Consider the following 72,089-nt stretch of genomic DNA (forward strand, 5'->3'; position numbering starts at 1 on the left):
AAGGTGGGTATTCAAATTTTAAGAATTCAGGTTTTTTGTCTCTGTCTGTGGGACTGGAGGATATCCGGTTGTATCTTAGGGCCTAGCTGTAAGCAATTGAGCACCCCCTTTGTCAGCGTCCTGTTCATAATCTGTTCTGTTCATGATGACTATAGCACCCCCTTTGTCAGACAGATAGATATTAATGAGGGACCAGGGAGTTAACAAAGCAAAACAGCATCAGTAGGGGTGTCACTGATTCAGTGTCTGTGATGCACTGAGAGACTCTTGGATGAAGATTCCATAGAGAATGAGTTGTAGTAATATTTTGTACATAATTTTCATTGATCCCAAGATAGTTACTGGCTTCTGAATTTGAAGCATTCTCGCTATAGAAGAAGTGACAGTGAACAATATTTGTTCAGTATTTTATTTATAATTGTTGGGGGAGGGGTAGGTATGGGCAGATTGCAGTTTGGGGGTCAAAGATTTATGAGCTATGCATCTGGGCAGAATTTGATCCATAGTTTTTGTGGAAAAGGCCAAATGGCAGCTAGGACTAGACCATTGACTAAAAGCTTAATGATTTATTCACATAAGTGTAACAAGAGAAGCAAGTACCAAAGGGTATGACTACAGTACATTCCTCTGTCGAGAGAGGAATGCAAATGCAGTTGAGCGAAACTGCAAATGAAGCGCGGATTTGAGTTTCCCACACTTCATTTGCATAATCACATCCGGGCGCTATTTCAAAACACCCTATTTCAAAACAAGAAACGCTGTCTAGACGTGGTTATTTTGAAAGAAAACCCTTCTTTCAAAATTACCCTTACTCCTTATAAAATGAGGTTTAAGGGTAATTTCGAACTAAGGGTTTTCTTTCAAAATAACCGCGTCTAGACAGTTTGATTTGAGCTAACCACGCTGTGCTTTCCTTATCATCCTGGTGTCTCTGGCTAAACACTCTGTCTCAGCTCCCCACCCTGCCAGATAATAATTGTGAGAGCAAGGGGAAAAGTTAAGGAACACACAACAGGTTGATACCAAAAAAGGGAATGTTGCATTTGCTGAGGTCCAACCTAGTCAGAAGACTCCTAAACCTATCCTTTAAATGCCCAAACTCACATTCAACCACTATTCAGCACTTGAACCGCTTCTTACTAGGTCCAGGCTGCCCATGTACAGCTTCATGAGCCATGGGAGCAAGGGGTAGTCTGGGTCACCGAGGATCACTATTGGAATTTCCACCTCTCTGATTCTTATTTTCCAGTTTGGGGGAAAAAGTTCTGGCTTGCCTTTTTCTGAAGAGTCAGGAGTTGCTAAAGATGCATGTGTCATGCACCTTTCCTGCCCAATCCCACATTGATGTTGGTGAAACAGCCCTTGTAATCCACCAGTGCCTGCAGCACCTTGAAGAAGTATCATAGAATCATAGAATAATAGGACTGGAAGGGACCTCAAGAGGTCATCGAGTCCAGCCCCCCGCCCTCAAGGCAGGACCAAGCTCCACCTACACCATCCCTGACAGATGTCTATCTAACCTGTTCTTAAATATCTCCAGAGAGGGAGATTCCACCACCTCCCTTGGCAATTTATTCCAATATTTGACCACCCTGACAGTTAGGAATTTTTTCCTAATGTCCAATCTAAACCTCCCCTGCTGCACTTTAAGCCCATTACTCCTTGTCCTGTCCTCAGAAACCAAGAGGAACAAATTTTCTCCTTCCTCCTTGTGACACCCTTTTAGATATTTGAAAACCGCTATCATGTCCCCCCTTAATCTTCTTTTTTCCAAACTAAACAAGCCCAGTTCATGAAGCCTGGCTTCACAGGTCATGTTCTCTAAACCTTTAATCATTCTTGTTGCTCTTCTCTGTACCCTTTCGAATTTCTCCACATCTTTCTTGAAATGTGGCGCCCAGAACTGGACACAGTACTCCAGCTGAGGCCTAACTAGTGCAGAGTAGAGTGGCAGAATGACTTCACGAGTTTTGCTTACAACACACCTGTTGATACAACCTAGAATCATATTTGCTTTTTTTGCAACAGCATCACACTGTTGACTCATATTCAACTTGTGGTCCACTATGAGCCCTAGATCCCTTTCCGCCATGTTCCTTCCTAGACAGTCGCTTCCCATCTTGTATGTATGGAACTGATTGTTCCTTCCTAAGTGGAGCACTTTGCATTTCTCTTTATTAAACTCCTTGTGGTTTACGTACTCCTTGGGCATGATGGTTGGGAGCCAAGATGGAGATGTGTGTTCCATCTATCTCCCCACCAAAGTTAGAGAAGCCAATCGCGTCAAAGCCATCTACTATGGTATCCACGTTTCCCAGAGTCACTACCCTCCGTAGCTGAATGGTATTGATGGTGTTGGCTACTTGTATGACAGCAGCCCCCACTGTAGATTTCCCCATTCCAAACTGATTCCCAATCACTTTCTGGCATTGCAAGCTTCCATAGGGCAATTGCCACAACTTCTCCATGGTCAGAGCAGGTCTCATTTTGGTATTCTTGCATTCCAAGGCAGGGGAAAGCCATCACAAAGTTCCAAAAAAAGTGGCCTTGTGCATTTGGAAGTTTTGTAGCCACTGCTGATCGTCCCATCCCTGCATTACAATGCAGTCCCACCAGTCTGTGATTGTCTCACAGCACCAGAACTGGCATTTCACTGTGACAATAGGACCAAATGCCAGCTGTGGTTCCATTTTATTCAATGCAAGAGCTTGCCTGTACATCATGCCCCTTGGACCTCAAGGTGGAGGAGATTCCTCCTCCTCGTCATCTTCTTCCTGCAGTGCCATGCTAACACTCTTGAAATACTGCACCATTAGGTGCACCAAGGCAGATATCACCATTACAATGGTTTGATGTGAATTCACGCTTACGCTGCTGTGGCAGCTGCGTGGGCAGCCAGGGCCAAAATGGGTGCAAAAAGACTGTTTCTCACTCAAGGGTGAGGGAATAGATAAGCACGTTTTGGGACACTGACTATATGAACCCATAACCACCCACTGCACAGTTATGGTCCCAGCATGCACTGGGAACATAACCCAGAATACAAAGAAGCACAGGCACTGTGGGATAGCCACCCACTGTGCATTGCACTCAAAGTAGATGATAGTCTCCCTAGTAGGGAAGCACTACTTCAAACTACATTGAATTCTTCCCTGCAACAGGGACACTCAAAATTGGGTGACCAGAAATCAACCATAATAGACTCAACTTCATCTCATAGTGTAGATATGGCTTAAATAGAACTTCTCTAAGCCCCACAATTCACTGGCACTTCAGTAAGGGTGTATCTACACAGCACCCTAAACTCAAAATAAGATAAGCAATTACGCTACGCTTATTTTGAAATTTGGCGTATCCACACAATGCCAAATTTCAAAATAATGTGCTATTTCAAGCCATTCCTTAACCATCTTGCAACGAGGTTTACCAGGATGGTGAAATAGCGCACCCATTATTTCAAAAAATATTTTGAAATAACGGGCAACTTGTTTAGACTCGGTGTAGCTATTTTGGGATACCTTCAGTATCCCGAAATAGCTGTGCAGTGTAGACATATACTAAATGACTAACTTTAAGCCTAATTAATGCAGAAAATCTGGAATTTAGAACAAGAAGTTCACTGAAGAGAGGCATAGAGTTTCTGAAGAGGGTTTAATATAGCCAGGGGAAAAGCTCTGACTTAACAGTAGTCCAATCAGCAGAAGAAAAGCAAGGAAAAACTTCAAAATGAATCAATGTAGGCAAAAAACAGGCAGAGGAGGAATGTAAAATGGCAGCTGCAGAGAAAGGTGGTGGTGGGATAAATTACAAACTGCTATTATGATAAATTACAAACTGGTTATGATAAATTCTCCATACAGCTGTTGCATGTGGTCTATTTGCACCTTGCAGCTATATCAAGGATCGGAACATATTTACAAAATGATATACTTTATCTTCACAAATTAATGGCATTACCTTAAACAACCTCTGTAAATGCACCATTTGACAAAATTACACAACTTACATAGGAAACCAGGATTTGACATGTCAAGTGATATGTATATATATCTGATATAATTTCATTTTTTAAAGATGCATTTTTATCATAATTTCATTTTTTAAATATATGCATAAAAAAAAGCTCAGGAAACTGAAACAAAAAAAGTTAAGTAAAAAAAGTATATAAAATATAATGATCTGTGTGTGCTATTCTGAAATTGTTATATATACTTGGATCTAAGTTACTGATGCTTCAATCATTTCTGTATGGACCCAAAGGTCTGCTTTCATGAAGTGCCTTGCCAGCATAGAGACTAAATAAGTATGTTAATCCATGGGTAGATATTTGTACTATGTTCCTTTTAAACCATCCTGTGATTTGCATCCTTTCCTATTTATGATCTATTAAAAAACAGTAGATTAGTAAAAGTTTTGGCACTAGTCTCACAAACCCAAGCTAAAACACTTATGATAAAAAATAAGGGCCACATATGCCAAACAGCTCTCCAGGTAAAATTTTCAAAAGTGTTTAAGTGACTTAAGATTCTTTTTCTTCAAATGTGACATAGGCACTTAGGAGCCTGAGTCTTATTGAAGTGTCTGTCAGATTTGAAAGATGTGACTCAGGCTCCTAAATCACTTAGGCTCTTCTGATGCCACTCCCATGATTTGTACGCCTTCTTTTTATTTATAATGAGGCAGATAAATCTTGTGATCTGCAAAAAGCCAGGACCAGCCACGATACAGAAAGATTAGTCCGAGTCCATCTAGTCCAGTAGTCTGTTTCTAACGGTGGCCAGCACCAGACGTAAGAAACCCATAATTGCAGATGTGAGATAATTTGCATGCCACGTGGGCCTCATCTTGATGTCTAGACATCAATATGAGTTAGAGCTTGACTTAGACTCCGAGGCTACGTCTACACCGAAAGGTTTTTGGACAAAAATGGCCGGTTTTGCGCAAAAACCTGCGGAGCATCTACACCTCAAATGTGCTTTTGCGCAAGTAAATCATCAGTAAAAAGGCAGAATAGAGGGCATTTGCTGGGTGTAGTAAACCTCCTTCTATGAGGCATAACTCCCTTTTGCGCTAAAGCTATTGTGCAAAAAGGCAAGTGTGGATGCTCCAGAGGGGTTTCTTGTTAAAAAAGCACAGGTGCTCTGATGGCCATTCTGTGAAAGAGCTTTTGTGATGCTCTTTGAGGTGTGGACGTGCTCTTGTGCAAGAAGTTTTTGCACAAAAACTCTTATGCAAAAAGCCTGCAGTGTATACGTAGCCTGAGACAAAAAGTTTATTATAATTTCCACAACATTTTTGTTGTAAATTATGATAACTCAGGGTAGTCTTTGGTGCTCATATAAATGTTCAGTCTGTATTTGAAACTAGTCACATTCTTGGCCTCTACGGTCTCTAAATAATTCATTATTGTATATACTTTTATCATCACACCTTGTCATAGGATCATGGCTCCTGCCACTGTGCCCCCCCCCCTTTGGTTACAGCTGCCTATTCCCTGCCTCAGTTTCTTTTCCCAGCACTGGTTTTCTCAGCTCTTTACATATCCCAGTCTACACTGGAGCTGTGGATTAGGCCTTTGCCCAAATCACAACTTATATCACCTCTTCCGGGGTAGATCCATAGATTTCAAAGCCAGAAGAGACCATTGTTATCATCTTGATTGAACAAAATCAGTGGTGGAGCAGGGAATTGAACCTAGATGTCCCACTTTCTATGCCAGTAGCCTAACCAATGGATTATTCTTCCTTTCCCAAATTTTTCATTCTTTTCTTTAGATGAGTATTCCAAGCACCGGATCATTCTTGTCACTCTTCTCTGAAGCCCCTGTACTACTTCCATCTCTTTCTGGAGATGGGATGACCAGTATTGTACACAATATTCCACCTGGAGCTGCACCATTGGTTTTAGAAAGTCATCATCTTCTGTAATATTCACCATCCCATTCTTTATGCAGCCTCATGAATTGTTTGCTTTTCTGACTATAGGGACATATGAAGAAGAGACTGAGCTAACTACAATAATTCCCAGACCCCTTTCTTGGGTTGGTAATTTAGTACCCTGTAAAATGTATGGAGCTTCCCTCCAGCGTACACTATTTTGCATTTGTAATACAATATAATAATATTTATAATATAACCTCACTCTCACTTTCTCATTGTTCTATCAGGTAGAACTTTGGTTCAGTTGAAGCCAATTGCAAAACTTCCTTTTGACTTCAGTGAGGACAAGATTTCACCCTTGGCTGGTTGGTTGATTGTATAATCCCCTCCACACACACCCTTTCTTTAAGTAGCATAATGAATGTCAGAGAACTGGATTCTCTATTTCCTTACACAGATTTTAGGTTATTGCAGCTCCACTGATTTAAATGAATTTAAGTTGGTTTTATGCCACTGTAACAGAATCAAGAATCAGACCCAAAATGCATGGTGTTAAATATTTTATACCCAGCAATAGCTTCTGGGATATTAGAGCTTGAATATATTAAAGTATTCTGGAAATATTTTAATAGATTGTACCAGAAAATAACACAAAGGTTTTGTAAGTTTTTATAAATTTGCTTTGAGACAAATAACATAAAAAAACACCATCTCCCCCCTGTGAAATAAAGAGATACCAAAATCTTTTCTTCTGATGAAATCTAATGGAGAATAACATACTGATTCACAAATGACTTTGAGATCTTTTCATCCACTGAAATCTGACACACTTACATTTGAAATGTTGATTAATTTTCGCAGTGGCCAATCCAACAAGAGACCTTTGGCAGGTTTGAAATACTGCAGCAGCCTTTAATTTAGAGAAATTATTAGCAGGAGGGAAAGCAGTTTTGCATTATGCATAACTCAAACTTATGAAAAGAAACAAAGAAAATAAAAATCAAGATACTTACTACTGAGTGGGCTTACTCCTGAATTGATTTGCACCTCACAGCAGCTCTTCAAATAATTAATTGTCCTGAGGAAGTTTATATACAAATGTATCTGCCATTTTCTTTCTCCAAGCTTCTAACCTAAACACTAGCTAGAATATATGGAGATATATACCTATCTCATAGAACAGGAGGGACCTTGAGAGGTCATTGAGTCCAGTCCCCTGCCCTCACGGTAGGACCAAGTACCATCCCTGACATATTTACCCCATCTAGATCCCTAAATGGCCCCCTTAAGGATTGAATTCACATCCCTCAATTTAGCAGGCCAATGCTCAAACCACTGAGCTAGCCCTCCCCCCACAACTGCAGGTGCTTTAGGATGGATCATAATTATAATTATTGGAAAACAGTTATTCAAGTGTGAAGAGTGGCAAGTGAGAGCAATATTAGAAGTATTGACAAGTTGTTTGTGAGTTTGAAACATGAGTTTTCAGATCAGTGGCATCTTTGATGACTGCATATGTTACCCATTGTTTATATTAGTGCAGAAGCGAAAGAGAGTCTTTCTATTAAAGATCTTTAGATGCCACAGATGCAGCTTCTTATTTAGAACCATTTTTATGTTTACGTATGAGACATTTTCTGTATTTCAATTCCATCCATTATTTTTGAGATGTACATTTGCATGAAAATAGGAACTTAGTCCATCTTCTCTTACTTCTTAAAGTCATTAGTCCTCTCTGATTCCTAAATGGTTCTAGGAAAGTGGTTATGTCACAGTCTGATGAATAGGAAGGGCAAACTTCAATATCCATGCAACTTTATCAACTTCACTAGGGCAATTAACTTTAATGGAGTTGCTTGGCCATAGCTGAGGACTGGTTTTGTTAGTATTGCATATAGAGCAGACATGATGCATTCTTAAGAAACCAAGAATGAATATATTTGCATGTAAATTTTACTTGTAAGTACAAAATCAGGAAACACACATTGCCACTACATTCACACACATGCACCCCTAAAAATGTCAGAAGGGAAAAAATATTTGTGAATAGATTATTTTGGAAAAATTTCATGGGGGCCTCATGTTCCTTGGAATTCATTATAAATGCCCATATTCATTTCATATAAGAGTAATGAAGACCCTGGACACCAACTTCTCATCTAGCTGGAGGGTGCTCAACCCCCCCCCCCCCACACACTTCCATTCCAGGCCCTGCCCCCATTCCAGCCCTTCCCCACCTCTGCTCCATTCCTACCCTGCCTCTTACTCACCTCCTCCCCTAAGTGCACTCCATCCCTGCTCCTCCTCCTCCTTCCTGGAGCTTGAACACTGTGAATCAGCTGTTTGCGGTGCTCCAGAAGCTGTGGGAGGGAGGGGGAGAGTTGGTCAGTGGGGCCTCTGGTGTGTAAGAGGTGTGAGGGGAGGGTGGCAGGAGAGAGAGCTTGGCAGCAATGGGTGCTCCACACATACTAATTTTCCCCCATGAGTACTCCACAAACAGAAGCTGTGATTCTATTAAACCTGCTTGAATACAAAATAACTTGTTCTGTCTGTTCTTTTCATCTCACTACAACCAATTGCCACGTTAACTAGGAAGACTTGTCTTACCACAGCAGATAGTTCAGTTTATGATACATTTTTGCTTCAAATAGGCACATTATTATCATCTTTAATGCAGAGATGTAGTAACTTTACTGAAGTATTAGACATATGCAGTACCACAGGGCTGGATTCTTGTTTGGTTTCCAGGGAGAATACAAGAACATGCTCAGTGGTTCTTCTTGTATTCTATTTAAGCCAATACAGGGCTATTTTTGTTCTATTTGTGTACTGACTATAAGTGTGCTTTCTACAGGATCTCAAAGGACTGTATTTATTGGGACATATATACTCAGCTGATGTAAATCAGTGTAGCTCACTTCAGTTCAAGGGAGCTATGATGATTTACACTAGCTGAGATCTGAATAATTAACAGCATTTAAATACATTCCATAGCTCTTAGCGCCAAAACCAAGTAAATGGGCGGTGTGCTCTGCAGCTCCATGGGAAATAGGGGAAGGAATGGTGAGGAAAATAGCCCTTGTGACTCCTGCTGTCTCTACTCCCAGTGCAAGTGCATAGCAACAGATTCCTCTTCTCTGACCCATTCTAGTAAGGTGAGGTGACCTCCTTCTGAACTGGGCAGGATGGAACCTCTACATGCCCCCTGTGGGTGGAGAAAAAACAGCCTCGCTCCTGTGCTGGATGCACAAGGGTGGGACAGGATGTATAAAAAGTGGGACCTTTAACTCAGGGTATGTCTACACTACCACCCTAGTTCGAACTAGGGTGATTAATGTAGGCAACGAGGAGTAACGGTAGTTCAGAATAGGAAGCCTAATCCGAACTACCTAGTTCGTGCCGCGTGTAGCCGCGGGCACGGAGTCCGAACTAGCAGACATTTAAAAATGGCGGCGCCCGGCAATATGCAAATGAAGCCCGGGAAATTCAAATCCCGGGCTTCATTTGCAACTCCAGTTGCCTACATTATCACCCTAGTTCGAACTCGGGTGGTAGTGTAGACATACCCTCAGTTAGATGGGAGCTAGGGAAGGAGGTTGATGTCTCCAGTCTGCTGCAGAGCTCTGGAGCTGAAACTGCATGGTGTAGCACCCTGTCTCTAGAGGAGACAGACTGTCGAGAGGAGATGCCAGGACTGCCATCAGCAGTGTGCTCTGAGGAGACAGAGCACCGTTGGACTACTGAGACCTACACCTAAACTGTCGGAGGAAATAATTCAGGGAAACCAAATGTTAGTCTGGTTGTGTTGCTGGAGAGTAAGTCAGTGTGTTTTGATGGGATCCCCTCTAATCATCTGCCATTGTTACGACCCTTTTTTGGGACCCTGTGAAGCAGGGTGGCCTCAAGTCCACCTAGCTCATACTGTCCCCCCTCTTCACCTCTGAGATGGAAGCCTACTTCCCCTTGTCCAAAAGGCCTGTCACATGGTTTTGACTTGCCACAGATGGTATTTGCTGGCTGCATTATCCAGGAGGCCTAGGCTAATGCGGGGGAAGGGGGGAACCTCAGGCCCAGGAGCCGGATGTGGCCCTCAGCTTTCTGGGATGTGGCCTCTGAGGCTCATGTCCCCTCCCTCTCCCCCCAGCATTGGGGAGCCCACACTGGTGCTCCAGTCCCCTGCTACCTGATCACAGGGCTGGAGCACACAAAATCGACTAGGCTAGGCCCCCCAGGTTCTGGAGTGCAAGGGGAATGTGAGGAGTCTTTCTCCTTCTCAGTCAGGGGCCACCTCAGTGAGGGTTTTGTTTTATTTTATGCTTCTCACTTGTGTGTGGCCCCCGACTGATTTTTCTGTGTGTGAGCGGCCCCCCAACTCAAAACAGGTTCCCAACCCTGAGACTAATGGCTGCTCCTTACTCTGCCCCAGCCAGAAGGCTGTGGGCCCTGACTGTATTTGCTCTCTGCTTCAGCGTGAAGGCTGAAACTAGAGTCTGCTTGATACTCTGCCCTGCTCAGGCAGCCAGGACTTTAGACTGTAACTGCTATTTGCTCCAACATAGGCAGAAGCTAAAAACTGCTTATTGAGTGAGCTGCCCCACTCAGAGGACTGGCCATGGTAGATTGCTCACTGCCATCTGCCCAGCCAAGAGGCTGAGGCTATAAACCACGTCATACACTGCCCCCTGGCAAGCCAGCGTGACACACTGGTGCAGGAGCATACTAGCAATCAAAACAGGCCTGGGAAATGGGTTGATAATAGCCCTCCCCATGACGTCACCCCTGCGTGCACCTCAAGCCCTGCCCCGTGTCATGTCTGAAACGCAGCAGAGGTGGCGGGTTGGGCTCTGCGTGCCACATACAGCGCCGACGCGGAGCCGCTCGGAGTGAGGGGCAACGGCGTGCGGACACAACAGTCCACCGGGAAATTCCCGGTATCCTGTCGGGCCAGTCCACCCCTGCACTGGTGGCTAATTGCTGTGGTGGTATGCCACAGTGACTTGAAGTGGCCTCCCTCCAAACTGGATAGGAAGGAACGACTACACTCACCTTCTAAAATACCAGCCCTCCCACACCGAGAATAACTGTGCTTTTCAGCATGAAGGGACTATGGGCATTTGCATGGGTTTCACATCTCCTCTTCCAGGCATATCCAATCAGTAGAACTACAACTCAGTATGCATTCAGGACCTTCTGCATCCACAAATGTGGAACAGGACTTTTCCCTTGTTGCCTAAGTGATCATCCCACTTACCTTGAAGATGCCATCAGCTAGTTCATTTTTCATGTTTTTTTCCCCCTTGCTAGTAGTAAGTGCTGCCTGAGAAACGGGGAAACAATTTCCTCCAATATTTTTGTCAAAATTCAATCAGATGCTCCTTTTGCCCCTTCTGTTGTGTTTATTTCTTTTACCCATTTTATGCCCTGATGGAATTGAATCCCTAGGACAAAATTTTTAAACCTGTATCTCTAAACTTAGGCCCCTAAACCTGTGTTTAGGAACCTAAAGTACTGGCCTGATTTGCACTGACTTTAACACTAGCTGTGGTTGTTGCTCAGACCTTTTATTTAGAGACACTAACATTTGAGAAATTGAGGCTTAGTCCTTTATAAGATGGGATCTTTGACTGTAAACATTTTAGTGGAGAAAAGATATTTACCATCCCTGCCACTGCAAGGTGTCAAGCGCCTTCTGTAAAGTGCCAAGGGCCTTCAACTTAACATTCGAGGGCATTCAGTGCCTGAAAGGATGAGGGTCAATATTTTGAAAGGACTATATAAGTGATGTCCAACAAGAAGTTGATTCTGGTAAACCTGATGATTTCATGTAGAACAAATTGTCATCAAACTCTGCATGAGCAAATCATCATTCTCTCAACTGTAGTTTTCAGTGGAACCTGCAAATGGTACTGAAAGCTCTGCATTTTGTTTAATATGCACGGATAAAAGACTCAAACACTTTTTGAAAAAGTACAAGGTTTCCAAGACAATATAGAATACAGTGGATACAAGAATTTTAAAATTCAGAATAAAAATGCTTTTATTTATTAGACTCTATAAAAAGAGATTTATTATGTTATAGAATGAATATTATAAAGATGTCCAGAAAAAAAACTCTAATCATGCACTGGGAACAATGCAAATGCATCCTTGCAGAATTTTATTAACTCTAATCTGTGGGTTCTCAATACAGGATCAGAGCCAAGGATGGCAATCTGGCCTTGACTTGAGTAACTCTTAATTCACATAGATGTGAGAGATCAGTATCATGCACTTTCTGTATATTCACAGAGAAAAGCGCCAGAAGGATTTTATAACCTGGCATTTAATGAGGTACAAAGATAACAAAAACGATAGGAAAGTTCATTATTTTCAAACATAAAGATGACAGGAAAATGCATATACATGTACTGTACATATTATCCAGCACTTATTAGCACAATTCGTGGCATATGTAATATGTTTGAATAAGTAGATCTCCTCTGGAGTAAGGACACTAAGGTTCAGGTTTTCAGGAGCTCAGCACCCAGCAGCTTTCTTTGTTTTTAATGGAAGATGGTGGATGCTGAGCAGTTCTGATAATTATAATCTGGTCATCTCACTCAGATGCCCAAGTGGGTGCTAAGTATTTTTGAAAATATGGCCCAAAACATATTATTTTTCTACCCAGACAAGTATAACTTCAAAACAGTTATAGCCAATTGAATATTGGAAAAAATAATTTATGAATAAAATTATTCAACAATTGATGGAAATAATTCGTCCAATAATTTTTTGCAATGACAATACTCTGCTTCTTTCTTACACAAATGGGTCATATGTTTACTTAGCCCTGGTCAGCTGCAATTTTTCTAGATATAAAAATCCAACTAACCCTTAGCACCTGCTTACACCTCAAATGTTGCCTTTCTGTAGTAATTTATTAATATAATTGAGGTTGGCTAGATCATCAAGAACAATCTTTAAAATGATTACCGAACCCTTTTAGATAAATGACTTTGGCATTATTTTGCAACATTTTGCACTATTCCACCTACTTCATTTGATATTCTGGCCACTACTGCTTCTGCTTTGTTTCTCTGTTTGTGGTAATGCATATCTAGGCTTTGTGTAATCATGTGATGTGCTGGTGTCACAGTCACTGCTGAAAAATGCATTCTCTGTACCTAGGAAGAACCTGTATAAATATTCTCAATAAATAAATAACAGTTGTCATTTTCAAAATATGACAATCTCCAGTTGCCTGTGCTTAAATTGAACGGCATGTCATTTATCCTAATAGATGTGAATGCATGTATAGGACATATGAGTGAGTCACCTAATTCTTATTCACCTCAGCCTTGGTCTCAGTTGGGGGCAAGTGCCTCTAACAGGGTTTGGATGGATCAAATCACAAGCAGAAAAATCTTGGTCAATTATAGACGCATAAGGCTAAAAGGGAGGTGTCTTTTCTCTCTCTCTCATTTTTTTTTAACCTCACAAAACACAGAGTGACCCTCCTACTCCTAGGCTTACTGAAGAAGCAAGTCAATCTCCCATCTGTGGAATTTCTGGGAATATCTTTTCCCCCTGTAATTTAACATGACTCAATTCTCCATCCTGATAATACAAGTAGTGAGAAAGGCTCCTAATCCTTTTGGCATACCCTCTTGTCAGCACCTCTTTATTTCACTGTTTTACAGGCTCAACATGTTTTGATTTACAATAAGCACTAAGATAACTGCAGGTGCCCTCTCTAAAAGCAAGGTTAACTCACCTGAGATGAATTCTTTTATTGCAAACAAAAGCAGCACATGAGCAGGAAATACAATTATTACAGGTGCTTCCCTGAAACTTAGCAAATGCCTTGAAATGACATAAAGCCTCATTAAATAAACAGGCCCCAAGGGCCTGATTTGTATTATAGCTGTAGAGAAAGGATTTAAGTCAAAAATAAATTAGGAGGTGGGGGGGAAGGGAAACCTAATACTTGTAAGATAATTTGTAAGTGTTCAGAGCCCTTGCTATTTATAGAGCAGTAACATTACTACTGTGTGATCTTTTAATATATTTAATATACAAATGCATAAATAGAAGCTAATAATGCTCTAGACAGGATTTTTGAGCTAACTGATTTGTTGATAATATGCAAGACCCCATATATTATGTAATATACAATTCAAACCCTTTGTCTTAGCATTTAAAGCTTGTAATGGTCTGGTGCTTAAGCCCGCTTAAGGCCCTATCCTGCCAGGTACAGGGTACTATCTGGGAAAGGCTAAAAATGAAATTACAGCTCAGTTGCTACCTAAGCTCATTTGACATCCAAGTTATTTGCCCCTGGGCATATGCACTGCAGCCTTTCTAGGCACCCAAGTCTCTATCTCCTGCCTGAGCATGCACATTACTACCTCATGATAGACATCAAGAGGCCTCAGCTCCAGAGCAGTCCACAAACTGGGGAAGATAGGTGTTAGACTGCCCAAGTAGCAAGTGAAGGTCTCAGTCTGGTAGGCAACCTCCAAGACTCTATTGGATCAGGCCTCTCAGGCAAGTTCACACAAAACTGCTGGGGATGAGGGCCTTCCTGTCACAGGCTATATGCTTTATGGAACTTTGCCTATGAATATGCAGAACTGGAAAATACTTTATGCAAAATGCTTAAAGTAAGGTACTTTTGAAAAGTTGTAATCTACTGACTATGATTTTCCCATTTGTATGCATGTATCACTCCTGTATTTGAAGCTAGAAATATGAAGTATAAACCTGTTTTATTAATACAGTCATGCTAAGTGAGAATCGTTAAGGGTATTTCAGAAACTTGATGGCTCATTGATAAGGTCAATGATGTGTAAATGGGTTTGTTTTTTCCTATGGACCTGTACTTAGGAGAGGCTGTGAGTCCCCACAAGAACATGTGTTGAGGTCACAGGATATGGGGGTCCATCATCAATTTTGTATCTTTTCATTTGGAGGGAGGAACAAAGCTTGCCAGCAAACAAAGCCTTTCCACCTCTTGCACAACCTTTTTAAAAGAGGAGCCCCTAGAGGGGACGCTGCCAGTCCTGAGAACACCTCTGTTTACCAAGATGTCTGCTGGAAACAACTGAAACTGAACATTAAGAAGGATTTGGCCCAGACTGGATGCTTTCCAGTCTATGAAGACAACTAGAACTGCTGTTAGGGTAAGGTAATACTTGTAGCAAGTTTCTTAGTATATTAAGCTTCATTGGCATGTTTTATTTTGCTTAGCAATTTACTTTGTTCTGTGTGCTATTACTTATAACGGCTTAAATACTCCTTAATAAAATCACTTACACTGGGGTTATTAAGTATAAATAATTATTACCTGGGGAGGGACAACAGCTGTGCATATCTCTCTTTACATAAGAAAGGGGCAAACAACATTAGTTTACCCCATATAAAACTTTATACAAAGTAAGATGGAATAATCTGGGGTTCAGGTCCCACTGGGGCTGTGCACCTGGGTGCTGAGGCAAGACCCTTTTAACTGAGTCTTCTCAGAGCTGACGTGATAGCAGTGTAATACAGACACTGCTAAGGGCTGTGACCCCGTCTCTGTGTCAGTGAGGGAGGAGGCTGGAGGGCCTGGCTCAGGAAGAGAAAGTAAAGGGGGCATCCAGGAATGCAGGGAGATTGGCTCAGGGGTATTTCAGCATATCAAATGGCAATCCCAAGGAGGTCTCTCTGACTGAACTGTCACACTCCATCCACCTTTAGCTTAGTGATTAGGGTCTTCATTCAGAATGTGGGGATCTCCCACTTACTTTGCCACCTTGTAGATGAGCATCCCAGTCACTGGGCTATGGAAAAAGGTAGATCGAGTGTATAATCTAGTGCTACCTGATAGGTAGCAGATTCATGTTCCCACATCCTAGGTGAGTGCCCTGTCCACTAGGTTATAAAGGAGATTCTTTTAACCTTCCCCCTGCTTGTTTTGTTTTGAGTCCTGCATGCAACTGAGGCAGCAAATCGCCTTTCCCCCCTAGTTTGTGCAGAACTGGGCTCCCCTGTACAGCCCTAACCTAAGCCCACACCTCTTTTGGAAATATGTGCTTAGCACACACATCCCTGGTTGGCACCTCTCATTGGCTTGCTTCATCCATTCTCTGTCTAGTATACTGGCTTTGTGGATTGCAAACTAAGGAGCCTGTTTCCCCCATTGATTGTGTAAAAAGTATAGGTGCCTAACTCAGCTTGGTGGAGTGTTATTCCTGTGATTTTTTTTCTAGATGCCTAAAAGTTAGGCTCTGTGGAACTTAGCATCACCACAGCTAAGTTCCTTCATGGATCCAACCCTGAGTGCTCTTAGCTCCCATTGAGTCACTTGAAGGGTGCCCAGACTGCCTCACATAGGTCTCAGTGCCTCGCAGGACTCTGTTCTAGGAGCCTTATCCTGTGGCCCTTTGTCATGCCTGCAGTCCAGCTGAAGACGAAGAGAACGAGGAAGGGTTTCTCACATGAGGATGGGTTGTAGCAGGGGGTCTCAAACTTCATTGTACTGCGACTCTGTTCTAATAACAAAATTTACTACACAACCATAGAAGGAACAAGTGAAGCTTGAGCACCACTGCCCAAAGCCTGAGCCCTGCTACCTAGGAACAAAGCCAAAAGGCTTTAGCCCCTAGGAGAGGACATACAGCCTGAGCCCCACTAGTCAGGGCTGAAGCCATTGACTTCAGCCCTCCATGTTGCGGCTTGGGCTTATGCTTTGGCCCCGAGCAGTGAGGTTAGGACTTTGGCTTCAGCCCAGGGCCCAGGAAAGTCTAACAGCAGCTCTGGCAACCCCATTAAAATGGGGTTGTGACCCACTTTGGGGTCCCAACCCACAGTTTGAGATCTGCTGGGTTATGGGATCAGGTAGCCTAAGACGACTTCTCTGTCTGCAAGCCACCAAGACAGCTGCACTCAGAAGGGATACTGCAGGTGTCAGCCCTAGGGCAAAACTTCCTAACACCAAGAGCATTGGCAGTAGGTAGCCCTCAGAGGTGGCATTCATTACCTCCAGAGACCAAGCAAAACCTGAGCCTGACCATTGTTAGAGCATGGAATTAGACCTGTCAATTAGCTTAAACCTGCCTTCAATAGCAAGGGCTGGAAAGCCACTGACCTGCCCTGATTTCTCTCAAGTGTGAGGTTAAGTTTCTGTCACAAGTATTTTAAGCGAATGTCAGGGACAACTTAGGGCAAGAAACAAAAATTCACAAAAACCTGTCCCTGATTTTTACTACAGATACTTGGCTGGGGAATCAATAGAGCACTGCAGGAGCTTGCAGCTGCTTCTTCTGCAGAGCTGATTGTTGCTGCTGCTCCAGCCCTCCGGGGCTGACCCTACCCCAGCTGTTGCTCTGGCTGGCCTGTGGTCAGCTGTTCCAGCAGCCCCAGGGTTGACTGCAGCTGCTGTTTGGCAGCCTGGCAGTGGCCAGCATTGAGATGTTCCAGTGGCCACCGCTCCAGCAGCCCCAGGGCTGACAGCTACTCCAGCCCTGGTCAGAAGACCCAGAATCTGTGACCCCCATGACAGAATCATCCTTACTCATGAAAGAAGATAAAGTACTGAGAGAACTCAGTAAGCCAATGACTGAATCCATGAGTGGTGGAGAATAAGGTCCAGTGTGACCAGAAATGATTAGGGTGGGCAGGAATGGTGTCCCTAGGCTCTGTTTGCAGAAGCTGGGAATGGGCAACAGGAGTTGGTTCACTTGATGATAGTCTGTTCTGTTCATTCCCTTCACGGTACCTGGCATTGGCTACTGTTGGAAGACAGGATACTGGGACCTTTAGTCTGACTCAGTATGGCCGTTCTTATGATTCTTAAATTGTAATTGATCTCTAGCTAAAATGGTGATGGGTGCATTATAAATGCTTTAAAAAATTAAGTTAGAATGAGACTTTGCAAGGGGGGGCAGTGTGGTTCAGTGGATAGAGCACAGGATGGGGAATCCAGAAATTTTGGTTCTCTTTCCAGCTATGCCTTTCTTTTATCATGTGACTGTTTATTTGCAGGTCACTTTGCCTCTTTTTTTCTCACCCTTTATCTAGTTTGTGTATGTAAATTATATATTCTTCAGGGCAAGAACTGTCTCTCACATTTGACTGTACAGTTCTACTCACAAAGGAACCCTAATTTTGATGGTGTACTCCAATTGCTACTGCAATATAAATAATAATTTCCACCATACAAAATTTTCTTAGAAGCTGGCATAGTTTTATTTTGAAATTAATACTGCAGATGCTTAGCGTACAAAGAGAATTGAAAGTAAAGGTTCAGGTAACACCTGATGTATTTTGCTGTCTTTTGCTGACAATGTTAAGCACTGATTTGAAAAAGACAACACAATTATTATTATTACAAAGCTTGTTTCTTCCCTAAGTCACATGCAACTGGTTAAAAATATATATTCCCAAATTAATTTTAAAATATACTTAACATGGGGAAAAACAGAGGAATTGTAACACTTAATGGTATGATCAGGCAAATAACTACAATTATGTTGACAAGTGTATTGCACTAGTTTAGATACTCTGCCATGTGATCACTGAATTCTCCATTTCCTCCATTTTCAGCCCAAAAGGTATGTTTTTCTCATGATTACCACTCCAGGGCTTTTAATAACAAAGGCCCCACTCCTGTACCTAGTTGCATTTAGAAGGACTCTTCCAGTTACAAGAAGCTGATTGACTTCAGTTTGACTTGAATTAGACTCCACCCAGCTACAGGAATCTACCTGAAAAGAGACAGCTGCAGCTTCAGAGCCAAAATTATGGTACCAATTTGGGACATTTTTTCCTAGATACATTCTCCCCAACCCATGAGACTTAATGTTAATAGATAAGGGGTCAAAATTGTTGCCTGATCCTGTAGTCTTTGCAGACCCCAAGTTTTTACTATAGTTGGGGCAACTGATGAAGAGGGACATGGGATGGGGGGGGGGCATTGACACCATGTGACTCCTCCTTGTGCCACCCCTACCCCAGGGGAGGGCTGGGATATTTCCCACTCTGCCCCAGGAGAGCAGAGTGACCTAGGGCCATGTCACTCTGCTTTCCCGCACTGCTGCCAGTGAGTGTGTGGCTGGGAATAACCCCTGCTGCTGGCACTGGCTGCCTAGAGGCTCTGGCTCTGCTGGCTTCTGCCCCCCCCCCCATCTCTCCCGCCCACAGCATGGGGCACATGGCCCCTTGTGCCCCACTGCACATTACCCCTGACAGTAGTCAAAGAGTTTCTGCAATTCAAGAAATGCAGGAGCAGTCCTTTTGTCCCCAAAACAGGTTTACTCACACAGCTATAGGAACATCTCTCCACCCTAATCCACAAAGTACCTGCTTGAGGACTGATAAGCTGACAAGGCTGTATGCTCAATTAAATCTGCTCATCTCTTTTTAACAAGTGCTTTAAAATACTAAATTACGTGCTAGTTTCTTCATGCACTTTAACAATATTAGACTGAAGATGCCAAACTTTAGTAGCTCATCAGATTCTGAAGTCAAATACAAAGTTGCTTAATGATTCTGCAGTTCGACAGAAACTATAACTCTTAACTTGTTTTCTGGAGTAAAATATCTAATATGTAAAAGGCAGAGAATATTAAGGGTTTGTTCTTTGGAAGTATAAAAACACCCCAGTTCCAGTTGTAATCCTTAGGTTCTGGTCCTGTATCTCCCATGTTAGGTCCTCATGTTCCACAAATCCTGCACCAAAACCTTTTCCCAACTGTTCCAATTACACTCAGGTGGCAATTATTGTATTTACTATTGAGGGTGCCAGGTATGTAATTACCTCTAAGTAAGTGGGCTCATGCTCCCATATGGAGGCTGCTGACATCCAGGGCCTAAAAATGAAGATCAGCATCATCTTTAGCTATGATTACACATATAGCTGATTAAGTTGTTTTTGGATGAAAAATGAGAGACACCAACTCTGAAACTAAATTTTTTCAGTAGTGACAAACTGATAGCTCTTTTGGTTTTTGAAATCTGAACAAAAATGTATTTTTCATTTTTGATATTCCATGGGGGGGAAAAATGCAAAATTGTCTTCTTGCTAATTTTTTTTAAAACAAAATGAGAGATATGGGAAATTTAGTTTATTACACGTGAGGGGAAAACATTTTCAAAAGTACTTAAGTCCTATGGACTTGAAAGAGGGTTCTGGTGCCTAAGTCACTTAACATGGGAAATGTTATCCAGTGGGATTAAAGAGATGAAAACAATATGGCTGAATTCCTCATGCTTCTGCTTTGGCACCTCACTTTGGGTGGGCTCTGGCTCCAGTTCCACATTGTGGGGTCATATCATAATTTTTGTTGTTAGAAAGGGGTTGTGGCACATTGAAATTTGTGAAATCCTGGTCTAGAGTACTCCAGATATAGTCATGGGTGACAGGAGACGGTCTATCCGTGTACGGCAAACTGAAGCCCCGCCCCTTCCACTCAAAGCCCTGCCCCTTCATGCAGACCATGCCCCTTCAACAACCTCTTCCTCCCTCCCAGCCAAGCCCCATACCACCTCAGCTAAGGGCCAGGGCTGCCACACAGCGCCAGGCAGCTGAGCACTGTAGATAGTTCTGGGAAGGTAATGTCTTCCCTTGACTACATTACCTGCTTCCAATGGATTTATAGATTGAACCTCCCTTGTCTGGCACCCACAGGATTGGAATGGTCCCAAACAAGGGAACTTGCTGGACCAGGGAGGTCAGGCATTTGGGCTCTCCTGGGGCTCCTCGCCTGGCAGCTGCCCTGGGAGAATCCGGAGACCTGATCTTCTCTGACTCACCTACCAGTGTTTGCTGCCCCCAGCCCATTCATGGGGCTCTGCTCCCTGCCCTCAGTCCTGCACTGGGTGGCAGCTGCTTCAGAGGTTCCCCGGCCCTGTGTGGGGTAGTGACTACTCCCTGGGATCCCCGGCTCCATGCATGGCAGTGGCAGCAGCAGTTGCTCATGGGGTTCTCCAGCCCCACGCGCTGTGACAGCTGCTCCCAGGGTTTCTGGGGACTGTGCACAGCAGGGCAGCTGCTCCCAGGGCTCTCTACCCCCAGGTCACTGCCTCTTCAGGCTGCCATCAACCAAAATGGCTCTGCTGAGTCCCAGCTGCTCTCAACCTCTGCTGTCGGGGCTCTCTGGTCAAGCAACATCTGTGGGCCTGCTGGACCAGGGAGTCCTGGATGAGATAGGTTCAATCTGTAGTTACTCAAAGTCTGAGATGGTGTAGAGTGCTCAGCAGCAGGTTTCTGGTGGCCAGTCTTCCTCCTAGATGCTGGGGAGTTGGATGTCAGACTCCTAGCTTGTCAAAAACCTCTCTGAACTTCTCCAAATTGCACACTAATATCTTTGCTCAAAACAAAGCATATAATTTACAATCACCCCTAGTGAGCTAACTACTTCTGAAGCATCAGCAGAATAGTTCATAGTTCTGCTTATCAGCAAACTTCAACTCCCAGCCAAAACACTCGTGATCATTGACACCCAGATCCAAGTTCAGTTGTCCACACTCCCTCCCACTTTCATGAATCTATCACTTTATCTATCCTTATTTGCAACACTGAAGCTGGGCAGCTGTTTTGTCTGTGCAGATAAAGGCCAATTTTTTCCTGACTACAAGGTGTTCTTGCTCCCAGTTAATGGCTGCTGAAATTCTTGTGGCTATGTCAAGCCCAGTTCTGTCATAAGAGTGACCCCACCAAATGATCCACCGAAGGACTGATTAGAAAGCGAGGAGGAGAACCAAGTGAGGACAGAGTCAGGGAAGGCAAGGAAGGACTCAGTTTTGAGCAGAAGAATCTGACTGATGGTGTGAAAAGCAGCTGAATGGTCAATAAGCAGGGAGTGAAAGACCCATTTGGCTTAGAAGAGGTAATTAGAAAAGTTGGAAAGAATCACTTCAATGCACTAGAGAGAATGGAAGTTGGATTGGAGAGGATCTAGTGTGGAATTAGAGGGCAATAACATTTGGAGAGGGGTCTGTGTCGGTCATAATATTTAGAGAGTCTAATGTAGAAATGGAGGAGAGGAACATTTTGGACTCTAATTTACCAATTTGCAACATGAGTATAGTAAATGCTTACCTACTTCAGAGGCAAATAGGGAACATTATGTCTGCCAAGTACTTGAGTTTCTATAATGGAAGGCACTGTTTAATTGTGAAGCAGACTATTCTTTAGATATAAAATAGATTTTATTTTCAACTTGAGAGAGATTCTACTATTTTGGGATGGGATTTTCAAAAACTGCCTGGGTTGGCCTAATTGATCCCATTGATATCAGAGGGAATTTTGCCAGTTCTCTTCAGAAAACTCATTGTCTTGTATTTTATCATTTAAAAAAAAAAAAAAGCTAAGTAGGAAGTTATATTGGTCTAGGGAAATGCCCCATCTACAATAAAAATAGCACAGATTAGACACAAATGTTCTGTGTGCTGGCAGATGTGCTGTACACAGATGCTTATTTGCAAACAAAAAGGTATTTGCATCACCAGGCACTGGTGCTATTGAGCTATAATGGCGGAGCTGGCAACCTTATATCACTTTTGCTTGAAAATCCAATTGTTTGCAATTGTTGTTCCTATTTAGCATTGCACAAAAGTCATATTGTTCTCCATGTTATACTAACAAATGTTTCTTGTACTGAAAGTAAATCCGTTTTTTTCTTCTAACAGTCTGTCTTCTGTCTGTCTCTTTCCCTTTCTTTCTTCTCCAGAGATCAGTGTCAAAATAAATGCCAGAAAAACAAAACGCTTGATTTTTGTCCCCTAATTTCTCAGTTTTGAAAATCATTTGAAACCTAATGTGACAGATTTCCTGCCCTGTTCTGCTTCCTTTGTGGCACTTAAAGGTATCTGCATATGGTTTCCACTCTCTATGGGGATTTTCCCAGTGCATGCGGGCAGTTGAGCCAGTGTTGATGGCAATTGTGTCTTCCTTCCTGCAGTCTCCAACACAATGTGAGGGAAGGGGAGAAGGCCAGAGTACAATAGACTCCATCAGTCCCCAGCTGTCATCAGGCCCATAGACAGGCTCATAGAAAGCCATAGACAGCAGGTGCAAGTTAAAACAGCACCCAAACTACTCTGACTTGCACCAGGCTGGAGCAAGAGGGGTCAATGTCTCTGCCCTGCAGAATCTAGGCACATAAAAAAAATCCATTCAATTAAAATTTGATTCCAAGTTTTATCTGAAAGTCAGAAGTGATGTGTTCCACAAGTCAGTTATATAAAACTGTTTGCTATCTTATTGTATTCATGGTATGTATTCTTCCTCTGCTTCTCCCTTTGACGATGTACATGCTTCCCCCAGACTTCGTGGTACGTAAAGGAGCGAAGAAGATGAAAAGGGGGATGAAATTCTCCTAATGCAGTGAAGGCGGTAGAATAGATGAAGCCAGCCCAGCACACATCTCATTCTCTGACAATCTGCAGAAACCTCACCAAACAACTGGTATGTGGCTGGAGTTTTGCACGTTGGGAAAGGGGTGTGTGTCTAGGATGAAACACGGAGCAACTCCCTTACATTGCATACTCCCTGCTGTCATGGGCCACCTCCATACTTTATGAAAGTTGGCTTAAGAATATGAATGTACAAAACAGGCCGTGTAACCTATCATTCAAGAGCCTGTGATCCCCTGAATCTGTTTATCCTATTTTTGTGCACATATCATTCTTGTATGTATAGCTAGAAATATGAATTGTGAATCTGTTTTTAATTCACAATGTGCTAATGAGGGCCATTAGTGATACTTTAGGAACTTAATGGCTCAGTGATCAAGTCAATGACCTGTGAATCCAAACTATAGTTGGCCCTAGAAAGACATGTGATCATACTACCTGTTACTGGAATCCATTTTGAATTTGAAGTTTTCCCATGAGGATGGGGTAATAATTGAAGAGTTCCTTCCCTAAAGAAAGTCTCATTAAGGAATGGGAAGCAATCGGTCTTCATCTAGCTTTGGAAATTGCCTCACCACCCTAACAGGATACACATTGAGGCTAAGTCTACACTCTGCTGGTTTTTAGGCATAAATACAAAGATTAAGGGGAAGACTACACAACACACAGGCCCCATTTAAGTCAGTTCTTCTGATATTAATAAAATAACATTTATCCGATTTCCACCCATATGACAGCACTTTTAATGAGCAATGACAGTTCAGGAATTGAACTACTAAAATGCATATCAACAGAAGACCATTATATTGACTACTTTTTTGTTTTGGCTCCCACCTGCAGGCCGCAAACAAACAGGCCGCTTGTTGAGTAGCCCTGATCTAGAAGGTGCTTGGTCCTTCCAATCCAGTCAGGGGACTGGATTTGATGATCTCTCTTCCACTTCTAGATTCTATGATTGCAGGTCGAAATCAACATTCTTCAGTGATGCCATTGATAACTGTCTTCCATGGTTACTATCTTTAGGTATGGGGTGTCATGCTCAGCTGTAAAGGAGAGAACAAGTATCTGCAGGGCTTGTGAGGAAGTTTTTGCTGCAAGGAAGGAGGCAGGCAGTAATGTGAAGAGACTGATTCTTCTCAAGCATAACTCCAGATCTGAGTTATGGGGCAGATATCCTCACTGATCATCTCATTTCATTGCTTATATAGCCATGCTCCCTGTCGTCCCTCCAATTTGATAATGTATCAGATTCCTCACAACTTGGGCAGCTGTGAAGATTTCACACTGTTTCAATATTGTTGTAGCCATGTTGGTTTTAGGTTATTACAGAGACAAGGCAGGAGAGGACCTGCATCTGTTGACAAAATGTACAAGCTTGCTTCCCCAGACCTGAACAAGGGCTTCATGTGACTCAAAAGCTTGTACCTTGCACCAATAAGAGAGATTTCCTCACCCACCTTGGCTTTCCCAACACTTCAGATTTACCTTTTCTCCTCCCTTGGTAAAATCCATAACTGGGGTACATATAGGCTATACCTTGCACTAAGTTTCCAAACTCTTATGCCAAACATTTGTAGTTAAATACTGTGGTGATAGATGCCATGTAAAAAACCTAGGGCAATACAGAAATTAGAAGGTAACATTAATTCACTGCTTGTAGCCAGAAAGAAGGGAGGGTCTAGCTGGCACTGTTTTTATAATTACAACTAAACAGGTTTTATCATCAACAAATCCACATAATCTAATATTGAAAATCTAATCAAAGCTTGTGAAATACAGATTCCATCTCCATATGATGATGTGATGACCTATATAATGATGACTGATGTTCCTACTAGCACTGGTAACTCGGAGGGAAAATAGGCTTATGTGCATCATATTAAGATGTAAATAGCAGTGAACTGACAATAATAAAACCTTCCTCTTCAGTTCTGATCTCTCCGCCCCCCCCCCATCCAGAATATGCTGATGAGATCTAAATCTATATCTATTTCCAAGGTAGATATAGATAATTAAAAGCAAACTAATCCTAATACACTGTAAAAATACTAACCCATCAAACATGCAATGCATTACTTTGTGATACTAGCAAAAACAAGAAGTCCACAGATTAATTTGGTATCAGTGAGATTCACCAAGGATGAATGATAATAGAGTCTAGTAAGGAAGTCTGGCACAATGGGTATAACAAATCAGCCAAAATGTTTGAAGTGGCTAATAATAACTCACTATGCTTAGGCATGGCTAATAGTATTAAAATAATGACGGGGGGGGGGGGGGAGAGTGGGGGAGCCATAGGATTTATAGGACTGTCCCAAACTCAATCAAGGTTTGGCTTAACCAAGGATGACTTTCAGTCCACCTTAAGGTATTGTAGGGCATTCAGATGCCAGTATAATTTAGGATACAGAATATTTCAGTGAGAGAGTTAAATCCTCTCCATTCTTCTTCCTCATCATACCCATGCTCTCTCTTTCAAAGAAAAATAGATCTTTAAGTTAAAGAAGAAATTCTTGCTATCCAGTAACCTGTAATTAGATGCATGATTATGGAATGAGTTCCCGCTGGCCTGGGCCACTGTTAATCCATATGGATGGAGTAGAAAACATGACATAACTGTTTGTCGAGTCCGGATATCTCAGTTTTACTTAAAATATTCAAATTATGTGTCCAATTCTGCATTTGTACATCACAAATGTCCTTTGACATTGTGGATACTTGGAATACACAAGGACTGCTGGAATATGCATATGAATAGAAACACTAAAAATAGACTCGAAATCAAATTAAGATTTTTATAAATAAAAATTCAGACCAAAGCCACTTTTTTTCTACATCCACTATTTGTTCTTTTAAATCTCTCACTTTCTGCAAACCACTGAGATAAACATTTCTTAATTTACAATTTTATATCTTTGCAAACCTCAGTCCCTCAAATTGAGTGTTCTGTCAGCGTATATGGAAATTACCTTTAAGGCTGCTCTAAATTATCCCTAGCAGCTTCAGGGATTGAGATAGGTAATTCCAGCCACCTTTGTGCTTTGTCCTCACCCTACTCTTTCAATTTCCATTATGCAGGAGTTCTACACTGACAAAGGGTCTCTTTTTAAACCCAGATGGCTATATCTATAAATCGTACACATCCATGAATAAAAATACCTTTAGTTCAAATACATTATAAAAAAAAAAAAAAGTACAGCAGCGCACACTTTGAAGATGCAAATTGATGCACACAGGATGTGCTAAAATGTTTCTATACTGCTGAACAGAGCCCTAATACGGTGTCAGAATGCTATGCCGTGGACTGAATCAAAGGCACTCTTTTATGTAAAGCCCACTTACTGAAATTGTGGTTCACAGATTATTGACCTTTTAGACTCTAATGGCATCTTCTGAGCCATTATTTATAAAGAAGAATATGTGTGCCATCTTTCAACCTTTAAATAAATGTTTAAAACTTTTAAAAGTTTTAGAGCACAAAGCAACCCTTTAACTTTAAGTTCAGTTTTCTCACCATCCCCCCAAAAGCCATTAGTCCACTTTGGGGACTTGTAGGCTGTAAAATGTCATTCTAAAAGGCAAACACATTTTCGAGTTATTGGAGTTCAAAATATGTCATGAATGTATCATAGATAATAGGACTGGCAAAGACCTCCCAAGTCACTTAGGGTATGTCTACACTGCCACCCTAGTTCAAACTAGGGTGGCTAATGTAGGCATTCGAAGTTGCAAATGAAGCCCAGGATTTAAATATCCCGGGCTTCATTTGCATCTTGCCGGGCGCCACCATTTTTAAATCCCCCTTTGTGCGGACTCCATGCCTGCAGCGGCACGTGGCACGGAGTAGGTAGTGCAAATTAGACTTTCTAATTCGAACTACCGGTACACCTCGTAGAGAGCCTAATTTGAACTACCTATTCCATGCCGCGTGTAGCCACAGGCATGGAGTCCACACTAAGGGGGATTTAAAAATGGCGGCGTCCGGCAAGATTCAAATGAAGCCCGGGATATTTAAATCCCGGGCTGCATTTGCAGCTTCGAATGCCTACATTAGCCACCCTAGATCGAACTAGGGTGGCAGTGTAGACATACCCTTAGTTCAACCCCCTGCAAGGAACAGGACCATTCCCTGTACTAACCTCACTTGGAATTTTATCTTACCTTTATTAGAGGTATTCAGAAACAGGTAACTCAAATACATAACCAGTTAGTCAATTGCCTCGTTCTGCTTCCTCTTACAAATAAATGTTTTTCTGTATGTAAACAGATTTTTTCTATCTTCAGATTTTGCTCTTCTTTTTATCACCATTAACCATACACAAATGTTTCTTTCCATCCCTCATATTAAATCTTTTCAGTTATTTTTACTTTATTTTAGACAGCACTGGCACCATCACTTGCTATTTGGGTTGTCAAAAATTTCCCATTATTCCTGTTTTCAGTTGCTTATAACCTTGTCATATTTCAATCATTTGGGCTGACATTATCCATGTTGGGTGTCTATTTCTGGCTAAAAAAAAATTCTTAAATTTAGCCATTTCATAGGACAAGACAAAAAATTTTTGCCTTGTTTCCATTTAAAAATCATTTTGAACAACTTTTTGAATAACTCTAGTGCCCGATTCTTAATGGCAGGAACTTGAAATTTGGTGATGAGCGGGTGACCTTCATACTAGGAATATGCCTTTTGCTGTCCCCGTGAATGTCTGGCCAAATTTGACAAATGTATAAGCCCTTGAAAACTTACATTTCACATGTTTCACAGAGACTTAATTTTAGCAGCCAAAATTTCTGAAGATCCTATCTGCACTGAGCATGATCCATCCCCTCACAACTCCTAGTGCTGGCTAGACTGAGGCTGCGTTCTCCCCACAGAGCCAGTGAGCATGCTCCACTGTGAAACTACTAGGGCAAAGGCAGATTTTCCCTGCAAGAGTTAAAGTAGACAGTGGATGGTCAAAGGCCCCACAATAGTCAGTTGAGGGACTCCCTGTGTACCCAATGTTGATTCTTATCTGAAATAACTTTTCATTTTATACTTCTGTTTCCCAGTATCCTTAGAGTTCATTCTGGTGTGTCACTAACAGAAGGGAGGCAGGTTTCATTTGAGTTGCAATTGACTATTTCCTTGTTTCTATGACAACCCACTGAAGTACATCAATACCTATATAATCCAACATAGCAGACCTAGTGAGTAGAGGTGTCACATGACTACTTAGTTCTTGGAATACCTGCTAGCAGTGCTTCTTTGGTCTTTAACTGTAGAAGGAGAAAGCGTCAACCTATTCATAAGATCACCCCATACAAAGCCTGGTGTGTACCAGAAAATATTAATATCTGGCAGATGAAATTGCTCATTCCATAGAGTGTGGGATACTAGTGTTGAAATATCCCAACAAATTTTGATTTCTATAGCATCTGTCTAAACAGTGGATGAAGTATTTAAAATAAGTGACTCTATCCTTACATTACTTGGATCTTTCACTGAGCAAACACATCCTTTTGTCATCCAGGTGGTCATCAATTGATTTCTTTTGTAATATGTAAATTTGATTTCCCTTTTCCCTCCCAAGATTCTGTAAAAATGATGTGTCATTCTTAGGTAATAGTCTCTCTTCTTCAAAAGTTTGGTTATATGTATTAATCTGTTGAAGCAAAAGTAGCATCTTTATTTCTTGGTATAAATAAGTATTTGGTGGTAGGAGAAGCTTAGTTTAGCACACAGTGATTCTTCAGTAATGTGCATTTTGTTCCATCTGCAGAACTTTGCCTTTCTAATTCAGTGAGTGATATCATTTCTGACTTTTTTTAATGTAGAGATGTGATTGCACATATCTATAAAGGGCTTTCCAAACATTAGTTATATAAATAAATGATTTTCTTATGCCGTGCTTACCTCATGCTTGTGTTAACAGTTCTCTTTTTTGCAGTGCTATAGCTGTGTTGGTCCCAGGATATGAGAGAGACAACAGGGATGAGGTAATATTTTTTACAAGAACCAGTTTCTGATGGTGAAAAAGACATGCTTTCAAACTCCACAGAGCTCTTCTTAGGTTTAGGAAAGGTCAAATAAGAGATCTGTGGAGCTTAAAAGGTTGTGTCTTTCACCAACAGATATGTTGGTCCAATAAATATTACCTCACCCACTTAGACTCATTCTCTTAACACAAATGTGTTGAATATTATAGATTTTCTGCTGATGCAGACAGACACTTCAAAGGTCCCTCCCTGGGTATATAGCATGCCTAACACACCAAATATTTTCCTGTATTCATCACACATCTTCCTCCCTGTTAACCAACTGCTTTTGACATTTCACCTTTTGTGGCCCCATCACTGGATATGTTCCCTTTAATTATTTGCAAAGTACACACCAATGCAACATGTTAGAGAGACCAAGGTAGGGGAAACGGGATACAATGTCTTACTGAAATTGCCAGTGAAATGTCTTTCTAATATGTGTGTATACAGAGCCAACCACAATGGAATCCTGATCCTCAACTGTGTCTTCTAGACTACCTACTACAGGCAGTCCCTGGGTTACACGGATCCGACTTAAGTTGGATCCGTACTTACGAATGGGACTTTTCTCGCCCCCGGGGATGCGGGTGGCGGGACCGCCCAGACGCGCCGTGGTCCCGCCGCCCGCATCCTCCGGGACGAGAAAAGCTGCTCCGCGTCTCCCTGGTCTGCTGGGGGAGGGCGGGGGGGCGGCGGGACCCGGGCGGCGGGACCGCGGCGCATCTCAGTCCCGCCGCCCACGTCTCCCTGGTCTGCTGGGGGGGTGCAGCTAGTGCGCCCCCCCCCCCCAGCAGACCAGGCTTTTCTTGGGATGCCTGTGGTAGAGCAGCTGGGGCGCTGCCGGTTAGTCCCGCAGCGCTGCTCTCGGCGCTACTGGACCAACCCGGCAGCATCCTAGCTGCTCTGCCCCAGGCGTCCCCAAGTCAGCGGCTGCTGAAACTGACCAGCGGCTGACTACGGGAAGCCCGAGGTACGGCGCTGCGGGGACCTACCGGGAAGCGCCCCAGCTGCTCTGTCCCAGGCATCCAGATTCAGCCGCTGTTGAAACTGATCAGCGGCTGATTCCAGGAATCCCGGGGCAGAGCAACTCTGCCTAGCGCTTCCTGTAGTCAGCCACTGGTCAGTTCCAGCAGCGGCTGAATCTGGACGCCAGTTCCAACATACATACAGATTCAACTTAAGAACAAACCTACAGTCCCTATCTTGTACGTAACCCGGGGACTGCCTGTATAATACAATTTGCCATCTTAATCTTATTATTTATTTTATTGTCCTTCAGTATTATAGTGGGGATTTTTTTTAAACAAGCAGCCTTCAAACATCCCAGTGCCCCATTTCTCCGTGAATTGCTGCAAGCAGAAAATGAACTTGGGAAGGACCTTGCGAATTTTCAGTGCAAAAATGTAAATTGCTTTTTGACAATCTACCCACAGTATCTCTAAATTTGAAGGGTCAGGGTTTATTTTTGCTGCTTCTGTGATCTTCCTGTTCAGCCAGAGGTCTTTTGTCTCTTTCATGTTCGCTATGTAGGCTATTCCCTTGTCTGATAGCACTCTCCAGGATCTTTTTCACTAGAATTGTCATTAGATGTTTTCACATGGATGGTAAATTGGTCTATCATTTATAAGAAGGCATTCTTTTTTATATGAGGATAGTTGTTCCTGGCACCATCAATCTTGGACATCCATTCTTCAAACATTTATTAAGGTGTTCAAGTAAACACCAGGGAAAGTGGTTGGATATTTCAGCCAGCATCCATGCATCCCATTTGGTCCAAGTGCTTTCTTATTTTTCATTCCTCTCAGGACCTAACCTATTTCTTTCATTTCTTTTCTTGTGTTGGCTTTTTTTTTTTTTTTTTTTTTGCTCACATTTTTAACCCAGTCAGCTATGTAATTATGTTGTGCAGCGTCAGATTTCCATCCAGTAGCACTGAAACACTTCCATATTATTTATTGGCTTCCTGGTTTTTTTTCTGTTCTCCTTTTAATGTCGATCTGATCAAAGAATTGCTCAGAGTCTCTCATTAAGAGTCTGTTCTCTTGATATTGACAGCTTTGTGCTGCAAGCCTATGACTCAATGTGATCAGCTTCCATTTGATTTGTTCCTTCACGGCTCTTACATTCCTTTCCTTCAGTTGCAGGACCATTTGATACAGTTTTCTCTTCCAGGGATATTTCTCATCCAATGCACTAATATCTCATTAAAAATGCATAATATTCTGGTTTTACCTATATTTCTATATGGGGTTTGTGGCAGGCCCCTCCCGCTTACCCTCTTAAGTCCAAGGTCCTCTGGCCTGAGTCCAAAACACAGTCCACGTCCGGTCCTTTAAGACAAGGCCAAAGCCAAGGCCCCTGGCCTGAGTCCACAACACAGTTTAAAGCTGGCACTTTAAGACAAGGCCAAGGCCCTCCAGCCAGAGTCCATAACACAGTTTAGGGTGTAGCAGGGATGCACCCTCAGGTAGGGGGACCCGGACCCACCCTACTCTACTGGGTCCCGGCCCAGGGCCTTGTAAGCAACCGGGTAGCGGGTCACTCCCTCAGCAGGGCAATCCGGCCAAAATTCGCCAAGATTCTCTGGGTGGGAGAGGAGGCTCCTGCTCCTGTCCTGGGCCACTTCCTACCTGGTTCCCTGGTGTTCCTTCCCCTGTACTCCCCCAGCTTGCAGCAACCGCCAGGCCGGCGTCTCCTCGGCAGGCAGTACATGGGTCACACCAGCTCACCTCCGCGTCCCCTCTGGCCTCCCCTGGAGTCTCTGGCAACAGCTGTGCAGAAGCCCATTTCACAGGTCCTTCTCCTCCAGCTGTCTCTCCAGACTGAGTCCTTCCCCTTTTATAGTGGAGCTACAGCCCGGGCATGCTTGGTAGGGCTGTGGGGAAGGGGCCTCTGCAGCCAGGTAACCCTGGCTGGGCCCTGCAGGTTCAGTGCAGGGCTGCCTCGCCCCATCACAGGGTTCTTGTATATAGGGAACTTATTGGTGGTTCACATTCTCAGCAGGCATAGATGTTAAACCAATGAGTTACTACTATTGCTAAAGCATAAATTAAATCATTCAGCTGACTCTACTCACTGGTTTTACAGATTCCTTGAACGCCTCATTAATCCAGTCTTTGCTGATCTACACATTTCATATTTGGTAGCACTACTTGGTGCTCAATGTCTCTTAGATGCCGCATGATCCCAGTCAACAAATCATTCATATTTCCTGCAGATTTGTCCTTGATATTTCTCCCCTTTAGGGCTGCTGTTTATCCGGTATCATTCCTTCTGCTAATATGTTTCCATGTGGTACAAAACTACGAATCTCTCTCTTTTCAGGCTTTTGATCTCAGTTTGCACAAATTCTCCGCTTCCAGATAAAGCTCCCAGTTTCCCAGGAGTCTATGCTTGATCATTTCTTTCTAACTGTTGTTTCTCTCCTTCCATTGTTGGAAGATCCATTCCCTCCAGTCTCTCTCTTCCTGTTTGGGTAAAATCCAACATCAGATCACTTTGTGGTTTGCACTGTAAGTTCATTTCACTCTTTTGTCAACAATGATCCCTGAGTTTCTTGTTTGTTTGGACAATTGCATGATGTTGAATTGGGGTGTGCCTGCTTCCCCGAAGTATGAATTGTGCTGAATCTGCAGGGTTGGTGTTTCTAGAAATGCGGAATGAAGAGAAAACACACAGTAATAGGCAAGACTATGTCTATATCCCTAAAAAGGAAGAGACCCTTTCTGAGAGATACTGAGTGCCACTGACCTCAGAGGGAGTTGAAGGTATTTAGAACCTTGCAGGATTGGGCCCTAAACTGATCTTCTCCATAGCTGTTCTAGCTCTTGCTACTGAAAGGAAATATATATTCCATTTTGATGACATTTTACTTGTAAATGTCATCCTGAAAAAGCCTTCAAAGACAGATATGGATGTTCAACATTTCAGAGGCTTAGGTCCAATGTGTGAGTCCTGTCATGCACTCCTATCTTGGGCAAATATCCAAGGAACTTACATAAGAATGGCCATACTGGGTCAGACAAAAGGTCCAGAGAGAGTGAACAGAACAGGGAATCTTCAAGCAATCCCTCTCCTGTAACCCATTCCCAGCCTCTGATGAGGCTAAGGACACACAGTGATTCCTACCCATCCTGGTTAAGAGCCGTTGATGGAACTAACCTCCATGAATTTAACAGAGTTCAAGAAAGAACTAGATAAAGTCCTGGTCTTCACAACATCCTCTGGCAAGGAGTTCCATGGGCCCAACCATGCACTGTGTGGGGGAAAAAAAAGCTGCCGTTTGTTTGTTTTAAACCCACTATCAATTCACTTTCATGTGATGATCCCTATTTCTTATGTTATGGGAACAAGTAAATAACTTTTCCTTATTCATTTTTTCCACGCAAGTCATGATTTTCTAGACCTCTATCATATCCCCCCTTAGTCTCCCCTTTTCTAAACTGAAAAGTCCCAGTCTTTTTAATCTCTCTTCATATGGGATCCATTCCAAACCCCTAATAATTTTTGTTGCCCTTTTCTGAACCTTTTTCAATGCCAATATGTCTTTTTTGAGATGAGGCAACCACATCTGTATGCAGTATTCAAAATGTGGGTGTACCATGGTTTTATATAGAGGCAATAAGATATTTTATGTCGTCTGCTCTATCCCTTTAAAAATGATTCCTAACATTCTGTTTGCTTTTTTGACTTCCGCTGCACACTGAATGGATATTTTCAGAGAACTACCCATAACTATTCCAAGATCTCGGCCTTTCAGTAGTTGTAGCTAAATTAGTCCCCATAATATTGTATGTATAGTTGGGATTATTTTTCCAATGTGCATTACTTTACATTTACCAACATTAAATTTCATTTGCCATTTTGTTGCCCAATCACTTAGTTTTATGAGATCTTTTTGAAGTTCTTCACGAGTCTGCTTTGGTCTTATACATCTTGAGTAGTTTAGTATCAGCTGCCAATTTTGCAATCTCACTGTTTTTACCTCTTTCTCCAGATCATTTATAAATGGATCGGTCCCAATAAGGACCCTTCGGGGACACCACTAGTTACCTCTCTCCATTCTGAAAACTTGCTATTTATTCCAACCCTTTGTTTCCTGCCTTTTAACCAGTTATGAATCCATGAAAAGACCTTCCCTTTTATCCCATGACAACTTACTTAAGAGCCTTTGAGGAGGGACATTGTCAAACCTTCTGGAAGTCTAAGTACATTATATCACTGGATACCTCTTGTCCACATGTTTGTTGACCCTCTCAAAGAACAGTAGTAGATTAGTAAAGTATGATTTCCCTTTACCGAAGCCATGTTGACTTTTCCCCAACAAATTATGTTCATCTATGTCTGACAATTGTATTCTTTACTGTAGTTTCAACTAATTTGCCGGGTATTGACATTCAACTTACCAGTCTGTAATTGCCAGGATCACTTCTAGAGCCCTTTTTAAATATTGGCATCACATTAACTATCTTCCAGTCATTAGGTACAGAATCTGATGTAATGAATAGATTGAAAACCACAGTTAATAGTTCTGCAATTTCACATTTGAATTCTTTCAGAACTCTTGGATAGATGCCATATGGTCCCAGTGACTTGTTACTGTTAAATTAAATGGGAGTTTTGTGTAAGTGAGGACAATGGGTAAAAATTTCAAAAGCACCCTAGTGATTTAGAAGCCTAAATCCCAGTATCAAAATTGATTGAGGAATATAGGAGCCTAAGTTTCCTGGGTTTAGTTAGGAAAACAAAACAAGCAAATGCTGGCTGAAAATTTTGGCCACCAAGTTTTTGTATAAGTACTGGAGTAGAGGGGGTCTTAAATACTACATCATGTAGGCTGCAATGCCAAGGGTGAACAATGTAGGTTAAGGATGCCAAGGTAAACTAGAATTTCCTTGTTGCAATCAGTATATATGCCAGCTTTGACATTAGTTTGCAACAGCATGTCCTGTAAAACATAAATTTGCTATATACAGCCTATATAAATATCATAGTTTGAATCTGAAATTGAATTTTATGAATGGAAAACGAAACTTATGAGTGATAAATGTGGCATTAGAAAGTCTTAATTCACTTCAATCAAGTGATTAACTTCTGCCATTCCATAGTGCTCAATTATTGTAAAGTTCTTTGGTGACATTTAACAATTAAACCTTAGACCTGGGACTAATTTTCTAAATCTTTACAGCTCTATAAAATTCATTATTATTTTATATGCCTTCTCTGAAAAAATGGTATATAATCCCAGCTGTTTCCCTTAAAATAAACTCAGTCTCTGGGTACTAAAATGACAAGTTCTGGGCAAACTACCAATTCTTAGTCAGTCTAGATCTCCTGAATAGCTACTTTCTGCAGAGCAAAAAGTTTCTTTGTCTCTTACAGTGAAAAGGTCTTGGAAAATGGTTTCACTAGCAATGGTCAGGTCAAAGAAAGAACTGCCGTCAGTACTGTTTAGACACAATGCCAGCAGGGAATGTGTTCTTTATAGGCCAGATTCTCAGCCGGCATAAATCAGCTATGTGTATGTGCTTTTCAGAGATTGCAAAATATCCACAGAATCATAGAATACTAGAACTGGAGGGGAGCAAGAGGTCACTGAGTCCAGTCCCCTAACCCCATGGCAGGACTGAGTAACTTCTAGATCATCCCCGATAGATGTCTATTCAACCGGCTCTTAAATATCTCCAGTTATAGAGATTCCACAACCTCCTTAGGCAATTTATTCCAGTGTTTAACCACCCTGACATTTAGGAATTTTTTCCTAATGTCCAACCTAAACCTCCCTTGCTTCAATTTAAGCCCTTTGCTTCTTGTCCTATCATCAGAGGCCAAGGAGAACAATTTTTCTCCCTCCTCCTTGCAACACCCTTTTAGATATTTGAAAACAGCTACCATGTCCCCGCTTGGTCTTCTCTTTTCTAAACTAAACAAGCCCAATTCTCTCACCCTACTCTTACAGGACATGTTTTCTAGACCTTTAATCATTTTTGTTTCTCTTCTCTGGACATTCTCTAATTTCTCCACATCTTTCCTGATATGTGGTACCCAGAACTGGACACAGTACTCCAACTGAGCCCTCCTCAGCACAGAGTAAAGCAAAAGAATGACTTCTCGTGTCTTGCTCACAACACTCCTGTTAATGCATCCCAGAATCATGTTTGCTTTTTTTGCATGTGTCACACTATTAACTCATAGTTAGCTTGTGGTCCACTATGACCCATATATCCCTTTCTGCAGTACTCCTTCCTAGACAATCACTTCCCATTCTGTATGTGTGAAACTGATTGTTCCTTCCTAAGAGGAGTACTTTGCATTTGTCCTTATTAAACTTCATCCTATTTACCTCAGACCATTTATCCAGTTTGTCCAGATCATTTTGACTTATGACCATATCCTCCAAAGCACTTGCAACCCCTCCCAGCTTGGTATCATCTGCAAACTTAATAAGCGTACTCTCTATGCCATTATCTAAACTCATTGATAAAGATATTGAACAGAACCTGTCCCAAAACAGACTCCTGCAGATCCCAACTTGTTATGCCCTCCCAGCATGACTCCCAGTGAACCATTAATAACTACTCTCTGAGAATGGTTGTATAGCCAGTTATGCACCCACCCTACAATAGCCCCATTTAGGTTGCATTTCTGTGGCTTATTGAAAGGAAGGTCACGCGAGATCATGTCAAATGCCTTACTAAAGTATAGTTATACCATATCCACTGCTTCTCCCTTATCCAATCAAAGAAAGCTATCGGATTGGTCTGACATGATTTGTTCTTCACAAATCCATGCTGGCTGTTTCCTATCACCTTATTATCTTCCAGATGTTTGCAGATGAATTCCTTAATTACTTGCTCCATTATCTTTCCTGGCACAGAAGTTAAACTGACTGGCCTGTAATTTCCTGGTTTGTTCTTATTTCCCTTTTTATAGATGGGCACTATATTTGCCCTTTTCCAGTCTTCTGGAATCTCTCCCGACTTCCATGATTTTTCAAAGCACTTGAAATGTGGGCAGTTTGCATTTCCCTGAAATGGGTTTCATTTTCATGACATTGTTCCTATTGCGATGAAAACATTTAAATTGCAAATGGCCCTATTTATGAGGAAAATTTTGTGAACTAAATTATTGCCCTACTGAGAACGCACATGAGATGCCATGATTTTCTGATTTTTTTAAGCAACCATGTTGCTATTTATTGACATGTCACAAAAACGCAACATACAAGAGCGTGAAAATGGGGGGAATAAAACAGTAGGAAATTCAGTGAATCATTTCACTAACATTTTTCAGAAGTTTCTCATGACCCTAGTATTTTGGAATAGACTAGCTTTCATAATGACAAATAAATAATGTGTATTCTATTTTTAAATGATCTCTTTAAAACAAACGCTGTTAAATAATTTGGGCTTTGTTGTTGCTTTTTAAAAGCTGGGACTTTTTTTGTCTGCTTCAATTTTATTTTTAACAGAATTTTCATGGCCTCTAGCCACAGAGCCAGCACAGTGGGTATTGGGCCCAATTTTCTAGTGGTAGTCTAGAGGGAGAAAGGGCAGTAGGGATCTCTCTAAGGGCATATCTATCCTGACCAGAAGATCGATGCTCTAGACGTTGATCTTCTGGTGTTTGATTTAGCAAATTTAGTATTGGCCCCTAAATCAAATGCTGAGGGCAGCCTCTGCCAGAATCCAGTACTCCTCCTTCTGCAAGGAATAAGAGAAGCCCATGGGAGCATTTGTTCCGATCAGCCTCCCTCTGTGTGGGTGCTGACATGGCTCAGCTCAAGGTAAGCCGACGCCAGCTACGCATTTTGAGTAGCTGGAATTATGTACCTTAAGCCGACCTGCCTAGTCTAGTATACACTCCTGTACTGGACTGGGCAAAAACAGAGTCCTGTCATCCAATGTTACCGCTAATCCCATACATGTGCTGATTTTTTTTCCATCCATGTGTGGAATATTTTTTGTGCACCAAAGCATGTGTAAATGTGCACCACCAGTAGAAGCACAAAACCTAGCTATGGGCACTCTGCTAATCAGCTGGGTGGCATTTAAATCTCTGAGTGGCCGCACAAATGCACAGTTTACAGAGAACACTACTTTTACGCACGCGCACACCCTGAGCAAGACAGGGAAGGCACAACTGGCTAGTTGCAAGTGCTTGCATCCCGTAACAGGAACACCGCCACTGTGTTCCTCCTGTAACTTGCTGATACTGTGCCTAGTAGGGATTTAGGGCTAGATATTTAAAGGCACTTGGCTCTAAATACCACACCTCAGTGCTTCCCACTGGGACAGGACTGAGCATTAAAGACATAGTGCAGGGGTGGCCAACCCGCGGCTCTTCAAAGAAAAAATTGCAGCACCCTCACCTCGTGGCTCTAAAAGGGGCAGCATGTTTCTGTCTGAAAGAAACAGCCGGAGTCGTGGCATCTCTACCGTGCAGACTTCAAAATGGTCACCTTCAAAATGGCCATCTTAAAAAGGCAATGCCTGCTTGCTCTGTTCTTAAAAGGGAGGCAACCAGAGGGCTCTTTTTTTTTTTTTTTTTTTTTTTTTTAAACTCAACAACTCTTTTCCCTCTGCTCTTTGTGCTATATCCACCACTATTTTGGCTCTCTGTCTGTAATGGGTTGACCACCCCTGGCATAGTGGATTTAAATGCTACCTCAGTCAGGGCCAGGAAGGATCACCACCAAGGATAAGAACCGGTTCATTCTCAGTAGCCATGGTTGTCTGGCCATACTGATAACAAGGGGGCCAATTGTGATGAAGCATTTTGTGATATGTCATCCACTAGGATCTGGAGTGAGACAGCCGCCAACTCATTTCATGTAGACAATAAATAGTCAGAAAGAGCCTTTGCAGTCAGCAGCAAACAAACCTTCATTCTTTACCCATTTGTTTTGGACTGTAGGTTAGTCATTTCCCCCTTTAGATTAATGGTTCCCCTGTGGTTTATGCCACCTCATGGAGGAGCTTGGCAGCAATCTACTTTGTACTGTTTCCATATGAATTCTGTTCATACTACAGACAGATGGCCTCAAAGCAAACCTGACCCTTATTTGAAGTTTGGGATAAATTCTGTGGTAATCTGCTTTCCAACATTTTGGTGACAGAATCTGAGCTGCCTGCTCTTGTCACAATTTGTCCCTTTCTCAAACTGTTATGCCCAATGTTCACTGCATATCTGCGAAGCTTCAAATCTCACACTTTTGGCGCTTTCCCCAGAGATTTTTGGTCTCACTGCCAGGGAAAAGCCTGTGTCTGATCTGAACATTCAAGCAAGCAGCCATGGGATCAGCAGAGCAGGGTAATGGCATGGAGTCTGCCTGCCCCCCACTTGCTACCCTTGAAGAGTGCTGTGAGGGAGGTGGAAAGCTGCTAAGTCCCGCCAAAGAATGAGACTGCTGAATCCCTCTCAGAGTAAAGAGAGAAGGATGAAGAATATGGAGGCCTTTAAAGAGTCAGGCTAGAGAATGTTTATCTGAACTGAACCTCAGAGATTCATTTCCGGGCACATGAGATTATTGTTTTCACATTTTACAGTGTAATTTATAATAAATAAGCCACAAGACTTCAGAGGTGACACAAGTGCAGTAACAAGTTTCTGTGTGACAACAGTACTTACTGTTGCAAGACGCAGCTTTCTCTGGCTACATCTACATTGCAGGCTTCTTGCGCAAGAAGCTTTTTGCGGAAGAGATCTTCTGCAAAAATTTGTTGCGCAAGAGCGCGTCCACACTGCAAAAGCACATCGGAAAAGCAATGCGCTTTTCCACAAGAGAGCATTCAGACTGCATGGATGGACGCTCTCTCACAAGAAAGCTCTGATTACCATTCACAGAATGGTGACCAGGACACCTGTGCTTCTTCCGATAGGCTGTTTTTGCACAAAAAAAATCCCGTTTCCCATCCACATGCACCTTTTTGCATCTGAGCTCTTGCGCAAAAAGGAGTTATTCCTCGTAGAAAGAGGAATACCTACACTGCAAAAACCTCTCTGTTCTGTCGATTCACGTACATTTACTTGCACAAAAATGTGCTTGAGGTATGGACGCTTTGTGGGGTTTTGCGCAAAAACAACTATTTTTGCACAAAAACCCTGTAGTGTAGACATAGCGTCTAAGACCGCCTAGGGCCATAAGAAACAGCATTAAAGCAGAAGGGAATAAGTAAGAATCAGATTTTGTATCAGGCTCCTGGGCCACTGCGGCTCATCCAGATACCACTTTACAGCTCCAGTCATCAAACCAGCAGAACCACAACAGGCTCTGGTACAAGCCAAAGGGGAAAGTGCCCATTGTAAAACTGAATACAGCTGCTTGTATAATAGCACTAATTGCATATTGCATCGCAGAGCTACATTAGTAGTGAAAACAGTTATAAAACCGACAGACAGTGAAACATGACTCACCATGGAATTGCTGCCAGCTAGGCAAATTCTCACTGGCCGTGGTTCAACAACCCACACCTGCGTTTTCTGAATAGTAAATATATAATGAGACATAATTGCTAGAAAAATATGCAGCACTCCAAATGTGACAACACACTACTTGTTTATTGGGATAGTGAATGGTGTATAATAAGTTTGACCTGAAGTACTTCAGAACCACTGGGGGTCACAGTCAATGGGGAGGCAGACAACAGGATTCTGAAATGTTTAATCCACAAGAGGTTGTCTGTAACATAGCTGACTGCTGCTACAAAATGGCAGACAAAAGTGATGACAACTCCTTCTAGCCACTGACTCAAAGGAAAGCACATAGAAAGAAGGCATAAACAATACTCATGTTTTAAAAATCAGATATTTATAGCCTAGCTTAAGTACTCAATAAAAAACAGCTGTAGAAAGAGAACTTCATCTCTTCCTACTGCTTACAATCCCTTCTACCGCCTCCCCCCAAACACTGTTTTGCTAGAGTCTTTTTACAACTGCTCTTATTTATTGTCCACAAGTTCCCATGTGAGATGGTCCTGAGATGTGAAATTCAGACGAAATTTGGAAATGTTTGGTTCTGGGATTTTGGTTTGCTCTGTTAAGAGGTAGAAACTCTTTGCTTCTCACATCCTTGGACCTTCTGAAAGACATTGGAAAATGCCCTTGGTGCTCCAATGGCAACGCAGGCAAGCTGTTGCTTTTGAGATGAGTTTAATGCCTGTCTCTAGTCAGGGTCCTTGGAGTTGGACTGAAATCAGGTCCATTGATAACTCTCTCATCAGCTTTAAGGTAACAGATTCCTTTCACCAAATGCCACCCCTGCCAACGAATCCATTTATAATATCTAAGTAATTTAGCTTGTAGGAATTATGCTTCTATTACAGTTCAATCATGCATGGTGGCCTGATGCAGCAAAGGACTTCTGTGTATACTTAACTTGGAGCACATCCACAATTCTATTGACTTCCACAGAGCTGCTCAGATGCTTAGTTAAGCCCACGCTTTGATGGATCAGGTCAGAGGGCTCAGTGTCTTCAAGGACTAAAAAACAAATGTTAATTTGGGTCCCTTCCAGAAACCCCACACCTCGCCACAGATGCTTTGAATCACCTGATTTGACATCACAGCTTCGCCCAATCACTGTGTTTTTATATTATTAGTCCTCTGTGCACTGTGTTTTTGGAGCTGTTTCTTCTAAGAATAACAACAAAATTACTCCGGTTCATGGCAGGTAGATAGTTAGCCTCGGTGGGTGGGATCCAGCCCACTACTCTGTGCTCCAGAGGCTGATGCCCTATCCTTGAGTTCACTGGAGATCCCACTCTACCTCCTTACACCTTCAGCAAGTCCCTTTTCTCTGCTTTCCAAATGCAGGAGCCAGCTCCATCCCAGGGGCCTCCAAAAAAACACTTTTTCAGAAACTCCTGGGCTATGTCTACACTTGCAACTTCTTGTGCAAGCACGGCCCTTCTTGCGCAAGAATTCCCAGAACGTCCTCACTGCCCACCCACTCTTGTGCAAGGAAATTTACAGTATGGCGCGGTAAGAGAGGACTTCTTGCACAAGAGCTACACTCTTTTTTTACAGGTGTAAGCCCTCTTGCGCAGCAGCTCTTGTGCAAGGGGCAGTGTGGACGCTCAGCAGGGATTTCTTGCGCAAGAAAGCCCTATGGTTAAAATGGCCATCAGAGCTTTCTTGTGCAAGAGAGCATCCACACTGCCATGGGAGCTCTTGCGCAAAAGCACAGCTGACACATGGTAGTGTGGACGTTTTCTTGTGTAAGACTTCTTGCACAAGAATCCTTGCACAAGAGGTTTTTGTGCAAGAAGCCGCCAGTGTAGACATAGCCCTGATGTTTACCCAGCACTAAGGGATTTGACATCATGGGTATTGCCTTTCCATGGGATTGCACCTACTAGTTTAACTTTTACAGTTAAAGTGAAGCTCACAGCGCCCCACTCCCACCCATCTCCACCTACCGGAGTGGCCAGGGGTGGGAAGGAAACTTGGAGTGTCTGCCCTGTTGAAGGTGGTGGGACTAGGAGAGGGGTAGATAATAAGCGGCCCGTGAGCCGGATCCGGTTCACCAGGGATAGTCCCTAGCAGGCTGCCAGACACTTTATTAACCTGCGTGTCTGCAGGTCTGGCTGCTCACAGCTCCTGTTGGATGTGGTTTTCTGTTCTCAGCTAAGGGGAGCTGCAGGAAGCAGTGGCCCAGCCTGCACCACTTTCTTCAACTCCCAGTGGCTGGGAATGGCGAACCGTGGCCAGAAAGAGCCACAAGCAGTTTAACCTGCAGGTGAGCAGGTAAATAAAGCATCTAACGGGCCCCCCAGGGCTAACTCTGGTGAACTGTGTCTGGCCTTTGGGCTGCTTATTGCCCACCTTTGGACTAGGGCTGTCTGCCGTGCAGGGAGGGATAACTGCGGGCTTTGACTGTGCAGCAGAGATGTAGGGGCAGAAGCCCCACACCCCAGCAGGCACCACCTGACAGGGCAGGTTGTAGGTCTAGAATGTCTGAAGACTATTGTATGTGGCTTGACGTGTCAGTAAATGTGGCTATCTCTGCTCTATACCTTGTGGCTACGTCTAGACCGGCATGATTTTCCGCAAATGCTTTTAACGGAAAAGTTTTTCCATTAAAAGCATTTGCGGAAAAGAGCATCTAGATTGGCACGGATGCTTTTCCACAAAAGCACTTTTGCGGAAAAGCTTCCATGCCAATCTAGACGCGGTTTTGCGCAAGAAAGCCCCGATCGCCATTTTTGCCATCGGGGCTTTTTTGCGCAAAACAGTTTTTAGCTGTCTACACTGCCCCTCTTGTGCAAAAACATTTCCGGAAAAGGGCTTTTGCCCAAATGGGAACGTTAAAGCATTTGCGCAAGAAGCACTGATTTCAGACAGTAGAACGTCAGTGCTTTTGCACAAAATCAAGCAGCCAGTGTAGACAGCTGGCAAGCTTTTGCACAAAAGCGGTCGCTTTTGCAGAAAAACTTGCCAGTCTAGACGCAGCCTGTGGATTTAATTTTTATTGCTCAGTACCGAGGGATTTAGTTACCCCAATTTCCCCTTGTTTTGGGTTTGCCAAGGAATCTTCTCCCTGCCCTAATCAACATCCAACTTCATCATTTTGCCCAATATTGGGGATTCTGGTTCTGTTGTTTATCAAGCTGTTTTGGGGGAACTTTAACTAAAACACAACACACAAGAAAGTGACAGATTTCCCCCTCCCCAGTCAATCCCAGGGGCTGCTCCTGTGATTAATGGTAATATTGAATACATTTCATGGTGATATGCACTATATAGCTGTACAATGATATAGTATTAAGAGCCTGGTCCCACTTCAGTAGGAGTCAACAGTCATTTACTTAATCAAGCCCAAGATGAAGACACACACAGCTAATTTGCTGCTCAGATAAGTAATATTCCTTTCTGCCATGAAAGCACTAGATGGTATTCATCAAAGCTCAAATATATATTACAGGATAACAGGCAATCTGTTTTCTGTTTAAAGTATAAGGCACAGGTAGTAACAGGTCATAAAATTTGCTTCATGTAGAAGATGAAAAAAAAGTCTATTATTTTCAATCTCCAGGAGAGGTGTATTTAGGGGCTACATTCTCCCATCTCTGCTCACGCTGAGTACACCCGCTTCATGAAATCCTGGTCCTGCTGAAGTCAATGAGAGCTTGCCACTGGCATGAGTAGAATCAGGATTTCACCCAGGAAGTTTAGCAGAACTTCTTGAAAAGTAAGGTTTTGTGTAATGGGAGTGTGCCAGATTCTGACCACATTTGTGGTGGTGATTAGTGCAGCAGACTTTCTCCTTTGGTGATCTTAGCTCAAATTCAGGTTGCAGAGGAAATTAGTTTGTTGGTCTCAATACTGGTCCTACCCCACTTATTTCTGTGTTCAGCTCACCCAATTTGGCACAAAGAAGCAAATATGGTCTTTACATGAGGAGCCCAAGATGGAACTGTCAGAAATGTTATAGCTCAAGACTGAAATATATATAGGCAAAGTTGTGTGGGGAATTTCACACAGCAAGTGCATGAATTAACGGCCCAGTCTCATGCTTGAAGGCACTGTAATACTCATGCACAACTAAGTGAAAACTTCTCGACATTTCAATTAAGCATCTCCTGTTAGGAAAGAAAGAGGGAACATCAGTGTCTAAGGACTTTAGTTTGATACTGTGGTACAAATGACTAAAGCATGAACATAGGGCAGCTGGAAGCCTAAAGCATTGCTTTGTTAAATCAGGTATTAAATATGTGGTGTGTTAAGCTGAAGGATTTAGCATGCAAAACTGGAACATTTGTTCTATTGTTTGCATTTAATCTACACATGTTAAACATTAATATCTTTCCGGTATGTATTAACTATTACAATTGCCCTGCTGTAATATGTGGAGTTATATAAATAAAAGCCACTCTTCTCTAGAAAATTTGTAGGGGCTTAAGTGTAGAGCATTAAGAAAGTAATCATTTCTGCCAAGCTTTGGAAGATAGTCAGAAAGTCATGTTATCAACTTCTTGTTGGCAGGGTGCTGGTATTGCTTCAGACCCAGTGCCAGCCAGGGCAAACAAATAACCTTTCATTCCCATGCCACATCAGTTCCCCAGTGCTGAGTATTTCTGCTCAGACAGCAATATTTGAGCAAGCTGCTGAGTTCTACACTAAAACATGAGGGACCAAAGAGCTGCTCTTTTTCAACATTTCAGAGGAGCTGAATATATTTAGGTTAAGTAACTGTGATAATGTGAGGCAAAGATTTCCTTCGCATAATCTTGCCATAACCAAAAAAATGCAAGCAGCATTACCAGTCATTTAAGAAAACTAATGAATTTCCGAGGGAAATTAGAGAATAAGTCCTAAAGTATTTGGATTAGGGGATGTAATTCTGCAAACATTTTGCATATGTGGCAAAGAGTACAGTGGATAAGAGCCACATGCTAAGAAATTTCCTAGCCTGGCAGCTTTCCCTTTTCTTTCTGCCTTGACTGGCTACTTCTGCTTTTACTCTTGGTACTCTTGGGAAGTGTTAATTTCCCTCAGGTTTCTCTATATTAGCAGCAAGTGCCAATCTTCGTTGGGCCATATAGGGAAGACCAGTGCTTACTCTTTGGCCTGCTATTCAGGACAACTAATGCAGGACCTGGTCTGTTTGTATGCAGTTTTCTCGCTTCTTCAACCTTGGAACCCAAAACACCTTTGCTTTCCATTTTATATGAATGTTAATATCAGAGCAAATTGGGTGTAAATTACAATGTTTTGCACTCACTTTGCTCTGATATAAATCACTACCCCAGATGTATGGCAGTGGTTAATTGGGCCTGCCATCATCAACAGGAGAACTCCAGCCATGGTCAGGTCGTGGCAGAAGGTCTGCTGACTAAAGATATGCTTAGAGCTGAAGAATGTGGTGCGTACTAGAAGAAACTATCTTTCAGAAGTTTCCCCATCTTCTCTGGATTTTGATGCATTCCCAAGTAAAATCAACAAACCAAGACCAGATGTGTCTAGTATGGCAAAGTCAGAGGGCCCCACTTAAGCTGTTGAAATTACTGAGAGCTTTAATGATCTTAAAAATAGGAAAACACTGGGGAATTCTGGATACACTAGTGGAGTCTGTCAGTTCAAGAATGAAAGTGTGGTTCTACTCTGAACAGCTGTCTCTTCAGAAGTGACATTGTGGGGTTCCCCATTTATTGTGTCTCATTGATTTCCCTATTGAATTTGTTCAGAAAAACAAAAATGTTTTCCTCTCTAACGGCCAGACCTGAAAATTAAGACTGGGGTTAGGAAATGAAACTGGATGAGGATGTGCGACAATGGTACTCACTTGCCCTATGGGTCCCTTCCTTTTTGTGCAGCTTCACCAATAATCAAATCAACCCTCCTTTATCCATGCAACCCACCTTCTTTAAATTGGGTAATCTTCACATAGCTCAATATTTTAAACCTGCTCTTCTTCCAGCTAATCTCCACAAAACTGCAGGTTCTTTAGATGCTGGCAAACCTTTAGACTGTGAGGAATGCAGATTGTTTTCTCCCTATGTTTGGAAGCGGCTTGGCTTTGCTGCTTGTTTTATAACACTGATCTAACAATATATCCCCAAAGAATTCAATTTTCAGTGTTAAAAAGGCACAGGAAAAGAGCTCATGGGAAAAGGGTGGTTGCGTCTGAGATTACAACACTTGACTGAAACTCAGGAGATCTGGATTCAATTCTCAGATATGCCAGAGGCTTCCTGTGTGACCTACAGCAATTATTTTAGGATTTGATCCAGACCCTCTGACCTCGGTGGGAGTTTTCGCATTGATTTCAATGGATCACGTTAATCTCACTGTGCCTCAGTTCTCCATCTATAAAATGGGGAGAATAATGCTTCATTATTTTCTGAGGCTTTGCCATCCCATCTATTTAAATTGTAAGAAACTAAAACGGAAATGTGTTTCTGACATAGATCTCGTATAAGCCACTGTGGAATGTTGTTTGTGAAGCGAGTGAAGGAAAGCAAGTAAAAGTGCAAGTATAGGGAGGGGGGAAAGTGTGGGAAGAGTGGAGGGAAAGTTAGAGGTAGTTTGGGCAACTGGAAGAGGCATAGAGAAGAGCAAGAGAAGGCAGAAAGAGCATCCATTTATCACCTGTGTAGGTTCATTTCACTGAAGGGCCAAGAATCACATAATCATAGATCTGTAGGCTAGAAGAGATCTCAAGAGATCACCTTTCCTTCCATCTCCCCCACTGAGGTAGGACTGAATATACCTAGGGCATCCCTGACATGTTTGTCTAACTTGTTCTTCAAATTATCCAAGAATGGGAATTCTGCAATGTTCTGAAGTTAACTATTCTGGTGCTTCATTCTCCTGATGGCAAGTTTTTCCTAATAACCAACCAAACTCTCCCTTTCTGACGATTAAGCTGATTATTTCATGTCCTACTTACATAGAGAACAGTTGAACATCATCCTCTATATACTAACCTTATGCATAGTTGAAGACTCTTACCACATGCCCTTTTAGCCTTCTCTTCTTTAGATTAAACATAACGAGTTCTTTCAACCTTTCCTCACTGGTCATTTCCTCACTTCTGAACATTTTTGTTGCTCTCCAGGAGAACAGCAGCAGAAGGAAAAGTAGCTGCAAGGTCCAATAGAATAGGATCAGCTGCTCTGTTTCTTTGAAGACCATCAAACAGCTTCTTTACCCATAGCCCTTCTGAAGCATTGGAGAGAAAAACTACTTTGGAGAATAGCTGCTGCAAATGCAGCTCAAGCCACAGACTGAAATTTGTTCATATAAAACATGCAACAGATAATTTCACATGACAAATGACCAGAAATCCAACTCTGTTTCTAGACAGACAAAATTGGCTCCATTCCTCTAATAAATTGTCCCCTAAGCATTGTTCTTCCAGCTGTTGGGTGTGTATATTTTGGATGTTGTTAAGAAGGTGTCTCATAAGGCCCTGTTAGGTTGCTTCTCAGTATTTTAGCAGACATCATGGAGAAAAGAAATTCTGGAAGCTGGGGTAAAACCAGAAATGTATACAAATAGAATTAGAATGTATGGTTTGCTGTCTGTATCTTTAATAAATGTTTGTCTGCAATGAAATGTAATTAGCATGTGAGATAATGCAGTTTGCCTCATTTAGCTTGTCAGTGGGTTTATTAACAAATTCTGTCAGTTAACTATACTCACTAAGCAGATGCATTCACCATACACTGGCTAAAAAACACCACAAACAACAGACTGGAACAGGTGCAAAGATTATAATGGGATGATAGATTTGCCAATTTACCAGCTCTAGATGTTGATGACAATGAATGTTTTATTTAAAACAGTCCATATTGGCAAGATTTAAAAAAAAGAAAAAACAGCTGAGGGTAGGAAAAACATATAGCAACCCAATTTCATAGTAAATGTTAACTTCTCACTTAGGGTAGGTCTATACTGAACACTAAGTCATACACTAAGGTTGCGAGGACTATAACGGGGAATGGCTCAAACCCCAAGGCCTATTATGACCTGGGTCTAAGTCATTTTGTAATGTGGATGTAGGTCATGCAGCTGACCAAAGTCAGAAGGTCTGTAGAGTTCAGTATGAATGCATTAGCATTGCTGAGAGACTTGGGTCCAGCAATTGTAAATCCAGGTTTACAAGGACACTGATGAATGATCTTGGAAACACTGAGTCCACCAACCTGGTGCCCCACAAAATGGAGGTTAGTGTGCAATGTAGGCATACCCTTAATGTTTTAGCACTGAAAATGCTTGGATGAAATTTTCATATTTCTGAAGCTGAATTATGTGGAATGACCAAAATGCAAGAAGCATTTGTCAATTATCTTGCTGTTTTTGAAAAATAGGGTGATTTTGACAATGTAGCTGCCAGTTGTGAAACCAATTCATTTAACCTCATCGCTTCTCCTAATCTCTGCTGTGTTGTTCTTTTTGTAATGTCACAAATGTTACATAAAACCAAACCCTCCATTTCTACTTGTTGTCTATGAAGTTTCTGGAAAAGAATAGAGCAGGTGACTCTGGTTGCCCTAAGAAGACAAAAAGCAGACAGTGGGGGAGTTGGAGGCTTACAGTTGGGAAGGACAAGATAGGAGGACAGATGAGTAAGGAAGAGAGTCTTGGCATTGGGGTGAAGGGTAGCCATAGGTTTGATCCACTCTGTTAAGCCTTCATATTTTATCTGATCCCAATATTATTATTATTATTATTATCAAGGCTTGCCGAACCGCGGCGAGCCCCGCTCGCCAGCCACGCTGCCTGGCGATCTGCGCACGCGCAGATTGCCCAAACCCGGCTCTTCCAGGTTGCAATCTACTCGCCACGGGCAAGTAGATTGCATTATTTGTCAAACCCTGATTATGATTATTATCATTATTGTTTTTATTTATACAAATATAGGGCCAGATTTTAAAGGTAATTAGGTACCTAAAGAGTAAGGCCATGTCTCTACTTGCTATGCCAGAGATCTCTGGATTTAGCGGGTCTAGTAAGAACCTGCTAAATCGAAGGCTGACGGTGCCTCCAGTTAGCACCGGTACTCCACATTTTGTGAGGAGTAAGGAAAACCAATGGGAATGTTTGCTACCATTGACCTCCCACTGTGGAGATGGCGCTAAGCTCGGTTTAAGGTATGTCGACTCCAGTTATGTTATTTACACAGCTGCAGTTGTGTACATTAAGCCGACCTTCCAAGTCGAGTATAGACCTGGCCAAAGATCTGCACTGAGCTGGATTTCCAGAAATACCTGGGCACTAAAATCCCAGGCTGTGTTGAGACTGCATCCCTTTTCCGTAAAAGGGATGTAAATTAGACACATCGCAATTGCAAATGAAGCGGGGATTTAAATCCCCCTTGTTTCATTTGCATAAAAATGGCTGCCGCTTTTTTCCGGCTCGGAGCTTTGCCAGAAAAAAGCGCCAGTCTAGATGCGGATCTTTCGGAAAATAAAGCCTTTTCCGAAAGATCCCTTATTCCTCTTAAAATAAGGAATAAGGGATCTTTCAGAAAAGGCTTTATTTTCCGAAAGAGCCGCATCTAGACTGACGCTTTATTCTGGCAAAGCTCCAAGCCGGAAAAAAGCGGCAGCCAGTTTTATGCAAATGAAGCGGGGGGATTTAAATCCCCGCTTCACTTGCAATTGTGATGTGTCTAATTTGCATCCCTTTTACGGAAAAGGGATGCAGTCTAGACACAGCCCTGGTGAGAGAGTCCTTGCCTTGAGCAGCTTACAACCTAACTAGGTAAGTCAGACAAAGGAAGGTTCAATAGCTCCATTTTACTTTGAGGCACAGAGAGACTAGCCCAAAGAATCTGTGTTAGAGCTAGCAGTGGAACCAATAGCAGCTGAGTAAGAGGCTAGTGCCTTAACCACAGGACCATCTTCCTCTCAACATGCTTATCTGAGCCCAACTTCTAACCTCTGGAGGTTCTCCAGCAGCCATGCAGAACAAAGCTCACTAATTATTACTAATCATTTTAGTGACTCATTGTAAGTCCCTCTGACACTATTTAGGTCTCGAAGAGCAATTCCTCTTGGATTTGGTTTCTTCTTTTCTTCTTTTTATATAGGACCAAAATCTTTACTGATTTACCTGGTGTAAATCAGTGTAGCTCCATTGACTGATGGCAGTCAAAGGTGCTATTCCAGTTTCCACCAGTTGTAAATGTTGCCCATCATGCAGTCTCTGTTACAGATCAAATGTTACTATTTCAGGCTGCTATTTCAATTAAATTATGCTACCTTTAAATAGAGGTAAAAGTAAGCAGGTTTACCACAGTGTGCTGCTCTGGAAAGAGCTGGCGGGGGTGCTTACTGCAAGAGGAGGCAGCATACTTCCAGCTGGGCTCCTGGGGCTTTTCTGCAGGCTGCCGCGCTAAGCAACAGGTAGGTAAAAGAGGCTGGCTGGGGGCATGCCCCACACCAGTCCAAGGACTGCCCGGACCCCAGGCCACCTCCCCATGGTATCGATTAGGGAGGACGGGGGAACTGACCCTCCTCCATTTTCTACCGATGCTGCTTGTTGCTTGCTGTTCCCCTTCCATCACTGTCAAGGAGCGAGAGCACAACACATCTCCCTCCTGGCTGGTGGGGGAAGGGACAGAGGACTTCCACTGTGAGCTTTTTCCCTCACTCACTGACGGGGGAAGAACAAGCAACAAACAGAATCAATAGGAATTAGAGTGGGGGGCTTTAGCATCCATTGGCCTCCCTAAAGGGCTCCCTTGTCCCTATGCACTGCCTGCCATGCCCCAGCACCTTGCCCTGAGCCCTCCCATATCCATAGCCCCTTGCTCTTATTCCCATACCCTCACACACCTCTGCCCTGAGCCCCTCCTTCCATGCCCAACCCTGACTTCTGCACTCCCCACATCCGCTGCCCTGACTCCAGCACTGCCCATCTCCCTACCCCCTGTTCTGAATCACCCTCCACACACACACACGCCAAACCACTCCATGAGCCCCTTGCACTCTATCCCACACTTACGTTTCTTACAGGTACTGTCATATTGCACTCCCATCCCTCTGCTCTGAGCACCCCCCACCATGAGGGAGGTAAAAGAGCGGTACCTGTAAGAAACCTAAATTACTTCCCCCCCTGGATTTAAATATAAGAGGCTGAATTCGGTGTAATGGGGGACAGCTTTGTTGACTGCCACAGGGTTGCATCTGCTTACACAAGAGCTGAATTTGGCCCAGTCATGTCAGACTGGCATCACCAATGTGAAGATGTGGCTCTGAATGCATAAAATGTCACTGTCTTTAAAACATAAAGGTGACACTTTCAATTGTCTAAAAGAGTAACTGCATTGAATTTACATTTAACAAGACTTTTACAGTATATCATTTGAATATTAATTGATTCTCGTGTGTATATGTATTGAAGTTGAACAGCTACCTTAGCGGAAGAGAATGGGCCAAATTCATCCATGATGCAACTCTGTCGGCTTTGGTGGAGTTTTCCACCAGGAATTTTTCTGCCCACTGTAATAAGCACTAAGCCTTCAGGAACTCATACACTGCACACGTCAGTACAGTACAAACGCTTAGGCTGAATTGTGTCTAAAGTTCATTTTGCTGAAGCCTTGAGTTGATGTCCTGTGAGGACATACACCACACCACCTCCTTTCTTTCCTCCCCTAACATTTTTGACGTTCTTGAACAATTTTTTAATGGAGGCACCTATATTCTAGTTTCTCTCTAAAGCCTGCTTTGGGGCCAAGCATTCTTCATTCATAAAGTTTAGCCCTTTATGGATCTAAGACTGCAGCAATTGGCATATCTGGTCAGAGTAATGGGCACGCTAGTCCATATCTGACCTCTAGCAGTAAGTGTTAAACTGAGGGTTTTTTAACCCTTAAATACATAAGCCATGATTTCAAAAATAGGAATGTACTAATAGACTCCTAAATCCAGAGTAGGTCAAAGTAAATGCCTGGGAGCTCAGCACTTTTAAAAATCAGGCCAATTTCTTAGGGATCAAAATAAGCATTTCAGAGTCTGATTTTAGACACCTGTTTTGTTTGCTTTTAATATTGGCCATGTGTCATCTTGCTATTAAGTTTATACTTCCCATAATGAATCTAATCAACTGAATGTTATTTCAGTTGTACTTATGATTTTATTCTCCTACTCTCCAATGCCTGGGCATGTCTGGGATAGACCAGTTCTGCATTCCTTGCTCATCTTAATCTCCCCTAGGCTTTTTGGGCTTTGGGCAGGCGAGCAAAGAATATAGGCAGAGGCCCATGTAACTTGTTAAATCAAGTATTGCTCTTAAAAACTGTTGTATATGCATGTGTGTGTGACAATGGCTGCATAGCAAAGAACAAGATCAAGTGATTTGAGTTGAAGTGAAAATTGTCATTAATTGAAAGTATTTTAAAAGGCATTTTTATTGATGAAACATTATGACTAGAATGTGTTTGATTTAGACTTCCTTTTTATAAATTTAGATTTACAAGCAGTAATAATACATATAAAATGCTAATTTTAAATATTTTCCCCATTGAGGAGGTACTAGGGTGAAGTCTCAGAGAGCAAAGATTTGCATATGAAAAATTGAACCTGGTTACAAAAGAACTGATCAGTCAAAAGTTGAAAACTGGAATTTGCATCTCCTATTAGAATAGCTTTCCTTGCAATCCCACAGAGCAAAGAATAGTAATATGTAAGGAAATGGGAGTTCCTGTCATATCTTATTGTCTCATAGCCATTGCTCTGTACTAGAGATTGATTTCAACCACAAATTTTTGATAAGTAGCTGTATTTTCTCACACTTTTGGCTGTGGCTTGAGAAATAAATATCAGGGGTGAAATCATGGCCATGTCCAAACACCCACTGACTTCAATGGAGGCAGGATTTGACCCTAGGGTTCTGTTCAGATTGCATTTTTGTTAATTGTTTGAAATCTTAGGATTTTCCTATTTAATAGGTAAAACTTAATGTAGAAGGATTGAGGGATTAATATATTAAACAAAATAAATATATTCCTCTTCACTTCCCTTGATAGACTTTTACCCCTCATCTTCTGTAATAGCAGGAAGGCTTCGGCAAATCAGTGCTTCCCGCAGCATATTCTGAAAGCAGTCAGACTTTGACCTAGTTGTATCTTCTCTGGCAGCTCATCCCATAGTAGAACATATTTGACAACAATGATTTTCTCACAGCCTTGATCCTATGGTTTTTACCTGCATTTTCTCAGAAAACCTGTCTCCATAGTAGTGCCATAGATGGAAAGGTGGCTCCTAATGTCACTGGGGCTAGATTCATTGCTGGCCTTGAGGATGAAGACCAGAGTCTTGAATTGACACTGAAAGCTAATTCAATCCAACTTCAGACAATTTTGTAATTGTCTATAACAGTCAATAATGGATCACTCAGTAGCAGGAGCCAATTATAGTATTTGGATGTTTAGCTGCCTGATTGCACCCGCAGGCTTGTGCCAACATCTGATTCAAAGTACAAAATTAAAGGCTGGCTTGAGGCACATTTTGAAAATTGAACTCCAGAATTGTCACACTGGTGAGCTTGGATCATGCAGGTAGATGGGAGATACACTCTAGTAAGTGTTTAATAATGACAGGGAAAAATCAACACGTTCATGAGCAAAACGAAAGTTTTCTCTTACCAAAATCTTCATTGGAGATCCAATTAGTTCTTTAATGTGTTTACAATTTTATGTGTCCTGGAACTGAGTCTGTCAGCTGATTTGTATAAACTTTTCTGTGTTTGTAAATATAATTCTCTTTTTCATAGGAAAGAATGTTAGGGACTTGATTATATCCTGTACTATCTACAACTGAAAATTAGCATAAACACCAGAAAAACAACTTCTGCATCATGAAAAACTATCCATAGTCCTAATACTTTACATTTACATTATGAGCTCATGAGCCAATATAAATCAGCATAGTTATTCTGGCTTCACCATTTTACTGATTGATGTAAACCAACTCAGAATCTCATGGATAGTCTATAGCCCTTTCCATCCATGGTTCTTTAAATGTTTCACCAACATTAAGCATTAATTAAACTAAGCTTCGTCCCTCTAAGGAAAGTAAGTGTTACTATCTCCAATTTGCAAAATCTCCTTGCCTGGAGTTGTGTCTTTCCCATGTTCATAGAGTCAATCGGTGGCAGCATTAGTATTCAAATTCAGGAGCCCTGATTCTCATTCCCCTGCTCTACTCACTGAGGCTATGTCTAGACTGCAGGCTACTTTTGGAAGAAACTTTTCCAGAAGAAATATTCCAAAAAAGTTTCCGAAAGAGAGCATCAACACTGCCAAAGTGCATTGAAAAAGCGATCCTCTTTTTCCAAAAAGAGCATCCACACTGAATGGACGCTATCTCTCATTTAAGCTGTGATTTCTATGGACGGATAAGCCACCAGGGCACCTGTGCTCTTTCCTCTTCTTTCGAAAGAACTCCCTCTTCCTCATCCGTACACACCTTTTTCTAAGAGAGCTCTTTCGGAAAAAGGTCTCTTCCTTGTAGAAAGAGGTTTACCAATGTCGGAAAACCCCCTCTGTTCTTTTAATTTTTTTGTTGAAAGAACATGATTGCAATGTGGATGTACGTAATGGGTTTTTTTGAAAAACGGCCATTTTCCTGAAAAAACTCTGTAGCGTAGACACAGCCTGAGTCATGCTTCCTGTCAAGACACAATAAAAAGAAAGAGGCCATATGACAATATTACTGGCTGTCCCTTTAAGAATTTGTTTTTTTTAAATTTCTGAGCGTGCGTGTCTCATAAGTAGCTGTCAAGTTAGGCAAAATGGAATGGAGAGGGGAGAGCTACATGCCAGAGGCCAAGTTTGTCTGCTTCCATATAGTCTAGTTCATGCAGTGACATTTTCAAACAAAGCATTCAGTTTTTTTACACTTGTAATGAAAAAGCATATTTTCCCCTTTCAGTCTGTGAACTTCTCTTTTGCCAATGACTTCAGTCATTGTTTATAATGGTCAAAGCCTAAGGGCATAGAATAGAGCAATTCATTTGTAGATAGGGTACAAGGCTTTAGTGACCACTAAACAGACTGAAATTATTCTTCTATGATTCTTATTTGAGACAGTCTTCAAAAACATGGATAGTTCCAAATTTAGATCCCACATCTGGATTGAGATCCAAGTTTGCATTTCACATCCATTTCTAAAGCAGGCTGAGGGTTGCACACCAAATTTTGGGGAAGTTTGGGTGCAGATCTGTATTTTGAAGCCCCAATTTCAGAAGTATGCACATTATTAAAAGAGACACAGGGTCTGATTCATGGATCATATTAGAATCCGTCTACACTTAAAATTTTTATTGACACAGTTATGATATGTGGGGTGGGGGGAGTTTGTGTGTCTGACATAGCTATGCTAGTAAGAGCCCTCGCATACAAGCAGTTATACCTATATCTGTGTAATTTATTGCCTGAACAAGCATAAGCCATGCTGTTATATACATTTTCTTGCCAGCATAACTGTGTGAATGCTAGGAGAGTATTGCCAGTTTAAGCATGCTGGCATAATGAAATCAGCAAAACTTTTAGGTCTAGACAAGGCCTTCCAAAAGTTTTGCACCACTCTGACAATGTAAAGCAACCTCAAATCAGGTTTTATCTGTTCTTTCCACTCAGGAGATATGCCATTCTAGCAGTGAATAGGGACTTGTCTATGCATAAGTTTTGTACCACTTCAGTTATATCATATTAAAGCCGTATAGCTAAATCAGTCCAAGCCTCAGGTGTTAATGCAGTTACACCAATCTATTACCAACGTAGCTTAGGCCAATAAATGTAGGTATAGGCACCTATATATTGGTATAACTGTGCCCACACATGGGGTTGTATCTGTATCATTAGAAAATCACGCATCAGTACATAGATGAGACCCACATGGCTACAACATGGGCAGCCAGCATAGGGTGGGAGGACATGGCCAGTGGAAAGGGGGAAATGCTGCAATATCTATGTAGTGATAATCCACTGCTGCCAGAGCTAACCTTACAGGCCACGGCAGTAGGCATAAGAAACCAGCCTTTACTCTGCTCTGCTCTTTAGACTAAACTATTTATAAAAGTTCAGGTGGGTGCCCGACATCTAAGGATTAAGGAATGCAAGGTGCAAATGTAGTTTTAAAGCCGCTTGTTTTCCTTCTTTCTCATTAACTTGACCTGAGAACTCTTGGTCATGACGTTTAGATCCTCCTCTAGAGTTCATTTAAAAGATTCTGGTTTGGGCCTTTCTCTGTTCTTGTGCAGTATGACTGTCACTCTCCTGAATTAGGGCCTCACTGACTAAGTTATGCTTTTATTTGAGATTTTTGTATTAACAATTCACTTAATAGAAGAGTGAATCATAGAAAACTAGAATTGGAAAGGACCTCGAGAGGTCATCAAGTTCAGTAGCCTGCCCTCATGGCAGGATCAAGCACCGTCTAGATCATCCCTGACAGCTGTCTGTCTAACCTGCTCTTAATATTTACAGTGATGGAGATTCCACAACATCCCTAGCATCTTATTTCAGTGTTAGGCCACCCTGACAGTTAGAAAGTTTTTCCTAATGTTCAACCTAAATCTCCCTTGCTACAGTTTAAGCCCATGTTTCTTGTCCTATCCCCAAAGGTTAATTAGAACAATTTTTCTCTCTCCTCCCTGTCATAGGGTATGTCTACACTACAAAGTTAGTTCGAACTAACGTCTGTTAGTTCGAACTAACTTTCATAGGCGCTACACTAGTGCTCCGTTAGTTCGAATTTAATTCAAACTAACGGAGCGCTTAGTTCGAACTAGGTAATCCTCATTCCATGAGGATTAAGCCTAGATCGAACTTGCTAGTTCAAATTAAGGGCTGTGTAGACCCTTAATTCGAACTAGTGGGAGGCTAGCCCTCCCCAGGTTTCCCTGGTGGCCACTCTGGCCAACACCAGGGAAACTTATAGGCCCCCCTCCCGGCCCCCACCCCTTAAAAGGGCACGGGCTGGCTACGGTGCCCGTGCCAGGTGCAAGCCTGCCAGCACCCAGCCATCAGACCCTGCACCTGGCACGGATCGAGCCACCCACCCGATGCCCCCCAGCCCTCCCCCTCTTCCTGGGACCAGGCTGGCGGCTCCTGGGAGCTTGCCCGGGACCGCAAGAGGCAGGCACCCGCCTGGGCTAGTGCAGACATCGTGGACCTTGTCCACGATCTCCGCACTAGGCACAGGAAAGTGGCCAGCTAGGGCAGGACAGCTGCCAGCCTGGCCACCCAGGAGCAGGTGTGCATGAAAATCAAGGGGGTCCACTGAGACCCCCGACCCTGAGCCCTGAGCTTACAATGGCTGTCCTGGGTCAGACCAAAGGTTCATCTAGCCCAGTAGCCTGTCTGCCGACAGCGGCCAACCCTAGGGACCCTGGAGGGGATGGACCGAAGACAGTGACCAAGCCATTTGTCTTGTGCCATCCCTCTCCAGCCTTCCACCAACCTTGAGCAGGGACACCACTCCTACTCCCTGGCTAATACCACTCCATGGACCCAGCCTCCATGACTTCATCTCACTTCCCTTTAAACTCTGTTCTAGTTCTAGCCTTCACAGCCTCCTGCAGCAAGGAGTTCCACAGGTTGATTCTTTGCTTTGTGAAGAACAACTTTCTGTTACTAGTTTGAAGCCTGCTACCCATCCATTGCCTTTGGTGTCCTCTAGTCCTTCTTTATGGGAACTAATGAAGAACTTTTCTGTATGCACCCTCTCCACCCAACTCCTGCTTTTAGATACCTCTATCCTGTCCCCCCTCCGTCTCCTCTTTTCTAAGCTGAAAAGTCCCAGTTTCTTTAGCCTCTCTCCATATGGGACCTGTTCCCAACCCCTGATCATTTTAGTTGCCCTCCCCTCTCCCAGCCTCTCTCTTCCCCTCTCCCACCTCCTTTTCCCAGTCTCCCCCAGTTTTGTTCAATTAAGACAGATTCCATTTTTGAACACAATTGTCCTTTATTTTGTACATCAAGAAAAGGGGCTAGGGAAGGGTAAATGGAAGGAGGTGAGGGAGGAATGGGGTACGAGCCCCCGATGGGGAGGACTGGGCCGGCTCTGCGGGCTTCTGGTGGTGGAAGCTCTCCTGCAGCCCCCCAATTGCCCCCTCTCCCCAGATGGCAGCCTGCAGCAAGTGCAACCGGGCTGATGGCCGAGTGGTGTGATGTGCCCAGTGTGGGTACTCCGGTTACTCCAAGCCAGGACTGCTTTGCAAGCGGGGCACCCCTGAGAACTGTCTGTCCAGGGTGGGGGTCGGGACCCTTTAAGCGCAGCCCTCGGCTAGCCTGAGAAAGCATCTCCACGCTCTAAGTCCTCCTCTGATGCCCTGCCGGCACTGCTTCCGACCATCCTTAAGCCCGGTTCAGGGTCCACTTAATGTGGACATGCTAGTTCGAATTAGCAAAACGCTAGTTCGAACTAGTTTTTAGTTCTAGACACGTTAGTTCGAATTAGCTTAGTTCGAATTAACTAATTCGAATTAAGTTAGTTCGAATTAGTGCTATAGTGTAGACATACCCATACTCTTTTAGATACGCGAAAACCTCTATCATGTCCCTTCTCAGGCTTCCCTTTTCCAAACTAAACAAGCTCCAATTCCTTCAGCCTTCTCTCAAAGCTCATGTTTTCTAGACCTTTATTCATTTTTGTTGTTCTTCTCTAGACCTTCTCCAATTTGTCCACATCTTTCTTGAAATGCCGTGCCCAGAACTTGACACAATCCTCCAACTGAGCCCTTATCAGCGCAGAGTAGAATGGAAGAATCACTTCTTGTGCCTTGTTCACAACATTCTTGTTAATGCATCCCAGGATCATGTTTGCTTTTTTTTGCCACATTGTCACACTGCTGGCTCATGTTTAACTTGTGGTCCACTATGACTCCTAAATCCCTTTCTGCAGTACTCCTTCCTAGACAATCACTTCCCATTCTGTATGTGTGAAACTGATTGTTCCTTCCTCAGTGGAGCACTTTGCATTTACCCTTATTAAACTTCATCCTATTTACTTCAGACCATTTCTCCAGTTTGTCCAGATCATTTTGAATTATGACCCTGTCCTCCAAAGCACTTGCAACCTCTCCTAGCTTTGTGGCATCTGCAAACTTAATAAGCGTATTCTCTATGCCATCATCTAAAATCATTGATGAAGATATTGAACAGAACCAGTCCCAAAACAGGCCCCTGCAGAACCCCACTTGTTATGCCCTCCCAGCATGACTGTGAACCATTAATAACTACTCTCTGAGAATGATTGTCCAGCCAGCTATTCACCCACCTTATAGTAGCCCCATTTAGGTTGCATTTCCGTGGCTTATTGATAACAAAGTCATATGAAACCATGTCAAATGCCTTACTGAAGTCTAGGTATGCCACATCCATTGCTTCTCCCTTATCCACAAGACTCATTATCCTATCAAAGAAAGCTATCAGATTGGTTTGGCATGATTTGTTCTTTACAAATTTATGCTGGCTGTTACGTATTACCTTATTACCTTCCAGGTGTTTGCAGATGAATTCCTGTATTACCTGCTCTGTTATCTTTCCTGGCACTGAAGTTAAACTGACTGGCCTGTAGTTTCCTGGGTTGTTCTTATTTCCCTTTTTATAGATGAGCCCTATATTTCCCCTTTTCCAGTCTTTTCTAATCTCTCCCGACTGTCATAATTTTTCAAAGATGATAGCTAAAGCCTTCAGATATCTCCTTTTTCAGCTCCTTGAATATTCTAGGATGCATTTCATCAGGCCCTGGTGACTTGAAGACATCTAACTTTTCTAAGTAATTTTAACCTGTTCTTTTTTTACTTTATCTTCTAAACCAACTCCATTTCCACTAGCAATGCATAATAAAAGACAATGCAACAAGCCTATGATATTTACAATAATTAGGGCCCTACTAAATTTACATCCATGCAAAGTGCATCATGGACCATGAAATCTAGTATCCTTACAGGAAATCTGTCCTTTTGTATGCTTTTACGCTATATTATACAGCTTTCATGGGGAAGACCAGCATTTCTCAAATGGGAGGTTCTTACCCAACAGGGAGTTGTAGGAGGATCACAAGGTTATGTAGGAGGGTCACAGCACTGCAGCCCTTACTTCTGCACTGCCTTCAGAGCTGGGCAATTGGAGAGAAGTGGTTGTAATGCTGGCTGGGTGCCCAACTCTGAAGGCAGCACCCAGCCAGCAGCAGTAAGGGTGGCAATACCATACCCATGTAACTCTTACTTTTTTAATGCTGCTTTCAGTGCCAGGGACCCAGAAAGTGACAGCTGCTGACAAAGGTCCCAGCTCTGCAGACAGTAGCACGTAAGTAAGGATGGCTATACCATGCCATGCCAACCTTACTTCTGTGATGCTGCTGGAAGTAGCTCTGCCTTCAGAGCTGGCGTCCCAGCCAGCAACCATAGCTCTTCAGCTGCCTAGCTCTGAAGGCAGTGCCTCTGCCAACAGCAGTGCAGAGGGAAGGGTAGCAGAGCGGCAACCCCTCCTCTATAATCTTGCATCCCTCACACAGCATCTTTGTGCGTCTGGACACCTACAATAACAACACTGTGAAATTTCAAATTTAAATATCTGAAATCATGAAATTTACCAATTTAAAAATTCTAGGACCATGAGATCGATTAAAATGGATCATGCATTTTGTAGGGCCCTAACAATAAGAGCATACAGTACTGCTAATGCAGCACATCATTGCAAACCCAGTAGTAACACTGTGACTTCAGCAAAAGTTACTGGCACCAAAAGGAACATAGATATTCAGAAACAAGGGAAATACCCCTCCCCCCCAAAAGGAATAAAACAGCTAATTTTTAATTGCTTTTCTTATTAAGCATACAAAGAAGCACTTTCAATGTAGTCCTTTGTTTATTAAAAGTTTCTGAGGTGCAGTAGAATTTTGTTTGCACACAAAAAGAGTTCAACCACAGAAAAATACTAATTATGGACTGGATGTTCCTTTAAGAAGATTCACAACCTTAGGGAGACCTAAAAGAGGATCGTACATCAGACCTAAGCCCTGCACAAGTTTCCTAGGGCATGTCTATAGTAGGGAATTATTTCTAAATAACTTTTTAAAAAATAATAACTCCCAAAATAACTATTTCGAAATAGCATGTCCACACTACAGGGAAGCCTCAAAATTAGTCCCAGGCAGGCTCCCTTAATGTGGACGTGCTACCTTGACTTAGAGCCCAAGGAAGCACTGGGGAATAATTACTCTGAATGACTCTGGGGAGTAGCTATTTCGAAATAGCAGCAGTGGAGCATTCACACTACTGCTATTTTGAAATAACAATTTTGAAGGAAGCATTATTCCTCATGCAAAGCTGGAGTTACTGAGAAATAACCAGTCCCTTAATAACGAAATAATGGGCTTTGTAGTGTGGACACTTCACTTAATTCAAAATGAGGGGAGTTATTTCAAAATAACTCCCTAATTTAGACCAGGGCCTAGTGCTCAAGAAGTTTCAGAAATTAGGAAGGTGCAACCTGTTCACTGTAATGTATAGAGGAACCATAGCTCCAACTTTTCGCCTTATACCCCAGGAGCACTTGTATGAAGCAGCTCCTGTTCAACACAGGTTGTTCAAAGATGACTTGTGACATATTTTGTTCACTGTTCTATTGCATACATTAATATAAGAATCTGAAATAAAAATGTACAAGGTTTTTTGCACCCTTTCCTCCTCTTGTGCACCTGCATATGAGCCAATTAGAGTCTGGCCTTCACTTCAAAAATTATATCCAAGCTCATCTTCCAAATATATTTTCCATTGTAAAATGAAATGCCTTTATTCCCTGCTGGCTGTGGTTGGTCTCTTTGATTCTATTTGTTTGGTTTTCCTCCTAGTCATGACTCTTTTCCCATGATCACTAATATGGAAAATGTGGTAACCTGCAGTGTGCCTTTCCAGCAATGTTGAGGATTAAAGCAATCAGATATTTAGGAAGGATAGTGTCTCTCCATACAAGCACCATCAGTCTAGCTAGTACCAACTAACTTGTTGATGATTTAAGGCCAGATTTCTGCCAAAGCTAAAATTATTACTGAAACCTGGCCCAGATTGAAGGCACTCTTGCTTTGAGTTTTCAAACCAAACTTGACAGATGTAAATTTGCAGAACCAAAACAGCCTTCTTTTTTGTCCTTAATAGAGGTGGGCCAAAACCAGAAACCTTGGCTGGCACTTTGGGGTTTGAATAAAGACCTGGAGCTTCATCATTCCTGGATTTGGTTTCACGAAACTAAACCCAGACAGACAGACAAGCTTTTGCAAAATCCCTATAACCCCATTTTTGCCATCTCTACTTACAGCTAATTGATTTGTGTAGTTTAATGACACCACCAGCTGTTACAATGCACAGGATAATAAGAATAACAGAAACCAAACTGAAACTGCAAGTTAAGCTGCTTATTATATAATTTAATTAGACTCTGCTGCACTTTCTCTTCCAATTCCCAACTTACAAGGATTGAATTGTTAGGTACATTTTTCACTTTGGGGTTCTGAAAAGTTTATTTTTGCCTGGCAAATGATTTTAAAACTGAGGAAAAGCAGGTCGAGCGGTGGTGAAATAAAATAGGAAGTATGCCGTTTCTTCTCACTGGGCCTGGTATCTGCATGGCTCCAGCACACAAAGAGCTGGTGTGAATTTCAGGTCCTGGGCCTGTGTTAAATCAGGCCAGTTGTAGAAATTAGGAATGACATGGTTTACCCAGTGGTCTTTGCTAAAGAGCTTTTTTTTTAACTTCTACATCAGATGCTCATAACTTATTGGCTCCATTAAGTCACATGTGTCACTGAGTTAGGAAGGAAGGAAGGAATATGTTGTTGTTAGCTAGTCCTTTCCCCCTTTCTCTTTTTACTTCTTTGCATGTGGTGTTTCTCCTGCAATATCTATTAAACTTGTGCAACCACAGAATCCTAATGTAGTAACATGTTTGAGCAACAAGGACTCTCTTTTGTCACTGAGGAGAGAGTATTGAATTTGTGTATGCATATGTGGGTCCACACCCCTTTGAGCTGATTGACTGATCGAGCCATAACACCTATTTCACTTTTATGTCACCAGGTCATTAGATGCCTCTCCCTTGCTCTTCTCTTTCTTTGGTTTTAAAGTCTGAATTTTCTGAGCAGGAGACAATCATGAGTTTTGTTTTGTTTTTGTTTTTTTGTTTTTTTTAAAGTGAGTAATAGTCACAAACAGATATGTCTGTGTGATAACAAAAACTGTCACTGCTTCTCATGGAACATGTGCTCTCGGTATTCGAAAGAACAAAGAAATCCTTAGTGAAAAGCAGTGGGCCATGTGTATGCTGTCATTTCTGTGGCACCAGTCAGAACTCACACGCCATTTTTCTCATATGCCACTTGGAGAGATAAGTGAAAGAAGTATGTGAACAGTTTCCATTTATGGGAGGAGTTAATACTTGAGCTATTATGTTTGTCTGCATTATTTGTGCTGCACATACTACACCTGTCCCCATGCTCGATGAAAACCAATGAGAGAAGCTTTCTTTTGCTAATATTGTGTCTGATCCTGGAGGTGTTCCACAAACAAATCTGAGAATCAGATCCATTCTTTCTCCTTAAAAATAATCCCATTTCAGGCAGATCCTGCTTTCCTGGCACAAACAAACCCAAATCTTGTTTTAAGTTAGGAGAAGAAGAAGCTGCCTACCAAATTTGGTAGCCCTAGCTCTTACCATTTAGGAGGAGTTCTTGAACAAATGGACTTGCAGATGGACAGATGCACATTTCTATAATATATTGATTGATTTTTTAAAATTGTATTATTACATCTGAAACTATTAGGAATAGTCACAAAAGGAGATTATAGTCCCAGATTGATCAGTGCAGGTAAACAGGCTGGACCTAGCAGTTGTAGAATAGGACAAACAAAACTATGTTGCTTGATATTGCTGAATGAGCAGATGGAAACATTAAAAAAAACAAGAAGAGAAGAGGGCAAAGGCGAAGGAACTTTGCCATGAGGTGAGACAATTATGGAAAACTCAGAGATGATCTCAGTGATTATTGGAGCACTTGAAGTGATCCCTAATGGTCTGACTGGACATCTCAGGAACACTTTAGGAGTGCATAACCATGAATAGCCTCTAAGACACACCCTCTTAGGCACTGCAAGACTTTCAAGGACAGTCACAGGACAATGAAAGTCACAGGGATTCTGTGAAGGGTTTGACAAAACTCATAACGGTCCAAACCTATGGAGTTGATTCATGGTCAGGATTTATTGGTGACTTGTGGGGATAAATTTTAGATGGTAGTTTTCCCTTTTTTTGTGCTTAAAGATCTTGAATGTTGTGAAGGCTGCTTATTTTTTAAAAAATCCAGTGCTGTAATACTGAGAGTATAACACTACTAAATAAATATCTCCAGCAGAATCAACAATATGTGAGGCATTTTCCAAATGTATAAGAAAGTACAGTTCCTGTCCCAAAGAGTGCAAGGTCTAAAAGAGCTCTTCAGGAAACTCTTCCCCTAAAGTTAATGGGAGTTTTATCTAATTTAGAGAATAATAAAGACCACTGGATTTGGCTCTGTGCTATCTGTAATGAGGTTAAATGAAACACCAGGCTCTTCTAACTAAGATTCCATCATGGAATATCCAATATTTAGACTTTAGCCGTGGAGAACATGTGTAACTCCATGGCTTATGGAGGGGGGAGCTTGTTGGGGATACAAATGGTGCAACTTGCATTTTACATGTCACAGAGCACAGAAGATTGGAAACCATCATTTTTCACTGAGCACTGATCCCTATGCAGAAATAACTGTAACATGGCTTTCCTAATACCAGCTTATTATTATTTAAAATGACCAGCTTGGAACTCTTGATTTCTCTTCATAATGCTGATGAACAGAAAAGTTATGCGACGTCTTTCCTTTACTTTGAGAACTTTCCCTCAACAGACAGAAAAACCCCTACCACACACATTTGAGCAACTTAGCTGAATGATGATTACAAGCAATTACATGTATATATAAGGTATGTGGGGGAAGGGGGTCGTTTTGTTTTATTTTTGGGGGCTTTAATCTGGACTACTTTTAAAATTGCCCTAGACTGGATCTGTTTACAGGCCATTTTATAATATTTAGGCAATATTAATTAGGTGAAAGAGGGGGTAGCAGGAAGAGTATTCTTCACAAGAGCCTATTGGCTCTGGACCTTGGTCTCAAATATCTGTGTGGACCATCAGGGCATCCTGTAAAAGTGATTATATGGTAGAGTATATCTGCAGTATAATGGTGGTAGTCGGGGGGAAGGAGGGGGGGGAGAAGGGAGAGTGTTTTGTTGCAGTATTGGCCTGCATACTAATCTTTAGTCTATGAGACCACAGCATTTATCCTTATATGGATGTGAGACTAATTATTCCCAGGCCTCCTAGAGCTTACGGGTAGTTATCTTTTTCTCTTGTTACATCCAAATGAATATATTGCATGTGCTTAGAGCAATAAACCCTGTAGGGATCTGGTGGATAATTCTGCTATACAGGGGAGGTGAGATTTGCTACTGCATACAGACTCAGGACTGAATTCTGCTGACCTTGCTCACATGAGTAAAAGCCAAGTCCTGCTTACCTAAGTTTAGTCCTGCTAGTTGTAGGGTTCCATAAGTATGGAAAAGCTCTATATGAAACCAAACTGTGTTCTGTTCTCTTTTATTTGTTTATATGTACTGTCACAGCACCTACCATTCCACGTGGAACAAGAACTCATTGTACTAACTGCTTTACAAACACAGAACAACAAACAAAACACCCTGCACCAAAGCACTTACAATCTAAATATTCTCGTTTCTAGGAAAACATATCACAAAAAAGAAATAACCGTAAGTTTTATAGTTTGATTTGTGCCTTAACTTAGGGTCCGGTGTTGCATCTATGAAAGTCTCAGGAGTTCTGCCCATTGGCTTAAATGTGAGTAAGAACAAGCTCTGATGTACTGAGTTAATGGACCACTATGTTTGGTGAAGAGTAAGTATATACCAGACACCCTTGTTTTCACACTTGTCCAGAAGAACTGCGGCCAGCTATCAATCAGAAGTCAAGTGAATTTACTTTATATGTGCATTTCTGATTGCAAAGCTACCTTTAAAATTTGATGCTCTGTGTGTGCTTGTATAGCGTTCCACATTCTTTATCATGAGCACCATCTGTGGATACCGATTATCAAGGCATGTCAAAATGCTTCACACTGAATTGCTTGTATTAGAAGATGGCTATAAAGTTCTTGCTACACTTGAATTTCTGAATGATTTTGTGTACATATAAAAACATCTCCCTGAACCACACATCATGTTGATCTTATAAATATTATTTTGAAAGTTTACATTTCCCTTGTAGGCCCTCTATGATTTGTGGGGAAAAGAGTAAGTTTCCTTTTATTCCTCAGTCTATCTCCTGTAAAATGAAAAAACACTCTCAATCAAAAATAACCTGTTAGAGATGAAACTCTTTGTAATTATGTCCTCTGAAGTCAGGTAATTGTTTGCATATTTTATAGAGAAATAAAGAGGGAAAACATTTGTTCAGTGCAACTGAATTTTTTTTTTAATTGGTTATCAACATCCATTACATTCACATTTTTATAAACATTTTATATTACTTGTGGCCAATTATTTTCTTTCACACAAGAACCCAATCGCTCAATCAGACAATGGTACACACACTGAAGAAGGGAAAGTACAGTATGCTAATTGAGATCTGATTTGGATTTTATTGCAATATGGTCTTTATTAAAGATAATCATCTACAACCTATGAGTTAAGGCAATGTTGATTTCAGTCAAATCAATCTTTGTGTATCTCTCTGATGCCTCTGTGACATTTCCCAACAGGAAGTGGCTAAAAGCCCAAACGGGAGTGAGCTAAGATTAAGAAACAACACAGACATCTTGAAGGCACTCAGTCTGTAGAATAAGATGACAGCAACCAGAGAACCCTGAGGCAGTTTTCCAAGATGCCTACTCTCTGTGTGCCAGCCATCTGTGTTCATTTAACGTCCCTGCCTGCCTCTGTGTGCGTGTGTGTGTGTGTGTAACTATAAGGTAGTAAGCGGGGGAGGGACACAACTTCTCAGGTTGCAGGCTTGAGTGTGGGCTGTGTTGTGCACTAAAACCTTCTGCCTGGACCTTCTCAAATAAGGCAACATCATCTGATGGTCCCTGAAGAGGAGCAATTTCACCGAGACCAGCTGCAGGGGGCATGTTTAGTGTATTCTTTATTCAAAGAGAAAGATGTTAAGCAGGAAATTTCAGAAGCACTCTTGTTCGGAGAAGGAGAAAGGAGGATCAGGAGAGAAAATAGAAACTGGAAAACATCCATGAAATTAGTCCCAAATCATTGCCTATCCTGTTCATTTCCTGACAAGCTGTCACATACTGTGCAGCAGGTTATGCAAAGTCTCCTGTGACGTGTATTACCCAGTAGCACATCCGTGAAAAATAACGTGCCATTTTTACTTCCAGCTTTCAGACAGCACAACTATTTCATTTGCTTTATTTGTATTTGTAATTTAATTTAGAAAGCAATTTGATTTTTTAAATGGTAGAATGAACATGATATCGGGCAAGTGGATAATTTCCAGTCTTTTGCGCTCTCTCTCTCTTCTACCACTAAGACTGAAATGTGGTAACAGGAAAAACTATAGGTCACACATGAACTCTTATGGGAGTGTACTGATTAGAACCCTGATCCTGCTGCTGGCTCTGCGTGGGTTCATCCCTGTCAGAGCATGGAGGGTCACTGAAATAAATGAGGCTCTCTATGTTTAAGATGTACAGGATATGCTTTCACAAAGATAAAAGTAACCACATTGTCCTTTTGCACAAAAACCTTTTTTGAGGCATAAGGATCTTGCACAAAAGGGTTTTTTTGCACAAAATGGACCCATCTACACTGCTTGTTTTTGCAAAAACCTCTTGCGCAAAAAGCATCGGCAGAAAATATGGAAATGACAGCGCGACAGATGCTAATGAGTGCTTCATTAGCATACTCTCTGCTGGCAAAAGCCTGCAGTGCAGACATAGCCTAAATGTAATGAGCCAAATTCATCCCTGCTGTAACTCTGCTGAGTTCAGTGAAATGGCACCAGAAATAAGTAAGACCTGATGAACTCCAACGGTCTGTCCAGATGGAGCAGAGTGCAAGATCAGGCCCTATCATCCAAAAGTGTTAGTTTCTAAAACTTATTTCCTTCCTTTGTGGCCTATATTAAGGGATAACGGAAAGGAAATAAATGGTAACATTTTGCTTGGGATTTTTTCAGAAATATGCCTGAACATTCCTACAGCTGTGAGAACAGTTGTTCTATTCCGATTTTTCTCCTCCTGTATTTTTCACCCACTCCCTATGACCTAATTCTAAAAAACATTTCATACTCATCCAGGCACTAAGTGATGTTGCAACCATAACACCCACTACACAATGGAAGGCACGAAGAGATGAACCGCCCACATACAGGTTCAGTTAAATGAGACCCTTCTTATGCTAATAGGCAGAGGCAGGAAGGAGCTCCTAGGAGGAATGGAGACACTGCAACCTTAAAATACTCACTTCACTGCAGAGGGAAAAGAGGGAGGGGAGAGGTTTATGTTTGTATTGTCCTTGAGCAAGTGCAGATTCTCAGACACTAGATTCTTCAGTTCCAGGAGACAGGCACTGCAGGAAATTGGTTTTAAGGGATTCTTAAATGTTATACTTCTACATAGGCCATGGTATCGCCTTCTTCTGTCTCCATGTTAGACTAACAGACGGAGGGAGGGGTGAACCAACTGACTCCAAATGCCACTTATTCATTTGACTATCAGAGAGATACCCCCTATTGGGAACTGTAATACAAATGGCGGAGAAGGGAATTTCCTAGATAGTTTGGACCAGGTGCCAGGACAGGCCTTTTAATGGAGTTTCATCTCATCAAATTGCTCTATGCTATTACGTTATTATTATTAATATTAACTGCTCTATGGACCAGCTGCCAGCAGAGGAGCATTGAAAGGAAGTATAAGTAAGTAAGTGCCCTATTGGGGAAATAGATCAACAATATAGCTATGTATGTTCAGATTTGTGGGTGCGGTGTTGTATGGAATATTAATGGTGGAAGATTCACCCAGATGTGCAATACCTATCCAGATGTGCAATACTCTGGTGAATAGGAAATCAGGAACAGGTATGTGCAGATGTAGGGGCTGGATCTCATCCATACTCTCATGTTCACTGTAAGAATGTCCGTGGTGAGTCACGAGCTATCTTTGTAGCTGTTACCCCACAACAACATTAACAAAATGGCTCTGCTGTAGAATGACTTTTGCATTAGCCTTCGTTGCTCCCTACTCAACCCATTTCCCTAACAGCTTTTCTCTGCCTCCCTTCTCATACACAAAGATTGCTTATGCTTTATTGTTGTTTGTATTACAGAGGTTAGTTGGGAACCTCCCCTTCCAAGACTGGATCCCCACTGTGTTGTTCTACCCTGCCCGGCTATTTTGGGATACCGGATGTCTACCCTATGTCTACACAAGCCATCCGTTATTATATATACAGTAGCCCAATGTCTGTGACTCTGTAATGCTGAAACACTGGCTGTTCCCTCTGGGCAGCGCTGTTGCCTCCCACCATGGCGCTCGGCAACAGTGCCGCCCAGAGGGAACAGATAGGGGGCGGGGCCTGGACGAGCGTGCGTCTTTGATGTCAGGAAAGGGCGCTGGATTCAAAAGGAGGAAAGCGGAGCAGACAGAGAACACGGAGGAGGCAGAGAGGAGAACGGAGGAGATGGAGGACAGCGAGAGAGAGTGAGAGATGCAGCAGGAGAGAAACACAGAGATAGAGGCAGGAGGTGGATGAGAGCTGAGAGAGAGGGAGAGCGAGGCAGTAGGAGGAGAAGAGAAAGAGAGACCGTTTGCACCACTTGCTCCCTCATGGCAGCCCAGCTGAGCGGTGCAGAAGTCAGCCGAGCGCCACAGCATGAGTCGAAGGGGGGTGGGGCAGTTATGTACACGCCCATGGGGCATGTCCTGGACAAGCATGCATCCCCGATGGAGACAGAGGAGAATGGAGAGAGAGTGAGAGGCAGGAGGGGGAGAAGAGGGAGAGAGAGGCAGAAGGCGGAGGAGAGCTGAGAGAGAGAGGGGAAGCAGTAGGAGGAGGAGAGAGAGAGACGGAGTGAGAGACCGGAGGCTCAGGAGAGAATACCAACATAGAGGAGAGACCTGAAAATCCTGTCTTATGACGGGCTAATTGGCTAGTTTTGAAATATTTTTCAAAATAACAAGCGCAGTATTTCATCATCCCAGTAAACCTCATTGCTCAAGGGTTAAGGGATGGCTCAAAATAGCACATATTTCAAAATTTGGTGCTGTGTAGATGCGCCAAATTTCAAAATAAGCAATTTCAAAATAGATTTGAAAGAAGAGACGTAATTGATGTAGCGCAAATGGCATATCTTATTTTGAGTTTAGGGTGCTGTGTAGATGCACCCAAAGTGAGAGACAAGTCCCTGAGCCCAAAGAATTTGTAGTCCAAATAAACAAATGGTACGAGGGGAAACTGAGGCAGAGAGCGGCAAAAAGACTGACACAGCAGATAGAACCCAGATCTCTGCAGTCCTGCTCCTGAGCCCTGTCTGACCTATACTGAATGGTGAGGAAACCAAACTTCCGAAGCAAACTCTTTTAAAAGAAGAATTGCAAGTGCCAGGAAGAAATCAGCCTTGCTAGTAGGCAGACAGCTCATGCTTTATGTAAAATAGGGCAGCATTCATTTTTCATGACAAAAAGTCCAATTCACTCTAGGTGTAACTCCACTGAATCTAATGAAGTTACACCCAAGATAAATTTAGCCCAGAGAGCTTAAAATCTTACTTAATTTATGGCAGTGTGTTGGTTTTGTCTTAATTTCCTCACTTTCACACAGGAGTCCCTATGCTTTACACCAACTGCCTCCACTGGTATATATTACAATAAACAGTGTTGCTATCCTAATTAGTGATCTATCAGCCCAACACAGCAAATGGCAATGACTAATTCATTGCTATGTCATGTGCAAGTAAAGCACAGAGGAGGGTCAGACTAGGCCATTTCCTTTCCAGTGGATTATCCTGCACCAGGCAAGATTTCAGAGAAGGCTTTTCCCATGGAGCAGTTTTAATCTGTCTGTTGCCTGCATATAAAAACAAGTTCAACTAGTCCAACAGGAAAATCTAACTCTAGTTTCTAACAAGCTAGTTCTACATGTATGCCCATTACCAGGAAGTGTGGTCTGTTTTGAGTTGCCAGTTGATGGCTGTTATTCGACCACTTAGTACAATTTATATTATCCATGATTAAT

The 72,089-nt window shown here is 42.3% G+C and overlaps 1 long non-coding RNA gene across 2 annotated transcripts; it reads left to right on the forward strand.

The window, feature by feature from the left end:
- Positions 1 to 14,764: 14,764 nt before the first annotated feature.
- On the forward strand, positions 14,765 to 48,471 carry LOC142826841 (uncharacterized). 2 transcript variants are annotated; one of them, XR_012901102.2, is made up of 3 exons: positions 14,765 to 15,040; positions 23,167 to 23,307; positions 47,836 to 48,471. It is a non-coding gene; the product is annotated as an uncharacterized LOC142826841 (long non-coding RNA). The 2 variants fall into 2 exon arrangements; XR_012901103.2 differs by lacking the exon at positions 47,836 to 48,471 and adding an exon at positions 24,279 to 26,896.
- Positions 48,472 to 72,089: the final 23,618 nt, after the last annotated feature.

Source organism: Pelodiscus sinensis, chromosome 2, assembly GCF_052426305.1.
Source record: "Pelodiscus sinensis isolate ZL-2025 chromosome 2, ASM5242630v1, whole genome shotgun sequence".
Taxonomy (NCBI): domain Eukaryota; kingdom Metazoa; phylum Chordata; order Testudines; family Trionychidae; genus Pelodiscus; species Pelodiscus sinensis.